General features: G+C 43.4%; 1 protein-coding gene across 2 annotated transcripts; it reads left to right on the top strand.

Moving 5' to 3' along the window:
* The first annotated feature begins 46316 nt into the window (after positions 1 to 46316).
* Positions 46317 to 58634, top strand: TRHR (thyrotropin releasing hormone receptor). 2 transcript variants are annotated; one of them, XM_009943964.2, is made up of 3 exons: positions 46317 to 47111; positions 56586 to 56972; positions 58569 to 58634. In XM_009943964.2, the coding sequence occupies exons 1-3, from the start codon at positions 46317 to 46319 to the stop codon at positions 58572 to 58574; spliced, it is 1188 nt and encodes a 395-aa protein (XP_009942266.1). In that variant the 3' UTR covers positions 58575 to 58634. The 2 variants fall into 2 exon arrangements, with proteins under 2 accessions (XP_009942266.1, XP_075271338.1); XM_075415223.1 differs by lacking the exon at positions 58569 to 58634 and having other exon boundaries at positions 56586 to 56993.
* Positions 58635 to 72089: the final 13455 nt, after the last annotated feature.

The following is a 72089-nucleotide window of genomic DNA, read 5'->3' as shown; positions in this document are numbered from 1 at the left end:
CTCTTTGACAAAGACTTCCATTTGTCCCCAGGCTGTAAGCAGGCCAGCCAGACTGCTTAGTCAGATCAAATGTCACGTCAAATGATCAAAAGTTGTATTTGTTCGTGTTCTCTGCTCTCGGCTGCCCTTTGCAATGCTCTCTAACTGTTGTTTGGACAAAGGCTTTGCTCAGGACTTGATTCAGCAGGCAAATGTGAAAGTGTACGTTATTTACAGGGCAGCTCAATGTCCAACATAGAAGTACAGTACAGCATGCTTAGGCAACATGTATGTCTCTCTCGTCCCTCACAGGAGCATGCTTCCAGCCCACACAAGCACCTGCTATTGCCACATTTTATCTGAAGTTATTTAATTCATTTTCTGAACCAAGACAGCAAGGTTACAGAATATTGTGTTTTCCTGAATCTCTAAGCTGTCGTTAAATGTCCAGAACAATGGATTTGTTTCTCTCCTCCTACCTGCCTCCCCTGTAGTCCCCAAAACGTGGTGAAATTGATGACCTGTACATTTAGAGAAATGGAAGGAAACACCTCCTTATGTTGCACATGATTAACCTTTAACTTCACCAGTGGATGGGAACACTACTTCAAACACTACAGGTGTACTTTGAAAAGGGCAAAACAATTTTAATGCCTAGAAGCTTTACCGACAAATTTAATAAATTAAGAGTAATCTGTCATTATACTTTTAGGTACTGCATGGCTATATTAGAAGCCAAGAAGCAATATAGTTTCCTCCAGACAGAAAACTGCCCAACATATTAGCAATTTTTCCATTGTACTCTATCCAAAGTATAATAGTCAGTGTTGATGGCCTGAAGGTGAGTTTATTGAAAGAATAATCTGAAATGTAAGGGCAAACAGTCCTGCTTTTTGTGGGAACTTGAAACCATAATGAGGTGCTTCTGACCTATGATGCACCTGTGTACACCTTTTCTGGCCTCTACGCTTGAGAGCATGATGAGTAAGAGCCTCATTAAATTGCTTGGTGGCGGTGGCTGTTGGAGTGAGTGGTTACTGCTGTGCTGTGGCTGTGATGGGAGCTGGAGCCTGGCAGCCCAGAATTCAGGCAGGCTGCACTGCTCATCATCCTCTTGATTCTGTGCCCTCTGCCTCCCTCCAAGGGCTCCACATGCCGTAGTCGGTGCACAGGGTGCGAGGACATTTTACAGTGTTTTGTATTCTTGGGGAAATATGAGTGCTAGGTCAAATGAAGCTTTCAGCTATCTCTGGCTAGATATAGCAATTTAAGTGTAGTATATTAATGTAATAATTATGAATTCATGACAGTGTTTTGCTCTCTTGTACAGAACAGTTACGGTTTTGTAATGGCTTTCTTTGTTTTCCAAGTACACTTGAAACCTTCTGCACTGTCCACTAGAGTGGATGACCTTCTTTGCCTCCAAGTTCAGGCAAATTACATAACCAAGTGTTTGCACTCCCATTCTCCAAAAAGATAAGAGCCAAGTCAAGCAAGCAATGACCACAGCAGTGCCAAATAAACTGAGGACCCAGGATAGCCTTACACAAAACTGAAGGTAATCAGTGTAATCCAGGAAAGCCAAAAGCCTTCTCGACTCTATTTTACTTGTATTTAAACATAAATGCATTCATGACAATTATTACAATTTCAATAAATTTTGATCTTCTTCTGTATTTTCCCTATTAAAAATGAATATATTAATGGAACTTATTATAATAATTTCACTGTGGGGAAACTGAGACACAAGGAGAATAATGCATGCCTATACTAGCAATTTGCAAAGGTACCTGCTTCATGTAGATTCCTGGCTCCCCACATCTTGCGCATTCATCTTTACCTCCTATTCTGATTTCCTCCTTGCACTGGAAGATGGGCATGCGTTACAGACATAAGCATTGCACAGCTCAGAGGACAGTTTCTCCCTCCAAACTCCTTAAGTAACGCACCAAGCCAAGGTAGAAAAGTCAGTCTCTTTCCCTTCTGTACATAGGTGAAATAACCTTTCAGATTCTTCACAGAGAAATCCAAAAAGATCCCAAGATGTTTTGCCTTTCACAAGAACTACTGAGCAAATGCTATAGAGACCTAGGACTTGGGTGCTATGAAGCAACATTGTCACCTCTGGGCATTTTCCATACTTTACAGTTCATTATCTCCCACTTCTGCATCTTACTATTCCTTTCCTTTTGGTGTTATCGATCATTTCTTTTTGCTCCTTACCCTGAGGAAAAAGGAGGTGTCCCATCTTCTCTGCCAGTCCTGGTTGCAGGGATACTGAGGGGCCATTTGAGAGCTGAAAGATACTACTGTTTTCACCATGCTATGGTGGCGAGGGCAGCAAGAGAATGACCAGACTCTGTAGGAAAAGAGGGCTGAATTGCCCACATCTACTGGCCAGGACAGCTGATGGGAACACGTCCAAGAAAATGGAAGCTGAAGAGAATGGAAGCTGCCTTTCTGAAGATTAAGACCGCTGGTCAGTGCAGCCTGTCAAATATGTCTGCAGGTTTGGAATAAACCTAAATATGGTATTCACCAAGAGAAGGCCACCCATGCTCCCAGGCTCCCTCATCTTTAGCAATCTGGTGCAGAGGAGGAGCTGGTGAACTTCTGCCTGTCCTGGCAACCTGGAGGGAGGAGCACCAGCAGGTGAAGGCCACCTTGCATTGCTGAGCCTCCTCTCCAGAGGGCAGATCCAGCACTGGGAGGCACTTGCAGAACAGGACAGCACCTGAGCGCCTTGTTTACCACTCTCTTGCCAGGCCAAGAGGGAGAGGTATGATGAAGGGTACAGGGTGGGAATCAGAGAAGCCCTTCACCATGCAGAAGAAAGACAGGGAAAGCAGCTTCCGAGAACACCCAGCCAGCTTCTCTGCAGACAGTGGGAAGAACAGGCTGCTTAACTGTAGCTCACCATGCCTGACATGTGCCCAGTATGGACCATACCTGTATGGTTTGCTACACCCTAAGGGGCCACTGGAATGAATGTGGGACTCAAAAGACACTAATCATTTTGCAGACAAATCAACAAGCAAGCATTTACTCCATCTGCAGTGCTCAAGTGGGTTTTTTCCCTTTTTTTGTTTCTTTTTTTTTTCCATTTGTTTGCTGAACAAACCAGTGGTATATAATTATTTTGGAAGAAGGTTTTGTTATCAGTTGCACACAGCTGTAGCTTCAAGGAGAGAAAATTCACTGAAGCATTCAAAACTGGCAGCGCAGCAACTACGGTGGAGGCACCCGTCTGCAGAAGGTAGGCATCCTGGTGTGGGTCTCTATCTTGACCTAATGAAAATCTTTCATTGCAAATGAAGCTGAGAGCTGACAACAGCTTTACTGAGCTGGATTAGAAAGCACTGGCTATGTCACAGTAGATGCTATGCAAATTACTTACATTAATGAATGTCAGGCCTTGGGGACTGAAAGAAGTGATTGCTCCTTCCGGAGAGGGGAGTAGAGTAGATTTAGTCAACATTTTTGCTTTTCTAAGCTGGAGAAAAAGTTGTGGTCCGTTTCTCTCCCCAAAAACCTATAAGTAGTTTAATTAGCAACTGTAAAATTCAGTAACTGGCTTGAATTTCTCACACTTTTATTATCCATTCATTAGGTAACTCTTAGAGCAGCTCCACTTAGTTCTTGGCATTATACAAACATACAATAAGGGTCAATCCCTGCCTGACAGTGGTCTAAATAGGCAACAGAGACCAAAAGTAAGAGATAAAATCTTCAGTTATAACTGAGAACTAAGGCACAGAACATCTAAATCATTTGCTCAGGTCATGGATGGTATGGATCAGCATTTCTTGATCCAGTTCAGCATTTAGTCCAGCAACTCATACATTAGCACTATGTACAAATTACCATAAATGCTCTTTTTAAAGTAGTAGTGTGATGAATGAGTGAAATTAAATTATAAGGTTTTGGACCAGGAGTTTCGTTATTATCAGATCAGCATTTTCTGTTGGCATGGCATAATGGTATATAGACCTGGGCAGTCATACTTTTTTCAGACATTATCATAAGTACTGTTTTTGTGATTAACAACACTCTCCTCTTAAAGTAAGAAAAAGTATTTCAGCCACAGGTATTCTTTTCTGGGAAAAAAAAAGTAGAAAATTATAATGCATGTGTCTATTTTATCCTCCTGACAAAAACCAGTAATATATAAACTCGGGATTTCTAGTATGTATAAAAAAGTAGTGCTTTATAGTAAAAATAAACTACTACTTTGCTGTATTTTCAGAAGTGTCTTACCAAGGTAAGAGAAAATTAAAGCGGCTAAAGCTATTTAAAGGTTCAAAGCCAGTGCTTACAGTCTCTTTTGAGTCATATGAGTGAGCACAGTAACAGAGGAAGGTAAGTGCAATTTATTTGAGAAACTATTTTTTCTCTTTACCATTTTTTTCTCCTACTTTTTCCTCCTCTCCAATGTCTTTTCCAATGCTTCCTGTGATACTGAGCTGAATGCTGATGAGCCAATACTTGGAACAAATACTTATGACCAAGCTGAGGGACTTGAAATTTGTCACCACGGGAGACCTCTGACTTTTTTGTCTGGAAGCTGAGAAGTTAAGCAAGACCTGTGCTTTTTTGATGAATTATAAAAATGAAGGGCCAGTGCAGGAGTTATGTTACTCATTCGGTGAAATTTCATTGGAAGAAATAATTTTTATTGAAATTAGAATAAAGAAAGGAAATAATGGATGTGAGAATGTGATATCTATCAGTAAAGGTGGGGGAGACTTCATAAACTCAACAGTGTTGATAGTCAAAGCAGATAGTCTGCAAGTGTCGAGACTTTGCATTCTAGTGCTGTATTTAAAAGGAGTAAGTGAGGAACCGGTGTCTCCCACGCCAAACCTCTGTGCATGCTGCCCTGGCTCAGATGCACAGAGGGAAGACCAGACAGGCTGACCCACCTGGGACTGAAGGGGCCCTGCTCCACGCAGAAATCGGTCCACTGCCCCGTCAGCCAAGCTCCAAGGTGAGAAGGGCCTCAGCTGTGTTAGATCTCTTCGGGTATCCAGACACATGGGTGGTCCTGATATACCCTTGTCTTCTGAAGTCTTTTTGTACCCCAGTTTCACTGGTGATTTCCCCCTCTCTGCATCTTTTCCTGTTCCTGTTGATTTTGTAGCACTCTAGCAGACAGGGCTGGGGAAGGTACCGCTTATAGCACGCCATTATAGATTGGGCAGGGTCCATTTGCAGAGTACCACCCGTTAAAGAAGTGAAAAGGAAAAATTATTTCCAGTCTCAGACAAAAGAAATCAGACTGAAAAAAATCAAATCTTGTTACTCATCTAAACAGACTCTGGCATTCCAAATACTCTTTAGATGTGTATTAAGACAGGAGCGATATTGCTTCGTTACCTGTTTTGTGAAGTCACAGGGGATCTTTTCTTTCTGGTTGCAAACAGATGAGGGGAAAGGCTCTTTCTGAACACAGAAGTGTGATCCATTAATGCCCCCTGGACAAATGACATGAAATTCAAACCATTTTTTACAGAACCTTGAATAGCAGTTTTTAAGTAGAGTAAGTGAATTCTAATTTAAATGAACATTTGCCACTAAAGTGCATGAAATGTGCTGGGTTTTGTTACAAATCGATCACTCAGCTCAGGGTCTCTGAGGTGAAAATAAACTATCCCAGAACACCGGGAATCACCTATTAATATTTTCTCACCAGAACATGCAGATATTCTCTAAGTCAGTAAATCTGCTAAACCAGAGCTTCTAGGATAAGTCACCACCTGTAACACTAAAATCCAGCATCATGTAACCATTTACAAAGAACGAGATTAATCTCAAGGCATCTAGACGGAAGTTAAACAAGAAACACCTGAAATATTGCTGAAAGAAAGGAAGCAAGACCCAAGATCTAATTTGTTATGGAGTTTTTTTCTGTTTGTTTTTTTTTGTTTTTTTTTTTTTTCTCTGCCTGCTGCATATTTGCTGGATCCAAGTGTCCACACTGCAGAACGGTGGTCCTTAAGATATTGATAATTCATCTTCTGAACCACTCTCTTCTATCTTGTATTCATGTTGCTATAAAGCCTGGAAACTCTGTCAAATTTGAGTGATTTAAGCTATGCTTTATGGAACAGAAGTAGAAGATATCTCCATTCCAGGAGGTTTTACAGTCTGACTAGAAGGTACTCCTGCAACTTTATTTAAGGAGAAAACCAGGAGATGGTAATTTTTAATTTCCTGTTATCCCAAGAGGCCAGCCAGCATTTGGGATCCTGCAGATTTATTCTGTCAGAGTAAGAAACCAGTTCTGGAGCCTAGTTCACCCTTGGTGTAATGCTGCCTGTGCACAAAAAGTGTGAAGAAAATCTTGTTTGCCTGAGCATGGAGGAATTAGGTAAAAGTAAGAATATTTCTCCTAGGTGTGGTGGTTGGTTTTTTTTTTGGCCTCTTTTCAGTCACCATTTTGCCAAAGTTTGAGCAAAGTTCAGAGGCAGTTAGCCAGTATAGCTGAGCCCACAGCATCATTCTGCCTCCCACCCTGCAGTTCAGCCTCCTCTCTTGTGATACACCTGCCCTTTTTTCACTGCATGAGCCAGTCTGACTCACTCAACCACCATTAAACTAACTCAGACAAAACAAAACAAAGTAAAATCTACTTGAAGCAGGGCAGTTTATTCAGAGACCAGGCAAATGCCCAAGCAGGCGGCTGGGCTGGGCCAAGATTTGCAGACGGAGAGAACTGGAGCAGGGGACGCTGCAGCGGGTTGCGAGGGTGGCCCTTTCCACCACCATGAGCCGTGGAGGTGATAGAGCTCTATCCTCTGACTGAACAGGAAGGAATTGCTTTTTTGGCCATCACCATCTCCTAAGGAGCTACAATAATACAGTGTTGTACTTCTTTTAGAGATGCAAAGTCTTCTCTAGCAGCACCCCAAAACATAGCAAAAGAAACATGTAAGCAAATACGTTTAAACTCAAAAAAACAGTGTTGATCATATTTTTACCTTAGGAAGAGCAGCAACAAAGGTAACAGATGGCAAAAAAAGTCCATTTCTTTATGATCATTTAGTCCTCAGGGAAAATTCAGCCCTGCGTCACAGCCTTGTAGCACGTGCTGTGCAATGCAGAATGAGTCACGAAGTGTCTGAAGTGTAAGCACCCTGACTGCCAAAGATCTGTTTTGTGTGTTTCACTGTGCTGTCTGTAATCACTTCAGAAGAGATGAGGATTGGGCATTAATCAAATGTGTTTTTGTTCTTTTTCTGACTCTCTTGCATATTCACAAGTTAAAAAAACCCCACAAAGCAGAGAAAGCATATTTGTAAAGCCATGATGTAGGCAGTGGAACCAGGAGCAGGTGAAATACAATAAAGGAGTTCCAACTTATTTAATGTCAAATATTCTCTTTACTTCCATGGTAGATGTTTGCTCTCACTAGACTTTCAAAATGTAATGTATAGAAGGCTTCAGCTCATTAGAAGACATCTAGTGCCCTAGTGCAAATGTATCCTCCTAGGCTTTTATAAAGCAGTTTTGTACTTTTGAAAAGAGCTGGAGCAAGCCTGAGCAATTGCAAATTAGCTGGTCTTCTTGCATCTGAACAGTAAGTCATGAGAGTAAAAAAATTCAGGTCTATCCTTACATTTGCCCTATAACAACTATAATAAATGATGCATCTGTGGGTGAAGACATGAACTTATTCTCATGCATGGGTCATTAAATATCTGACTTCTGTAGTTCCGTCATAAGAAAGCAAGACAAAAAGGATGTGTTCTTTCAGACTCTTCTCCAGTATGCACATTATCAAATTAGCAGGGAGCAAATCCAAGCTCAGTGGTATTCAATTCAGTGATACCATTCTAACATGTTGGATTCATGTCACTACCTTTATAGACTATATTTTTTTTTTTTTTTCACCGAATCACAGAATGGTAGGGGTTGGAAGGGACCTCTGGGGATCATCTAGTCCAACCCCCCTGCCAAACCATGGTCACTTAAAGCAGGCTGCACAGGACCTCATCCAGGCAGGTTCTGAGTATTCCCAGAGAAGGAGAATCCACAGCCCCTCTGGGCAGCCTGTTCCAGTGCTCCATCACCCTCAGCATGAAGAAGTTCTTCCTCGTGTTCAGATGGAATTTCTTATGCTTCAGTTTGTGCCCGTTGCCCCTTGTCCTGTCACTGGGCACCACTGAAAAGAGTCTGGCCCCATCTTCTTGACACCCACCCTGAAGATATTTATCAGCATTTCTAAGGTCCTCTCTCAGCCTTCTCTTCTTCAGGCTAAACAAGCCCAGCTCCCTCAGCCTTTCCTCATAGGAGAGAAATGTATTTTATATGTACATATATACTAGAGCTAACTTCCCTTATATTATAATGATTAAAAAGCTGAAACCCTACACTTCTGATTGGATCTGGACATGACAGATCAATATTGTTCACATATTGTCAAGGTCTGTCATAAGAGATCTGAAGTCAGAAGAGAGCCAGAATCCAAAGTATTTCTGCAAAGAGTTTAAAATACTGCTTAATGAGGTACTCTTACAATCAGAAGTAGTTTGCAAATTCCTACTGTTAAAATTTTTTTAGCATGTCAAAAAATATTTACTGGAATAATAAAATGATCAATTGAAAGAAATACATTATCTACTGTTTCTAAAAGTCAGTAGGGATACTATTTTCTTTTTAAGAACCATCAGGATTACCACTTGACTCTTGCCACTCTCCTCACAGTTTTAAAGTGACTTCAGTTTTAACTCGTTAGATTCCATCTTGACTGGAGAATTGGATTGCATTATTCTTGTCAGTTCAGTAATGCCAATTTCATCTGGCCAAAACCCGTGTGAGTGCTGAAAATGTGTTGTTTACAAGACCTGTATGTTAATAGTTACTTGAGTTAATCTTCTCTTCTAATTGGACAGCTTTGTTACTATGTCAACAATAATATAATGTTTTGCTGAGAATTCATGCAAATATTATCTTTAGTAAATTTGCAGCTCAGTCAAAGTCCTTCCAACTAATCGGTGCTTCCAAACAAAAGCATCCTTAATGTAGCTTTCCTTTCCTCACAAAATCCCCAAAGACAATGAACAGCCCTTTAGTCTTGGAGTTCAACTGAAAATCTCTCCTCTTAACTACTGAATAATTCCAAAGACTCAGAGATTCAGAAGGTACATACAAGAAAATACTCTTTCAGACCTTTTCTCCACCTCTGCTTTTCATTTTAATGAGCGGCTCAGGATTCAGTCTCAATCATCCTACTTCATGCCTGGAACTGCCCTCAATAGAACAGAAACTGTACATCTGCATGAAGTATTCATTAAAAGCTTTGTCTTGTATTTTCTTAAACATTCATGCATATGATTCCTTTGATTGACAACATATTAATGGATTGCAAAAGAAAATCTTATGTTTTCTCATGTAAATCTGCCTGTATAGAAGTTCTTACACAGAGAAGATGAGTGGCAATTTCCAACACCTTTTACTCCACTCCATTCACCCAATTTCTGTCACCTCATCAGGGAGCAGAAAGTTTACCATGAAACCTCGATGATTAATCACACACAGAAAAAAATGGGCAGCAATCAGATTCAGAGCAAAAAGAGCATAAGCAACTGAAGCTGAAATGTTTTTGTACCTACCGGGGACTTATTTTCCCAGGCTCTTACGTATTTTGTTTTTCTTTCATTTCTTGAGAACACTTCTCTTTGACTGCATAGGACAGACTAGGGGAATGAAGCTAAGCACACTCATAATGGTTTGTACGATCATTGGAAAGATTTCACTTTATGAATGGATATTTAGAAACAAAATCATGTGAAAGACTGCCCAAGATCACATGACAAATTACTGCCAGAGCTGGAAATAGTACCCAGAATCACCAACTCCAAATTACATGCTTTGTGCAGGGTGACCTTCAGGATGCAAGGGAGCTGCCCTGGGGTAGGAGCAAAAGTCTTCTCATGAATACGTAATAAATTAAGCCAGGAATAAATGGTCAGTTTAGGCAGGGAAGTCACTACCGGAGTTCCCCAGGTGTATGTGCTGATTAACATATTGATAATAAATTTACAAACAGGAGAAAATAAGGTGGTGTAGTTTGCTGACAATTCTAAGCTCTTTTGTGCGACAAAACAAAGGCTGACTGAGAAGAGTTGCATAAGGGACCCACAGTACCAAAAAAAAATCCCAGTCAGCTGAAAGACAATGTTGACTTTGTTGATGAATGTGAAGTGATGCAAGTGTGCAATGCCAACTCTGCACACATAGTTGAAGGTTCTGGAGTGGCTACTCATATTCATGAGAGAGATATGGGAATTATAACTGATCATTTTATGTTTAGTTTCGGTAGTTAGGAATAGTTAATTGTCATTATGTCACTACATAAATTGATAGTGTACATGTGCTTTGAAGATTATGCACAATCCTGACCCTTTGATCTGACAAAGGAGGAGGTAAAACCAAAACAAGGCTAGAGAACAAATGAAAGAAGGTTATAAGGTACAAGAAACAACTAAATAGACTAATATATTTCAAAAAGAAAAAAAGGAGTTGAAGTTGGATGCTCAAAGTCGATCAAATGGCAAACAGAAGGCAAGAGAAAAAGGAATAGTTGTTCATTGCCTTTCCTGCAAAGAGCAGTAGAGAGGATCAAATGAAGGTAACAGCTGGAAATTTCAAAATTAACAGGTGGGCACATTTCTTCTCATGATGGTCTGATCTAGTATGATTGATCTTGTATTATATTATAACCTAATTGAATATGAAGCATCCAAACCCATACTTCAAGTTTTAAAGTGTATTTGGAGGAAATATTTTCCAATAAGATAAAGCTGTTGTACATCAAAGTAGCTCAACTGCATAAAGACGAGGGAAGAAATGTGTAGAGGCATGGAGAAATGAAAGGCAAGAAACAGAAGGATAAAATGTCTAGTTGGGTGTATTGGGTTTGTGTGGCAAGGGTTTTGCAGTGGGAGGGCTGTAGAGGTGGCTTTTGTGAGAAGCTCCTAGAAGCTTCCCCTGTGTCCAATGGAGCCAATGTCAGCTGGCTCCAAGGCGGACCCACCACTGGCCAAGGTTGAGCCCATCAGCGATGGTGGCAGCACCTCTGTGAGAACATAGTTAAGAAGAGGGGGGAAAAAAAAACCCTGCTGAGCAACAGCAGCTGGATAGATGAGTGAGACTATGTGAGAGAAACAACTCTCCAGACACCAAGGAACTTCAAGGCCTTGCTGGGCTTGTTCAGCCTGAAGAAGAGAAGGCTGCGAGGGGACCTAATAAATGCTGATAAATATCTGAAGGGTGGGTGTCAGGAGGATGGGGCCAAACTCTTATCAGTGGTGCCCAGTGATAGGACAAGGGGCAATGGGCACAAACTGAAGCATAGGAAGTTCTGTCTGAACATGAGGAAGAACTTCTTCCCTCTGAGGGTGACGGAGCCCTGGAACAGGCTGCCCAGGGAGGTTGTGGAGTCTCCTTCTCTGGAGATATTCAAGACCCGCCTGGACGCGTTCCTGTGCAGCCTGCTGTAGGTGACCCTGCTTCGGCAGGGGAGTTGGACTAGATGACCCACACAGGTCCCTTCCAACCCCCACCATTCTGCGAAGGTCAGGGACGAAGGAGGGAGAGGAGGTGCTCCAGCCCATGGAGAAGGCCGTGGTGAGGCAGGCTGTCCCCCTGCAGTCCCTGGAAGTCCACGGTGGAGCAGATAACCACCTGCAGCCCGGGGAGTACCCCACACCGGAGCAGGGGGATGCCTGATGGAGGCTGTGACCCTATGGAGAGCCCATGCTGGAGCAGGCTTCTGGCAGGACCTGTGGAACTATGGAGAGAGGAGCCCATGCTGGAGCAGGTTTGCTTGCAGGACTTGTGACCCCGTGAGGTACCCACACTGGAGCAGTCCTTTCCTGATGGACTGCACCCATGGAAAGGACCCATGCTGGGGCAGTTTGTGAAGAACTGCAGCCTGTGGGAAGGACTCATGCTGGAGAATTTCATGGAGGACTGTCTCCTGTGTGTGGGACCTCACTCTGGAGCAGGGGAAGAAAGTGAGGAGGAAGGAGCTGCTGGGACAATGTATGATGAACTGACATCCCCCTGTGTCATTTGGGGGGAGAAGGTAGAGAAAATAGGGAATGAAGCTGAGCCCAGGAAGAAGGGAGGGGTGGGGAGAAAGTGTTTTAAGATTTGGTTGTATTTCTTGTTACACTACTCTGGTTTGATCAGCAATAAAATAAACTAATTTTGCCAAGTTGAGTCTGTTTTTCCTGTGTCGGTAATTGGCGAGTGATCTTGCTCTGTCGTTATCTCAACTCAAGAGCCTTTCAATATATTTTTATCTCCCCTGTCCAGTTGAGGAGGAGGAGTGCTAGAGAGGCTTGGTGGGCACCTAGTGTCCAGTCAGGGTCAACCCACCACAATGAGCTGTTGCTGTGGATGGAAGGCTGAACATGAGCCAGCAATGCATACTCACAGCCCAGAAAGCCAACTGTATCCTGGGCTGAATCAGAAGAAACATCAAGGGAGGTGATTCTGCTCTGCTCTGGTGAGACCCCACCTAGAGTACTGCGTCCAGCTCTGGAGCCCTCAGCACATGGAAAAGAAATGGACCTATTGGGGTGGATCCGGAGAGGCCACAAAGATGATCAGGGGGCTGGAGCACTTCTCCTACGAGGAAAGGGTGAGAGAGCTGGGGCTGTTCAGTCTCAAGAAGAGGAGGCTCCAGGGAGACCTTATTGTGGCCTTCCAGTACTTAAAGGGGGCTTATAAGAAAGATGTGGACAGACTTTTTAGTAGAGTCTGTAGCAATAAGACAAGGGATAATGGTTTTAAACTAAAAGTGGGTAGATTTAGACTGGTTATAAGGAAGATATTTTTTTATGATGAGGGTGGTGAAACACTGGCACAGGTTGCCCAGAGAGGTGGTAGATTCCCCATCCCTGGAAACATTCAAGGTCAGGTTGGATGGGGCTCTGAGCTACCTGATCTAGTGGTAGATGACACTGCTTATTGCAAGGGGGTTAGACTAGATGACCTTTAAAGGTCCTTTCCAACCCAACACATTCTATTTTGTGCTTGTTTGGTTTATAATTCTTGGAGAAAAGGATGTAGGTAGGAAAGGAGGAGGAATAAAATAAATGATTGCTTTAAAAAAAAATATATTAAAAAAAATCATTCTCATTTTCCTGAAATAAATTGATCTGTACTGTTATTTCCCGGAAAATATGAATTTACAAAGGTAACAATATCTTTACGGCCACAAAGGCTGGATGGATCCCTTTGCTAACTTCTGTTCACATACCGTAAGTAATTTCCCTTGTTACAGGAACTGTTGCAAAGGGAACTGTTCTTTCCATTTCTTTCAAACCTCTTTTATGTGTGGGGTTTTTTGTTTTTAATACAGGTCAATTTAGAAAGAAATACTTTAGTTCTGTTTTTTAAAAAACACAGCAAAAGAGATCTAGCTCATAATATTTGAGCAAATTTCAAATTTTCCACAAGATATCTCCTCCCTGGAGGAAATCAGAGTACAGAACCTACGTGTAAAACGGTTTTGTTTTCCACAAGGGGCTGACAAAGTTATTGCTTCAATTCTTGCATCAAGCTGACACGTGATGTGGAAAAATATCTATAGTAGCTTAAAATCACATATTATTCCTTACTGTCCTTTCAAGATTTTGTGTCATTCACACTTTTCTTTGAGGCATATTTTATTTATCCGAGGTTTATAGGTGCACAAACAAGAACTCTGATATTATTGTGCTTTTACCCAGAAAGACCTTTATTCTGTTTTAGGAAAACAACAAACCAAGAACTGTCAGGGTTGACTCTACTTAAAGATATCCTGATCCTTATGAGATCAGGATTGATGTGTTTCATCAATAGCTGGTGACAGCTGAATACCGTTAAATTCAGATATAGAAATTACAGCTTCTAGCAGAGCAAGAAGCAGCTGTTTCCCTTTTTAAAGCAGAAATATGTGTTAGAACTGCATGAAAAATATTGTTTATCTCCATTAAAAATTTAGAGATTCCTCTGGTTGCTTCAATTTCACCACATAATTAGACCACTGACAGCAAGACCCACTTGTCCTCAAAGTCAAACAGAGCAGGGATTAAAATCTTAGGATTTTAGGGAAATGGCAGGACCTGGTGTTAAAATGAGTGAGCTAAGAAGAGGCAGGAAACAGAAAGCTGTAGGGTCAGTCTCCCTGAGGCTATTTTTTTAGTATAAACTGCTGCAGACTACCTGAAGAGAGGGCAAATAGTGAAATTCAAGTCTCTGCGAGGAGGCCAAGTCCAGCTCTCCAACACAATCCCTGACCATTCTCTTCCAGTACATTTTCACATAATTTTTTGGTTTAGAAGAAATAATTATTTTTCAACTGATGGAAGTGTCACTGAAGTGTTTCCAAACACTTTTAATACATAGCAAAAAAGTCATAACAGCTACCAATTACATTTTCACAGGTTTCTTATTTTTCTGGCAGGTTGTACTTCCCTCATAAAAGCAGAGGTGTTTTAGAAGGGCATCTCTTCAGCTGTGACTCATTCTGCATAGTAATATCTCCATTGACTTGAGGCTGATAAAATGTTTCCGTTTTCCTTTCCTATAATTGCATAGCTCTCAAATTTGACTAAAGTGTTCTCTTCCTTTTCAGAACTTTCTCTCTATAATATCCTGAAACTCTGGTGTGTTGTTTGGGGTGTTTTGCCTTGACGTCAGAACTCTTGTCTGTTCAAAAACTCTGTCTCTTTCCTGTGTTTTTGGATGAAACTCTTGAGTGCAAAGCCATGGAGGGTGTTTGCTGTAGACCCTTTATTTTGGTTTGATCCTGATTTTTGTCTTTTCCTTATTTCCTTTGAGTGATTCACAAGTACCTGCATTCCCTGGGTAAGAAATGGTGATGCAGACGGACAAGAGTAAATCTGCAAATGATATTCTGGAGACTTCTCTGGAGTTACTTTCAATTTCTTCTAATACCTCATTTTTGTATCCAAACAAAGCATTATCCTAATCCACTTACTATTGCATGATAAGCAGCATGAAATAGACTTTGCTGAGGATTTTTTACTAGCAATTGAAATTCCTCTGAAACAATTTGATCACTTCTGTCTGAAATTACCCTCTTAGATCATTTATTCTGTACTGTAACTGGCTTGCTAAATAAGTTTTAAGTCCCCTATGATTAATGTGCTTATTCTAGTCAGTGAAATGAAGCTGCAGTCTATGCAAGGATCTCAGACATAGCATGGAGCAACTTCTAGAGCATTCTGGAAACCCCTTTGGTGCATCCATGATCTGCTGAGAGCTTCATCATTGTTCATCCCTTTTCCCATGCAGGCAATGGTATTTGCACTTCTGAGTTAGGATTCATGGCAGTACTCCTGTGCCAGGACTGATGGTCTGTTCAGGTCCCTTGTCTCTACTACCAAGATGGGTCTTGGGGAATTCTCCATGGGTTTAGGGCAAGGACTCTTGGAAGATTACAGTTGCTGAAAGGGACACACACACACACTTCTTGTTAGAACCTTCACACTGCTGGCCTGTGTATTCACCACAAACTCATCATATCTTGGAGCAACACAGACCAGCTGTAATGAAATGATGCAGGGAGATGTGGCAACAAAAAAAACCCGAGCCCTTTGCTGCTCTGTCACTGCAAAATTCCCAGCAAAGCTAAAGACTGACAGAAATTCAGATGTGTGAAGGTTGCCAGCACTGCTCCAGCTCTGAACAGCTTTTCAAAAAGACATGACACAGCAGCACTGTGCCCAGTTACACATCCTCACATAGTTGCATCTTTGTTTAAGAACATTAATCCTGGGCTTCTGAATCCTTTTTGTAGCTCCCATAGATTTTATCTGCTATTTAACTTGTGCTCAAACAGCAGATACCAGTTTTTGCTTTAACTTCAAACATAATAAAATCTTGATGTAAAGAAAAATGGCAATTTATTTTGTCTGGGGACTCAGAAGACTGACTGACACATCCTAAGAGAGACAGCACATTTTCCAAACTGAGTCAGTCATTGTGAGAGAGGAGATCTTCCCAACTCTGCAGGAGCGAGCGGGATGCCCTTGATCTGCTCCACTGTCAGCACGGAGAGGGGAAGTCTGACAAATAGCTACTGCACTTTTATTTTTGGAAGATGACTGGTGTGATGCCTAAAACTATTGTACCCGTTTACACATATTTCTGTCTCAGCCTTGAACATGTTGCCTCAGAGCCCCCTGGATTTGGTGGGTCTGCCTATATGAAGCTGCCTTGTGAAGCAAGATTAAAGCTTCTGGAACCAGCTGCCTTCATGCCCATACAAATTGCAAAGGATGTGTGTTTCAGTGGGTTACAGGTACTTAGAAAATCCACACAGCCTCCAAGAGCCTAAGCTTTATGTGTTTCACTATTTAACATAATTTCAGCTGTGGTAAAATGATCTGACCATTAATGCTGTGTTGTCAAGGAGATTATTTGGCCTTTCTTAGAGGCAGTTCACTGTGTGGAAAGCAAAAAGCTCAGGATAGCAATTAATTTTAAAAGAGCGCCCACGCATGATCATTGATACTGTACAAAAAGCAACATACATTAATTCCTTGTTTCTACCTTCATGAAAATCAGTTATCCTAGTCGGTGTGTTTTCCAAGCTCAAACTGGATGGGTTTTGAACTCCTAGAGAAGATCTTCGACAAAATGTTCTAGGTTATTTATGGCTGTCAGGGAGCAAATATGGGGAATCAGATTTTAACTGTGTATTACTGTGGTGGCAATAGCAGAGGCCAATTTATGAGAATGATGTGTTGCAACTGCAGTCCAGCTAGAAAGAAAATATTTCTGATGCTTATGAATAAGAGGATAGGACGTCTTTCTTGTGTCTCTGTGCACAGTCAGGTTGTGATCTGATGTCTGATGGAATCAATGGGGAAAAATCCCTTTTACTTTGCATTTTGGGTCCAGTCTGTGTAGAAACAAGTTCACGACCAAAAATAAAAATAAAAAAGAGCCAACCAAGAAAGAAAGTCTTTAAAACAACAGGCTGTGCAAGGTGTCAGCACAACTTGTCCACTTCGAGGTTTTACACAAAATTTTTAAAAGGACTGTCAGAAAAAGTTGGAACATTGTCCGGAGTCATTTTGGAGAGTTGGAATCATCTGGGAGAGAAGTTGAAAAAAAATGTGGTAATCCTGGCAGAAGTCAGTGTTCCCAGTTTCTAAGTGTGATGGTCCATTGGCTGGATCCCTGTACACTGAGAGGCTGGCCAACTACAACTGTGCTTTACAGCAGAGTTCTCTTCATATGAAACAAGATGCATCATCATGGCCCTGCTGTGAAAAATTGTCGTTAATCACCAGTTGTCAGGGACTTTGTCTTTTTTTTCTGTCATTTTAGTCTCATAGAGCCATTACAATGGCACTTCTCAACTTATTTGTGGTGATGACCCTTCATTCAGAGTAAAATCTCTCTCAGAGTAAAGTCCACTTACATTTACTGCAGAAGTAAAACCAAAAATGTAGCAGTGATAGAAATGGTAACCCATTTCATTTGTTTCAGTGTTTTTTCGTGACAGTAACAGACTATGGGGAGCAAGAACAGGTAGAGGAGAAGCAAGGTGGTCTGTGCCTTGCCACAAGCCACCCTGAAACCCAGTGCCCTCCCCTGGTTGTGGTAGGAATTTGCACCTTCCAGCAGAGATGCGGTGTGCAGGAGTGCCCATGCCTGCCCTGCCGTCCCTGTGGGACATGTGGGCCACCTCCAAGCTGCTGTGGCAAGAGGGCTGGGGGGTGTGAGCCTCAGGTAAAGCTAGGCTGGAAGTATCTCAGATCTGCCCTGTGGCAGTCATTGTTTTGGCATGGTTATTCACTGCTTGCTTCAGCAGATGCCTAAGGTAATGTGAAAATTATATCGAGATACAGCTTGCTCTTCTCACAGAAATCATGGACTGCCGTGTCCAGGATGTAAACAGCAATCGCAGGCAGGTGAAACAGGCAAACAAGGCTTAGAGACACAAGCCACAGGCTCTAAATCAGAGGTAGGCATTGATTTTGAAAGAAAGATGTTCCTCTGGCATGGTATGAAAATAATTTAAATGATTGACAACCATATTAGACCTCTCCAGCCAACAGATGTCATCCAAAACTTGCAGTTTTCAGAAAAGTCACTATGTTGTTACTTTAGCAAGACTAAACATCACAAAATCGAACTCAATGAGTGCCTGGCAACACAAAAGGGCTGTGGCTGTGTGTTGACTTCTTGACATCTCAACACACAATTCAGAAAGCGTTTCTCCAATTACTCAGTACATGTAAAAATGTGGTTTCAGAGCTGGGATGCTCAACAAGAAATGCACCCGTACATTTTGCTGCATTGGGAACACTCGCTGAGCTCAGCTGTCATCTTGAGGCAGTGGTTTCCATCCACAGACTGTACCCAGGGTTCACACTTCAGGATGAATCACAGAATTAGTTTGCCATCCTTCTTTTGGCAAGTAAGTCCTTGCTGTAATTGCCCCAGGAAAATGTGAGTAGTGGATGGATGTAAAATGTGATCCATTTGATCTGATTATGTATTATGTTTTGCTTTTATACACAGTTTGCACACCTTATTCCTGATAATAAGACATCAAAAAAATGATTTCTGAATGACACTCAGCATGTGCTCATACAGACATGCAGATGCAAAGAAGCACTCTATTCACTGCATATTGTGAATGCCCATCCTTCTTTTCCGAATTCATCATGTTTCCAGACATTTTCTGATACATCTATCACAGCCAAATAGCTTGTTTGTATTGAAACTGTGCATAAAGTGCCTGTTGCTAGGGTAACTGTACCTTTTTCAGATAAATTTGAAAGGACAGAGGCTTCTTGCCTCTTTGGTTCTTCATAAGCAGCTTAAAACTGAGGGCTTGCCTCCCTAATACGCAAAGGCATCTGCATGGCATTGAATTACAAAATCATAAGCCTTAGTATGTTGTTAAGTCTCACTTGGTATATCTTGATTGCATCAAAGTACTGATCCAGTTACATGTATTGGAAGCAGCCTTATTTTTAAATTTATTTTAAAATATATGGGGCTGCAGGACATTAATTATTTACTCAATATTGCTTTTACACTCATTCTGTTTACATTGTTGAGGTCCATGTGCTTTGGTGATGTTCTCTCCACACATTTGTGTGACCCTTCTCCTGGCCATCATTTTAGCAAAAGGAGTATATAATACATCTCCTCAAACTCGTGTGCAGTGCTAGGACTTAGAGCTTTTCTAAGGCTTCCTACCACCTGTAAGTATAGATTCTATCAATAAAGGTTATAGTGAATTAAAGGACTATGTATCTTTCCTTAATGGCCCTAGCAGTGGTGTGAAATGCAAAGGAAGACCATCTTGGACAAACAACTTCTATGGCTGCAAATGGCAATGGCAACTAACTGGCTGATTTTAAAACTAAACATGCAGCAACTGAAAAAAAAAGGTATTTTAGTCCATTATGGGCTTGTGTTTGTGCTGTCCAGCTTTGCAAGTGTGAAGTGACAATAAGGTTCACAACAGCTGGTAGAAATTGACTAAAATAGCTCTGTTTCTTGGAGTGTTAAATGAAGACAAATATGCCCAACTCATGCTCCACTTCTGCATTTTTGCTGCTGCTCTGTCTCAGGTGCTGCCTGAGCAAGCAATGGCTGTTGGGACCTGAAGCCACTAATTTTCACCTTCTTATAGCAGTGCTTATTCTGAGATCATATTTTGTGTTTGAAACCTGGGGTTCTCACCTGCTTGTTTGTGTGAACTATATTTCTCATTTTCTGCTTTGTGTTAGGTAAAGGTTGCTTTTCTTTGCTGAGTTAAATGTCTTTTTCCATGACATGGTTTAGTGGTGGACTTGACAGTGTTAGGTTAACAGTTGGACTCAATGATCTTAAGGTTTTTTTCTAACCTATATGCTTCTATGATTCTATCTTCTGCATGTGTGGGAACAAGGGTGTCACTTTACTGACTTGCAAAGGTAGCATGTGGTTTTTAAAAAAATGGCCAAGCCCTGTCACCTAGCTGTGACTCACTATTTCGCTGCAATTACATGAAAAATAATAAGGGCCTGACAAAACCACAGAATTTTATCCACTTGGCAAAGATATCTGAGAAAAACTGTGTACTCTTGCTTGTGCTGCTCTACTGTGTCCTGACTTCACACCATACATGCACTGGGGTGTGATCCTTCACTAGACTCTGCTCAGATCTGCTGTGCACCCAAACGTAGATGCTGGCACAGCCTCCCAGTCTATAGGTCCATACTCTGAGCAGGAATGCACCAGAGCCTTTTCCAACATCTCCCTTTATTGCCATGGAAGCAGGCAGGTGGGAAGGCACCTCTGGGTATCATCTAGTCCAACCTCCTGTGCAAAATATTCACAGGTGAATCAGGCTGCTCAGGGCTTTGCCCAGGCAAGTTCTGAAAATCTCCAGTTTCCCATGTTCTGATTTACTTCTGTTGACTCCTGTCCCATCACTGCGCACCTCCGAGAGGAGCCTGGCTCTGTTGCCTCTGCACCCTCCCATCAGGTACGTGGTTACAGTGCATTAACTTGTTTCTCTATTTCTTTTCCTCCAGTGGCTCCCAAATGCTGTTCCCCACTGTGATGTGTGCAAGTCCCAGCTTCTGCAGGAGAAGACCTGGTTCCTGAGATCTCAAGTGCTTACAGAGAAGGGCAGTCCATCAGTTGGATTTATTTGCAGTACAAGGAAGTCCCCAGAGACACATGACTTTTATGTCTAACCAGTAGGATTTGCAACTTTGATCAGTTTTGTTATATCATCCTGCCTCTTCTGCCAGCTTGGCTACTTGACCAGAGCAAATGAAATACAAATTTTAGAACATCGGATGTCATTATGGTCAGCTTTTGACTTTTTACTTATTTTTAAAAAAATATATTATCTGAAAGTGGGCTCCTGTGCTGATTTTGGCTGGGATAGGGTAAATTTTCTTCCTAGCAGCTAGTATGGGGCTGTGTTTTAGGTTTGTGCTGAAAACGGTGTTGATAATACAGGGATGTTTTAGTTATTGCTGAGCGGTGCTTACACAGAGTCAAGGCCTTTTCTGCTTCTCACACGACCCCACCAGCAGTAGGCTGGGACTGCACAAGAAGCTGGGAGGGGACACAGCTGGGACAGCTGACCAAAGGGATATTCCATAACATATGACGTCATGCTCAGTATATAAAGCTGGTGGAAGAAGGAAGAGGGAGACATTTGGAGTGATGATGTTTGTCTTCCCTAGTAACCATTACATGAGATGGAGCCCTGCTTTCCTGGAGATGGCTGAACATCTGCCTGCCAATGGGAAGTAGTGAATGAATTCTTTGTTTTGATTTGCTTGCGTGTGTGGCTTTTGCTTTACCAATTAAACTGTCTTTATCTCAACTCATGAGTTTTCTCACTTTTACCCTTCTGATTCTCTCCTCCTGTCCTACCAGGTGGGAATGAGTGAGCGGCTGTGTGGGGCTGAGCTGCGGGCTGGGGTTAAACCACGACAGCTCCTAATGCCTATCTACCTTGCTGAGCATATGTATGATCCATAACAATGGCTTTGTCACCATTGCTTGATCTTTTTCAGTCCAAACAGTGCACCAAAGTTACAGACACATTAGATGACTCTAAATGAAAATGTGAGGTGGCCTACAAATGCCCTATCTTTAAAGTGTATTTTTAAGAAGACAATAAGAGCACAACAAGTACAGTCAATAGAGGATTTAGTCTGCAAGAGAGATGGACTGGAGGAGTGGGCTCTACACACTTAGTTCAAAGACTAGTGAGAAATCTTTTGTCTTGACAAGCATAGAACTGTCCTCCCAGAGGAACAGCAGATATTCATGCTGGTGTGCTCTGAAAATAAGTGTTGTTTCCTGGATAACAACATAGAGTACAGTTTCCACCCCGCAAAAGCTATCAAAGGACAAGCAAGAAATCACTGAATGGTACATGCACTAGTACTAAAGGATTCTCCAAGTCACCTTCATAGACACCATGAAAGCTTAATAAGAATTTTAAAATTCAAAAGGCAACACCCTAGTCCCCTGTAGAGAAAGCTCTTATGGAAAACATATTTAAAGGTCGGAATTAACATAACATAATATTCATTTGCAAATATCTTCCACTGAAACCACTGTGTAGCTTATAGGAAAGTCCTAGCTTCATTTTCATGTAAGTTTTTGTTCTGGTTTGGGCTGCTGCCGGCCGCCCCTACCCCCGCCGGGGTGCGGAGGAGAATGGAAAGAAAGAGGCAGAAACTGGTGGGTCGGGATAAGGGCAGTTTAACGGAACAGGAACAACAACGGTACAGAAAAGGGGAATTATACAAAACAAACCCGCAGAACAGAACCACTCTCCCGGACTGCACCGCTGCTGAGCCCTCCCGAGCCACAAGTGAGTTCCCGCCACACCGCCCCTCACCCCCACCGGAACCCAGCATGACGGCACATGGTATGAATACCCTGCTCTGTTTGGCCAGGTTGGGGCTGAGTCAGCCCACCCGGCTGTGCGCCCTCCTGGATTCTGGTGAAAATTAACCCTGTCATGGCTGAACCCAGGACATTATCCACCCCTTATTCCATACCATCTACGTCATGCCCAGGTCCCCCATTGTCCACTTGATCACCACCACTTCTCCTGTCTCCAGATATCATTCCCTTAGTCTATGGATCATCACTCTAAAGTGTCCGTTGAGTTCATTTAATCCATGACTTCGGCCCCATCTGTCGTAATGGTCTTCCATGGCAGGAGAGGAGATGTGTGGTGATGGGCGGTCACTTGCTGCATCCGGAGCTCACGGCTGATGTATCTGGTGCAGCCCGTGCCCACAGTCTGCAGGTTGGAGACATCGATCTCGATGAATTTGCTGGGTGCCAGTTGTTGAAAACCAGGTCCAGTCCCATCATCGCTGTGCTCTGCTAGGTTTTCATCAAAAAGTCCATCCTTCTTTAATCTGGACGATTCTTACTACGATACTACTGGTACAACACATAACAATTATAACAGTGATAGCAGAGAGTGACGGGGTTATTTAACAATTAACTTTATACAATTTATTTATTTATGGACTATTCTCACCCAAAATCAAATCCCCATGAGGTACACATCAGACTTCCCCATCCTTCCACATTACCCACCAGGTACACCCAGGTCCTTGAGCAAAAGTAATCCCGCGGACGGGCTTGCCTTTGCCCAAGGCAGGACTAACCCAAACCGTCTTCCCTAACATGTTCCGCATGTGCACTACAGGGACTTTATCCCCTTCTATGGGGCGCTGAGGTTTTGACTGGGCAGGACCAGCCCGGTTGGTGGACCCTCTGGTGTTAACCAACCAGGTGACCTTTGCTAAACGGGTATCCCAATTTTTGAAAGTCCCACCCCCATTGCCCTCAAAGTGGTTTTTAGAAGCCCATTGTACCGCTTGATCTTTCCAGAGGCTGGTGCATGGTAGGGGATGTGATACACCCACTTGATACCGTGTTCTTTGGCCCAGGTGTCTATGAGGCTGTTGCGAAAGTGAGTCCCGTTGTCCGACTCAATTCTCTCGAGGGTGCCATGCCACCACAGGACTTGTTTTTCAAGGCCCAGGATGGTATTCCGGGCAGTGGCATGGGGCACAGGGTAGGTTTCCAGCCATCCGGTGGTGGCCTCCACCATTGTGAGCACATAGCGCTTGCCTTGGCGGGTTTGTGGCAGCGTGATGTAGTCAATCTGCCAAGCCTCCCCATATTTATATTTTAGCCATCATCCTCCATACCACTGAGGCGTTACCCGCTTGGCTTGCTTGATTGCAGCGCATTTCTCACATTCATGGATAACCTGCGCGATGGTGTCCATGGTCAAGTCCACCCCTCGGTCACGAGCCCATCGGTATGTCGCGTCTCTTCCTTGGTGGCCCGAGGTGTCATGGGCCCACCGAGCTATAAAGAGTTCACCCTTATGTTGCCAGTCCAGATCCACCTGAGCCACTTCAATCTTAGCAGCCTGATCTACCTGGTGGTTGTTTTGATGTTCTTCAGTGGCCCAAATCCTAGGGACGTGGGCGTCCACGTGATGGACTTTTACAGCCAGCTGCTCCAGACGGGCAGCAATATCTTGCCACAATGGGGCAGCCCAGATAGGTTTGCCTCTGCGCTGCCAGTTGTTCTTCTTCCATTGCTGCAGCCACCCCCACAAGGCATTGGCCACCATCCAAGAGTCGGTGTAAAGACAGAGCACTGGCCACTTCTCTCGGCTGGCAATGTCTAAAGCCAGCTGGATGGCTTTCACCTCTGCAAACTGGCTTGACTCACCTTCTCCCTCAGCAGTTTCCGCGACTTGTTGTGTAGGGCTCCATACAGCAGCCTTCCACCTCTGCTGCTTCCCCACAATGCGACAGGACCCATCCGTGAACAGGGCATACTGTTTCTTATCTTCTGGCAGCTGGTTATACAGTGGGGCCTCTTCAGCACGTGTCACCTCCTCCTCTGGCGATGCTCCAAAATCTTTGCCTTCTGGCCAGTCCATGATTACCTCCAGAATTCCTGGGCAACTGGGGTTTCCCATTCGGGCGCGCTGGGTGATCAGCGCGACCCACTTACTCCACGTAGCATCGGTGGCATGATATGTAGAGGGGACCTTCTCTTTGAACATCCAGCCCAGGACCAGCAATCGTGGTGCTAGGAGGAGCTGTGCTTCAGTGCCAACCACTTCTGAAGCAGCTCGAACGCCTTCATATGCTGCCAGAATCTCTTTTTCAGTGGGAGTATAGCGGGCCTCGGATTCTTTGTATCCCCAGCTCCAAAACCCCAGGGGTCAACCTCGAGTCTCCCCTGGTGCTTTCTGCCAGAGACTCCAGGTTGGGCCATTCTCCCCAGCTGCGGTGTACAGCACGTTTTTAACATCTTGCCCTGACCGGACTGGACCAAGGGCTACGGCATGAACTATCTCCCGTTTAATTTGTTCAAATGCCTGTTGTTGCTCAGGGCCCCATTCAAAATCATTCTTCTTCCGGGTCACGTGGTATAGAGGACTTACAATCTGGCAGTAATTTGGGATGTGCATCCTCCAAAAACCCACAACACCCAGGAAGGCCTGTGCTTCCTTTTTGCTGGTTGGTGGAGACATAGCTGCTATTTTGTTGATGACATCCATTGGGATTTGACGGCGCCCATCCTGCCATTTTATTCCTAAAAACTGGATCTCTTGAGCAGGTCCCTTGACTTTACTTCGCTTAATGGCGAAACCAGCTTTCAGGAGGATCTGAACTATTTTCTCCCCTTTCTCAATAACATCCTCCGCGGTGTCACCCCATACAATGATGTCATCGATGTACTGCAGATGTTCTAGAGCTTCACCCTTTTCCAGTGCAGTCTGGATTAGTCCATGGCAAATGGTGGGACTGTGTTTCCATCCCTGGGGCAGTCGATTCCAGGTGTAATGGATGCCTCTCCAGGTGAAAGCAAACTGTGGCCTGCACTCTGCTGCCAAAGGGATGGAGAAGAATGCATTAGCAATGTCAATTGTAGAGTACCACTTGGCTGCCTTTGACTCCAGCTGATATTGAAGTTCCAGCATGTCTGGCACAGCAGCACTCAGCGGTGGTGTGACTTCATTCAGGCCACGGTAGTCTATTGTCAGTCTCCACTGTCCAGTAGATTTTCTTACTGGCCATATGGGACTATTAAAGGGTGAGCGAGTTTTGCTGATCACTCCTTGACTCTCCAGTTGACGGATCAGCTGATGAATGGGGAGAAGGGAGTCTCGGTTGGTACGATACTGTCGCCGGTGCACCGTTGTGGTTGCCATTGGCACCTGTTGTTCTTCAACCCTCAGCAATCCCACAACCCTCAGCAATCCTCCGAGAGACCGGGCAAAATGGACAGCTGTTTAATTTCTTCCGTCTCCACAGCAGCTATGCCAAAAGCCCATCTATACCCCTTTGGGTCCTTGAAATACCCTCTCTTAAGGTAGCCTATACCAAGGATGCACGGAGCCTCGGGGCCAGTTACAATGGGGTGCTTCTGCCACTCCTGCCCAGTGAGACTCACTTCAGCCTCCAATACACTCAGCTCTTGGGACCCCCATGTCACTCCCGAAATGCAACTGGACTCTGACCCTTTGAAATCTGATGGTATTAAAGTACACTGTGTACCACTGTCCACTAGAGCTTTATACCCTTGTGGATCTGACGTGCCAGGCCACCGAATCCACACCATCCAATAAACACGGTTGTCCCTTTCCTCCACCTGGCTGGAGGCAGGGCCCCTCTAATCCTGGTCAGAGAATTTGCTGCTCGCCTGCTGTAAAAATGACTTGGAGGTCCCCTCCAGAGGATCGGAATCAAGATCAAACTGTCTACCTTGGTCTGGAGAGCTGGCTGCTGGAAACTGGAGCAGCATTTTCCTAAGAGAATCCCCTTTGGTGATTGTTTTACCTTGCAACTCACGCACTCGTGCCTCTAGACTTGAGGTAGGTTTTCCATCCCACTTCCTCATGTCCTCTCCGTGGTCGCAGGTAGAACCACAGGGTGCCCCGGGGTGTATAGCCTCTGTATTCCCTCTCCTGAGCAGAGAAACGCTTGCCCCTAATAGCTGAGTCACTGGCCCGTACAGGTGAGGAGTAGGATCTACTCTCTTTCGTTTGCCGGACCTCCCGAGCCAGTTTCTCCACAGCTGAGACAAGGGAGGAAGAGAGACTTTCCTCATATTGCCACAGTCTGACAGCCACCTCATCCACTGTTGGTGCCTCTTTAACTTTCCAGTTTACTACTGCCAGTGAGTTGGCATATGAGGATGGTGCGCTCCGCACAAACTTCCTCCACATGGATGCTGTGCACTGGACTTCCTCTGGGTCTGTGGGTACCTGCTCATCGTCTGTGTCACAGTAAACCAGCTCCCGCACAGCTAATTCCCTCAAGTACTGAATACCCCTCTCCATATTGGTCCACTTGCCAGGACAGCATACAAAATCATCACTGAAGGGGTACCTCTCCCTCACGCCTGACAGAAGTCTCCTCCAGAGGCTGAGGACTTGTTCCTTTTTCCCAATGGCCTTGTGAATGCCCCCGTCCCTGGCCAGGGATCCCAGGTGCTTGTCTTCCTTGCCCTCTAACTCCAAGCTGCTGGCCCCGTTATCCCAGCATCGCAGCAGCCAGGTGGCAATGTGCTCGCCTGGGTGGTGGCTGAAATCTTTCCGCATGTCTCGCAGCTCACCCAGGGACAGGGACTGGGTGATGATCTCTGTCTCTATCTCCCGCGATGACCCTGGCTCATTGTCATCCCTCCCGGAGCGATCTGCTCTCTTTGCGTCTTTCTTTAGTTTTACGGGGGCGACTGCTACCGGCACAGGTTGGTCATTGGGCTCAGCCACGATGCCTGCGGCTGGAGCTGGGGCTGGAGCTGCTGCTGTGCCTGCCGGGCAAACCGGGGCCGCCCCTGCGGCTGCAGCTGTGGCAGCGGTGGTGCCGGTCGGGGGGGCTGTGACTGCCTGCTGGGCTGGAGTGGCTGCAGGCCCGGCTGGGGGGGCAGCGTCAGTCGCAGTGCCTGCCACTTCGTTTCCCCCCATTTCCTCTTTAGGGCACTGAATCAGGTTGAACAGGGCTTGGTAGGCATGGGCCAGACCCCAGCACATTGTGGTGACTTGTGTCTCTCTGGAGTTCCCAGGGTGGCAGCACACTTTTTGCAGATATTTTACTAGATTGTCCGGACTCAGTACTTGTTCAGGGGTGAGTTTCAAAGACACCGGAGGTGCCCACTGCTCTAGACACCTGCCCATGCTGTCCCGCACACCGAGCCACTCACAGCTATCCTGCCCCGGGGCAGGTCTCTGCACGATGTTCTTAACGACTTGCTTAACCCTAAATAAAAGCTGAAACCCATTCAGGAGGCAGAACAAAAGGAGAGTGCTGGCCTGAGCATCCCACAGGTACTTGAAATTCTCAAAAGCCGTTAGGACTAGCCTGAGGGAGAGAGGGGGACGAAAAAGTTGGGGAAGGTATCCCCTTCGGTTTTCCCCACAGGCTGTGTTCGATTATTAACAAATTCTAAGACATAGGATCCGAGGTATGGAAATGACCGCAGTGCCGCATGCAAATACAAGCCTAATTTCATGCACAGTGATGTTATCATGTCATAAGTCGATATCATACAGTAAAGTAAAATCGTCATCCTGATCTTTTTCCCCGAGGTAATAAACAGCGCGGCAACAAACACATAGAGCAAATACAGGTTTAAATACCAGAGACATTTGATCAAAGCCAAAAAAATTTTTGCTGGCGACTATTTAACTAACACAATAAATGCATACAATAAAATTTAACAAAATGTAAGAAAGCTGTTTTAACACCCTCTGCTCAGCCCTGCCGTTATCCCTGCCCCACGCTTGGGCGCCAATTAAATGTTCTGGTTTGAGCTGCCGCCACCAGCAAAAGCGCCACGCGGCCGCCCCTACCCCCGCCGGGGTGTGGAGGAGAATGGAAAGAAAGAGGCAGAAACTGGTGGGTCGGGATAAGGGCAGTTTAACGGAACAGGAACAACAACGGTACAGAAAAGGGGAATTATACAAAACAAACCCGCAGAACAGAACCGCTTTCTTGGACTGCACCGCCGCTGAGCCCTCCCGAGCCGCGAGTGAGTTCCCGCCATGCCGCCCCCCCCCCCCCCCCCGGAACCCAGCATGACGGCAAATGGTATGGAATACCCTGCTCTGTTTGGCCAGGTTGGGGTTGGGTCAGCCCACCCGGCTGTGCCCCCTCCTGGATTCTGGTGAAAATTAATCCTGTCCTGGCCAAACCCAGGACATTTTTACTAAACTGAAATCAACTGTAGGTTTCCAAAGTAACAATGCATTAGGAAAAAAACATTATATACAACAAATTCTCGGAGAAGTGTGATTATGTAAGGGCAGTTGTAATCAATAAGACAAACCAAAAGCTTCCTTTTGAGCTTGTTGGCTTTTTTTATTGCCTCCTTTGATTCCTTGTACATGATTCCTTTTTAACTCTGTAGAGTTAATGTGTAGAGCCAGGATGAGAAAAATGGCATACAATTTTGTGTGCAGAAATACCACATTTAGGGGCAGGAAACATGGAATCCCTGTGGAGAATGGTCAGGATCTGAGCCCTGGTGCTTACAGCTATACAGAGCATTGGTGTGGGGAGTAGTAAATTGCAGCTGGAAAGGGTGTGAGCCAAGCAAGGTGACGTTCACTCATGCCAGCTTATAGTAGTGTACACAGAAATGCTACTCTGAATGCCTGTGTGACTGCAGATTGGATGAACGCTCTCTGTACCTTACTGTCTGTCATGATAAATTCCAGTAGAAATAGGGTTTTTTCGTCAACTACTAATATCTGCTCTCTCAAAAGACAGTAAATAGTGACTTGTGGTATTTGAAATGGTTTCTTATGTTATTTTATTGCAGAGGAAAAATGGATGGACTGAAACATAAATCAGCAGTTGTTCAGGGTTTTCTTCCTCCTTTTCTTCAGAGCAAAACTTACCAGCGAGCAACAATGTTTCTCTCCCTACATCTAAGTTTAATGATGCTTTGATTTGTCTGACTCGCTTGAAAGTGTAACATTTTCTTCCAGGAAGTTTGCTCAGGGCTGTGGGTTGAGCAGACCTCCTGGAAGACCTGCTGCATGTACTCCTCCTCCCTCTGCTATGTCGCTGTCAGCACAGTATAAACAAGCAATGTAAGTTATATCACAATCAAGCTTCAAGCAAACAACTCTTGTACCCATCGTTCTGGTGGCACAGAGGCCCAACCAGCTTTTGGGTCCTCGGGCAGTTTTGCATGCCTTTGATACACACCCACACATGCTTATATACCCACACCTCCCCACACACAGAAACACGTAGAGGACTGAGAATATCCGAAGCAGTGTTACAGTGATAGCAACATCTAATATGCATCTAATATGGCTCTCAAACACTACCTAGTTTCAATGGTGGATATGGCCACATTAAAGAGGATGCTGAAATGGGCAGATAGCATGAGATATGTTAGCAAGATTCTTTGAAGATATGGATCCATTAAGATCTGGCTTTCATTTTGTGTGGAAAAAACCTAGCCAAGACTTCAAGAAGAAACTTTTTCAGGAGGTTTCTCAAAAGCAAGGAGGGCAGGTTTGACTTTGGTGCCTTCTGCTTATAAGGGGTGCCAAATTTGCTACCAAAAGATCTAATTAAATTAATTATGGCTGGCAGAGAATTTGCTCCTGGAAGCCCAACCTTGACTTTGTGGTGTATCATACAGTTATGGACTTCAGAAGCATTGCGGAAGTCTATGGACTGACTATGAAAGCTGATACAGCATAGAAAATGTCAGCCATGACCAAGGCAAGAAGCAACTGGTAAAATGAAAGAGAATATACCTGAAGAACAAATGGAGCAGTGCAAATAATCATGCTCTTTCCCTAATGTCAAGGAAGGCAGATCTGGGGTTTAGCCAGTATCTGGTGACGGTCACAACCTGGCTTGGCTACCCCCATAAGCAGCACTGAAGAAAGGCAACATCACAAATGCCTTTAAGAAAACACAGGAAAGCGCTCTTTCTTGGTCCCTAGAATAAGGAAGGCACAGAAGCTTTTCATGCAGCTCCTACCCCATCCGGTACATCCCGTGTTTTGTTTCAGACAAGCACCGAACCTGTGTGGGTGACTGCTCCACTCCTTTTCTGTTTCACTGGCTGTTGAAGGAAAGAAAAAGTGCTGTATCCGTCTTGCTTTCTGCTCACCTCTGAGCCTGAAACCTGCGGCACAGTGTTACTGTGACTAAACAGCCCAACCTCATCCAGCACCACAGACTCCCTATTGATTTTTGTGGAGCAGGATCCAGGCCTTCCTTCTCTGCATCCCTCCGGTAGCACACTGAGGACTCACCACCACGTGGCAGCGGGCTGCATTTCTCGAGGGCGGGCAACCCTCCAGATCTTTCTCCATGACCACCCATGGTGGGGCACATGTGGATGGGGTGAGCAGGTAGGGACAGAAACAGACCCCAGCACTTGATCTGGGAGGTCTTGCAGGCTTTGTTCTGCACAGTGAACTGTTGAACAGATGTTCTCTTCTTTGGTTCACCCACAACCTGGTCCCCTCCCAGTACTGCTGTCAAGACACACTCCCAAGCCCAAGGTGGTCTTCCCCCCTGCTTTCAGACTGTAACAGCCATTGGTACCCATGTCCTTGTTCACTGTTTCTTGTTTCCTCCTTCCATGTTTTATTCCACTTCCATTTTTCTCTCTGTCCTAACAGTATTAACCCTCTTGGACTCCCTGTGTGAAGTAAGAAGCTGCAGTGTGAAGCACCCCTTCTGTGTTATGCCATATGTTCTGAACCTGTTCTGGATGGTTGCTTTTTCTCAGTAAAGCCATTTATTCTCCCATGTTATTGGCAAATAACAGAAACTGCTCTTTATATCCCCTCATGACCTCATTCATCGTATGTACACACTGTGCAAGTACAGATCAGAGAGACAGAGTCTGTGGTTCCCTGTTATGGCTCTGTTGGTATTTATGGAGAGTTGATTTTAGCCTGTGGTGTGAGCATAAGTTTTTTCTAGTAACAACTCATTGCTAACACATGACAATGGAGTCTGGCAGCTCACCTTGAAGATAAAGCCAAAATATAACAAGAGACAAATGAAGAGAAGCTCCACTGTACTCTTAAATCTACATAAACTATAAAATTACTGGAACGGCTACTAGGGACTGCAGTGCTGCTCATTTGTTTCAGTGACAGTTCTGGATCACACAGCCCTCCTTCACTTTCTGTCCAATTTAAAATGTGTTACTACCTTGTACTTCTCTTCTCTGTTGATATGTTAAGAGGAAGCTACAGCCGAGCCACTACCACCCCACTGTGCCTCTGATCACTTTGAAAAAAAAAAAAGGAGATACAGCACTATAATCAGCTAAACCTCCGCAGGGGGGGATACTATGCTGAAGTCAACTCGGCAGGTATTTTTTGCCACATCAGGGGGGAACACGACAGACCTCTTCCTTCCCCACTCGGTCCTGCCGTGCCGAGAGCAGCAGGAGCAGAGGAAGCAGGTCTCCGGCTTGAGTCGTGCTGCTGTGAACCTCTCTTTGACAATGAAGCCTACAATCCTCCCTGCTAAGATGGTTATCAAAAACGTCCACGAAATGTCGCAGGCCATTCGAGCTAAGGGCAAGGGGGAAAACTACAGGGAAGGGTGTGTGTTGTACCATAGACAGTCACAGATGGGTTTATGGAGCAAGAAGACGTCTAATACATCTGAAAAATGTGATCTTGCATGTCTCCTAATGGAGATATTTCCTTTGGTTAAAGGATACGAATATAGCTGTGTTATTACACAGTGAATTAAAGATATTGTCAGATGTTAGCTATATACTCACTGCTCATTCATGATACAATTATAACAGAAATTCATGAACCTCAAAAGGACCATACTGAACATTTTTTGCACTTCTGCATTCTAAATAATAAATGAATAAAAGAAAACCAAATCAAATCTCCATGAAGGAAAAAACATTTGTTCAGCGTTATCTCACAGGATTACCGCTTGAGCACATTTTATTTGATTCAGACCTATTTGCTTATCTCTAATTAATAACGTAAGTGATTTGTTCCCCTGTCTATTGTCACTGTGGGTTTTTTTAATTAGCTGTTTCACATGGATAAGTCACTGCATTGTCCTTTATCAAATCTACACTTACAAACCCAAGTGACCTGTTCTCTGAACAGCAAAAATAAAGTAGCTGGTTCTTTACAGAAATGTCTCTTGTGGTTAAATTCTTTAGTGTCTAACAAAGCACAAATTCTGATCCAAGTTTCTCCCCTACATTACGGTGTCTACAATGGCTCCCTCCTGCATGGGCTTTCTGCCATTCTTGTTAAAAACTTACTCAGTTCCAGACGCATTTGTTACCTCAGGGTTCTGTCCTTTATGTGCCCATTTGTTTTAATATTTGTCAGTCTTAATGTATTTGAGACTGCTAACCTTTCTGTCAAATATATTCAAAGTTCACTAAAGCTTCTAAGAGTTACTTGGGTTGAACAAGCGAACAGATGAAGACGCTTCACTCCTTCCTCATATCAGAACAAAAGTCAGTTGGCCAGATACTGAACTGATCAAATTTTGTACAGGCCAAATGTAAGAAAGCGTCACAATGTCATTGCTTTCTTCTTTTGGCATGGACTCACCTTAATTCTAACAATAACCACTCTCTGGCTTTGCTCTACTACATTTCCAAATCTACTGTTTGTTGTACTTATTAAATACAGAAGAGTAAGTTATTTTGTAATTTACTCTTTGTGTTAAAGAGCAGACATGCTCAGAGAGATTAACTGAAATCAAAACAGTTGCTTTCAGAAAATTTTATGAAGCTCAGAAGTTATGAAGAAATAGAGTTGCATTTTCAACTATGGAACATGACTTTTGAATCATTAGAAATTCTCTAACATTTTGAAATGACAAAATGCAACTGCTATTTTTTTTTTCCCCAGCAAAGTACTTTACTAGGATTGAAACAAATTTGAAAGTTGTTTCAGTCATCTTGCCTGTATTTGTTTCTACAAAAAACTTTTTTAGAAATCCCTTCACTCAGCTATAGCAGTAGCTCTGTGCCTTTCTAGCAATGTCCGTGTTGTTATCGTGTGCAAGAAGTCATGGTATAAACCAGTTTTTCAATTTCTCTTCATAATAGACCATACAACATGCAGCCAAGGACATAGAATATTGTTTTCATAGGCTTATACTAACAGCTTTCGGTCTGCTCCATGTTGTAGCTGAACAACCAGCCACCCACAACCGACCATCTCAGGTGACTGCCAGAAGTTTTTTCAGCAGGTTTTTTACTGTGCTCTAGTGAAGACACCACTGGGATCACAAACTCCCATTTTCCATGTGGGTCTCTCCTACAGTGCTTACAGTAATCGATAGCAAATAGCTGAGCACACCTGATTAGTCAAACGCCAGACGGTTATGTATTTTTTAGTATAACTCAGTTTTTCACTAGCTAGTTAGGAAGAAGTTACCAAGCTTCACATCAATTAGAGATTTGTCCCTGTAAGCCTCAAATGAATGTGCTGATCTCCCTCTATACTTCAGCAGCTGATGACTGTGCTTCATCTGGACCCAGCCTGATGCCACACCACCTGAGAGCTTCTCTCTCAGGTGTTTTTTTTCTAGTGCCATTTTGCTGAGCTATTTATTCAGCAAGGAATAATGTGCTTAAATGTCAATTGCTTTGCAAGACCATTGGAGTCAACCTCCTTTCCAACTAGTAGATTAGCATGTTGCACTCGCTGAGCATCGCATTACAGATATGCCAAACTGCCTGTTGGTAATCAAGGTACTCAGGTGGGATGAGTAATTTTCACAGCAAGGAAGAATTTGCAACAAGCATTATCAAAATAGAGTGTCTTAATGAGTAATTTAATATCCTTGTGTTGCATGTCTTCTCAGCGTAAGGACCTGGCAGCATGCTGAAGTACATCAAGTTATTTTACTACAAACAAAGTTAAATTAATGTCCTGAAATTCTGTCTGATCATTCATTACTTTATCTTCTAGAATAACAGACTAGCAACTATAATTTCTTTATGACAAAAGTCTGTGCAGAGTCATGGCAGAATTAGCATTTATTCTCCTCACTTGTGGATCTCTGGAGATGACAAAAAATTGGTTTTACATAGAAGCCAGGAAGTTCTGTCCTTGAAGTAAAACTATGAGATCTGTGAGATCTAAACCTCAGAACAACCAAAGACAAGGCTTCTGCTTTCATATTTCAGGCATATATGTTTTTTTGTTTTAAATATTGGATTTCTTTTATAGGTAATTAATTTTAATGCCTGTAATGTACAGGTGTGCTCATAGAAGCTAAACCTTACAGAATGAGATTCCAGCATAATTTAAAATTAATTTTATTTTTACTAAGAATTTGGGCATATGGTCTACTTTTTGCCCCAAATCACAAAAGGCTTTCCTATGTGTTTTTCAAATATGGGAAACAATTTTCATCCAAAGTAGATATGTGCAATAAAGCAGACTTTGACAGTACACGTTTTCTTCTTTGAAATTATGTATTTTAAAATAGCATTGGTAAATGTTTTTTAAAGGATAAGAAGACATAATATAAGCCAGCAGAATGCCAAGCTTCTGCAGTGTAACTTTGGGATGAAAGCTCAAGAAAGCCTATGTGGGAGAAGCTTCTGTTGTTTTCTGTGATGACGACAACTCCCTTAGCAGAGGAGAACATCTAGCAGTGGGCTCCAATCCTAGATGTTCCCATTCTTTCCCCCCACCACTCCAGCATTTTCCCAAGGTAGCATTTATTTCAGACATGGGACATACTTTGAAATACACTTTTACAAACCTTTTTACCTTTAAAATGAGGTGTCCTATAATCAGGGAGAATTTAATTAATGTTATAATAAAATCTCAGCACTTCACAGAAGGAAGAACAGTGATTTTTTTAAAGAGTGAAACAAAAGCCAAAGTTTTCTCTACTACATACATACTACTTCTAAAACAGTTAGCTTTCTTGCTGCCTGCAAGAACTGATAAGTGGTGTTGCAGAGAAATCTACACATAATGAGATGCTGTGTACAAGGCATCTGCTTCCGGGGGTGCAATAGGGAAAGACTTTCAAGAAAAAAAATCTGCATCATTAGTAATCAATGTGATTGACCTTGGAGTGATCCATCATAACTAAACTTTTAAAATTCATAGGTCAGGTCATTCAGCTGGGGTGGAAAAACAACGGTGCATGACTCCATTCAGTTAGTCACAAGCCACACAAACTGTGCGTGGCTTGGCACGGCTGCATATCATCTACAGCCTTTTCAATTCATGTGATATTTTTGGGTCTTACATGATGAAATCGTATTTGATGGAAGCTCAGTGTTGGGAGGTCCTCACCCAAAGCTCACTGAAGAGAAATGGGAGTTTTCTTGTAATCCATCTTCTTCCTAAGGACATGTTGTCTGGGACAGGACACAGTAGTTAGTGCTCCTTCAACAGCAGCTTTTGTCTGGAAAGCAGTTTCAGAAACTCCCCATGTTACCATGCCAAATTGAAGTTGGAAGGAAACTTTAGAGGTCAGGTAATACAACCTCCTTCTGAAAAGCAGTCTACTTTGGGCAGAGAGGAACCTGATGAGGTTCAACAAAGGCAAATGCAGGGTCCTGCACCTGGGGAGGAACAACCCCATGCACCAATACAGGCCCAAGCCTGCTGGACCTGCTGCAGAGCAGCTCTGTGGAAAAGGACCTGGGTGTCCTGGTGGATGACAGGTTAACCATGAGCCAGCAGTGTGCCCTGGCTGCCAAGAAGGCCAATGGCATTCTGGGGTGCATTAGGAGGAGTGTGGCCAGCAGGTTGAGGGAGGTTCTCCTTCCCCTCTACACTGCCCTAGTGAGGCCTCATCTGGAGTACTCTGTCCAGTTCTGGGCTCCCCAGTTCAAGAAAGATGAAGAGCTACTGGAGAGAGTCCAGCGGAGGGCTATGAGGATGGTGAGGGGACTGGAACATCCCTCCTACGAGGAGAGGCTGAGGGAGCTGGGCTTGTTCAGCCTGAAGAAGAGAAGGCTGCGAGGGGACCTAATAAATACTTACAAATATCTGAAGGGTGAGTGTCAGGAGGATGGGGCCAAGCTGTTTTCAGTAGTGCCCAGCGAGAGGACAAGAGGCTATGGGCACAAACTGAGGCACAGGAAGTTCCGTCTGAACATGAGGAAGAATTTCTTCCCTCTGAGGGTGACGGAGCACTGGAACAGGCTGCCCAGGGAGTCTGTGGAGTCTCCTTCTCTGAAGATATTCAAGACCCACCTGGACGCGGTCCTGTGCAGCCTGCTGTAGGTGACCCTGCTTCGGCAGGAGGGTTGGACTAGATGACCCACAGAGGTCCCTTCCAACCCCTACCATTCTGTGATTCTGTGATTCTGTGATTCTGTGACTTTCAAAATTAGATCTAGTTGTCCAGGGGCCCAGCTGAGTTTTGCAGCTCTCCAAAGATGGAGGTGCCGGGCTTTCCCCAGACTCCAAACCCATCCTCAGGCTCTACCAGGGTGAGCAACTGTTTTCTGGGTTCACCTGGACTTTCCCTTGCTGCAAGCTGTGGCTTCCGCTTTCTGTCCTTCCCCTGAGCGCCCATGAGAGCTGCCTGACTCTGCCTTCTCCATTACATCTTCCCTGTGGGGTAATAGAAAGCTTCAGATGGTCCACCCCATCAGCCCTCTCCTCCAGGCTAAGCAAACTTTGTTCCTTCAGCCTCTCCCCGTACCCCATGTGCACTCGTCTGCAAACCATCTTAGTGATTTTCTGTTGGATGCCCTTCAGCTTATCAGTATTGGAAGCTCAAAATAGGACACGATATTTCTCATATGGGCCACGTGGTTACTGAGAGTGGGAAATAACTTCCACTTCACTTAGCACCTATGAGCTTGCTAGTACCCAGCTCAGTACTCAATATGCCCATGCAGGAGATCTTAGAGATAAAACACTGCACCTGTTTGTTCTCGTTCCTCCTTCCCTCATCATTTCCATGCACACGATTAATAAAGAAAACAGAAAAATCATAAAATAGACCAGATTTTTTACACGTGGTTTGCAAACTGTGCATAAATGTGCTGGACTGTTCCTCTCTATTCATCTGCCAAAGGTATTGGGCCTCTGTCTTTAGGTGATTGTGTTAAGAAAAAGAGGGATGGGAACATGCCCAGAAATTCTGGACTCGTTCGCTGTTCATGAGGAACCTCTAATGCTTGACTAACTTTGGATAATACTAACCCAACTGCCTAGTCACTCTCTGTGCTAAAGTATAATTCTAGCGAAGTGACTCATCCTTTTCCCTTCAGCACTTGCCATATTGACCTGAAATATTTATCTAATCAGGTATGGCAATGATTAGCTCACAGCCAAGCCACGATTTCTGATGCAGTGCTTCCACCTGTACCACACCACTCACGTCCCCAAGCCGGTAATGTATCTGCTATATGCCCATAAAGCAGCTAGGACTGACCCAAGAAATTGCTGCTGTGATGTCCATTTGGAATAAATCATCTTAAGAAGAATTGGTGCTCTTCTGGTTAAGGCAGTTGTTTGGGGATCAGTAAATCCTTGGTACTAAGCCTAGATGTTCCTGCTGACTTCTACTGTTTGCTGAGCTTGGACACCTAATCTCCTTCTTTGTGTCTCCAGGGAGGTGTAAGGACGAGCTATCACTGGCATAACTTTCCAGACATAAAATGCTTCATGAGGTGTTTGCTACACCGTTACACCTTATTGTTGCTAGGGGAAGTGCCACTGGATCTTGAGCTCAGGTAGAACATGGAGACAAGAATGGCGTACTGGGGCAAAGTCCTTTGAGCTTCCCTCCAAATAGGGAGCTTTGGTGTGATGCCTGGAAATGCCTGAAAATGCTCTGCTGTCAAACACAGAGAAAGAGAGGAGAGACAGATAAACACATAGATACTTAATTCTTGATTGTTTCTTTCAGTCCCCTTTCTGATGTGCCTAACACAGGTCTTCCAGGTTCTCTCCCAGTTGCTCTCTGTTTCTCTTTTAAAATTCATGTTTGTAGCCCCTTGTTTTTCTTCAGTGATGTTCTCTCTGTCACTATTTTATCACTGGTTTTCTCCCTCAACTCCTTTGGTGTTTTTCTTCTACCATAAGTCTTTGTGGTGCAATGCTGAAAGCACAAAATAAAAAAGGACTTCTCAAAATATTTTTCTCTGTTTGCTTCAAAACTGACAAGTGTTTTCTTCTTTATGTTTCCTTCTGGGAATTTTTATTGCCAAATAAAATAATTTTCTCCCCCTTTTCTTGAATTGTGTGAGGTTAAATTTAAAATCACCCTGTAGTTATTCGCTGCTGTATTGTATTAGTGGGGACAGGTACTTTCGGTTTTTCTGCTCTGTCCTGATTATGAGTTGGGTGTGAGTACATAGGAAGGAAAATGGATCTTAATTTTACAAGCAGATCAGGTATTAGTTAAAATATAACCATTATGATGTGTCTGCTTGGGTCTTGAAAACATAATCCAATTACACCATGCACATACAGAGTTAACTGATTTCTGAAGCAACTATTAGAAAAAGAAGAGCATCTGCTTATCTGTGTAACAATGAGCTCTGAATACATGTTCTGTTGAGTTTAAATTTCACTGATGGCTGCTAACCTCGTCTCAGTTGTAATAAAAGAAATGAGACCCCAAAAAGCACAAAATTGCATAGAGTACTTTGTTTACAATATTTGACATGTGCACATTTTAGACATCCTAAGTCATGCCTTGTTCTTAGTGTGGCTCATTGTAGTCCAATTAATCCCTTCAACATATTGCTTCAGATGGAAAATATTATTCTTGCATAAAGATGCTTGTCCTGACAGCTGTGCAAAGCATTTGTTGAAATGTAGTATCAGACAATACTTCAAATGTAAAAACAGTAATATCCAAGCTAATAAACAACTTCATGCTCTCTTTATGCATCATTAAAATATTAAGGAGAATAATCATCTGTACATAAAATATTGCAGAAATATCCCTTCATTTTAGTGGTCAGTGCTAGTTTGTAGTGGTCAGGTCAACTGAATGCTAAAGCTAAAGCTGAAGGTACAGGCATCATTTAGTAGTGCCAGAACCCTTTTTATCAGCATTCAGTATGCTGAGCCTACATAGCTAGTAGCTCTTCTAAGCGCACCTGGCAAATGTGAGTATATTAGTGAAACTCTAGGCATCCTCTTTAGTCTAAAATAGTGTTAAACCACCATTGGAGCTTGCAGCATTTATTTCCATGCAAAGCACAGCTGAATACACTCATACAAATGTTATCAATCAGCTTTTTTTTTTTCTGGTGAAAATTTATGATCTATACAGTATGCAGTATATTAAACATATTAAAAGGAAATATCTTCTCTTACATTTTAAGGTATAGTCCTTCATACAATTGAGATCCCAGGGCAGGTATTCTTTTTTTCCAGTTTACTGTTATAAAATGACAGTTTCTTTATGTTTCTAGGGCTTGTCATTTGGAATGACAATATAATTTTGATACCTGTTGTCTCTTTTTCTTTGCAGATAAGAAACACTTTCTAAAATAGGAGAACAGGCATGTTCATGTCCGCAGGCTGTTCAAATGAATATGACCTACTAAAATCAACTGGCAGATGATCTCTCTGTTTTAAATTTTCTCCAGAGCTGAGTGGCCAGTATTCAAGCAAGTGTCGTAAGTGCCTTTGATTGTTTTGGTGACTGCTTTCTCAGACAGCAAGTCTTCTCATGACCATAATCAGATAAAAGGTTTGGGCTGGAAAAGGCAAGATAACAAATGTGAGCTACAAAAAATCTGTTATCCTTGATTATTAACTTTATTTGTTACTTATATTCAATGGCACTGGACACAGAGCTTTGCAGAAAAGTCTGGAAAACACTAATCCCTTAAGAGGATGGTGAATTTACCATAGCACGACTCTTTCTTCTGCTACTCTTCACCAGCTCTGGTTTATATCTGTGCCACTGAAAGGTAGATGCCCACCCCACGGTGCTGTGGCAGAGCAGAGAGCTCAGCTGAGGCCCTGTGGTCCTTGTCAGAGAGCGGTCCAACCTTGCCTTTTTGGATGCTTTCCAGCTCACTGGGAAAGGGATTGGATTTCTCAAGACTGAAATTTGCAGCACAGGGAACCTCTGTTTTTAAAGTACATGCCCATAATTTGCCAAGGTTGTCAAAGTTTAGACATTTCTCCTTGCTTTGAAGAGTGAGGCACAAATTTTAGAACTGGTCTTTTCACCAGATACCAGGGACCTTTGTCCAGTTACTGGAGTTCTGACGGCAGTTCCGTCTTTCCCAACCTTCACCTAAGGATTGTGCAAATCCCATTGAAAAATGGAGTGTCTGTGTCCCACTTTCCTTCTTTAGGAAGGCACAAGGAAATGAACACAGGCACGCCCAGGGACTGCAGTCATTGAATCAGAGGGCACCCAGCCCATCCTACTGCTCCCAGGCAAAATCAAACATGTCTATGACAGGTAGTTTTTTACTTATCCCTAATGCTGAAGCCTTTATCTTCCCTGTGCAGTCTAGTCCAAAGCCTCTTCGCTGGTAAATTATGCAGTCTTTACTGGTAAAAGGTTTTTCCAACCTGCATCTTCCCTATTGCTGTTTCAGATAATTATTTCCATCGTGGATGTGGAAAATATATTATTCATTTTTATTTTGCAGCCTCAGTCTTCTCTTCTGAAGGGCAGATGGCCTAGATTTGTTCGTTGTTTTCTCATGAGTCTTGCTGTCATAGATCTTTCCTCTAGATCTTCTCTGAGGTTTTATCTGCACCTCAGAAGGTGCCTCCCAAAACTGGACACAGCCTAGTGAGGGAGGAGTTCACCTATCATCCTGGATATGCTCCTGTTGATATGCTCCAGATGAAAGTTTGATTTCACAACAACTTCTCATTAGCCCTTCACACTGATGGATGTATGGCTTGGGATCAGATGAGCTGCTTCTACAGAATTGTTCTCCTGCCAGTTATCCCACACTAAACTTGTGTACCTACTTGATCCTGCCAATGTGTACCACTCTGTGTTTGCCCTTTTTTGAACTACATCCCCTCTTTCTTCACATTACTTTTCTGTGATGGTTTTGACTTAGCTGATAGTATCTTAAGAGGCAAAGTCCACGTGAATGCAGATAATTCAGTAAATCTAAAAAACTTCATGAAAGTAGTCTTCCTTGCCCATTCTTTTGTGTGATCTCTACATTTATACTGGAAAAGTTCCTTCTGCTTCATCAGGTTCTTGTAACAGTTTCTCTTTGCCTGAATTGATAGAAATTAGTGAAGAAAAGAGTAGACTTATTTAAAATCCTTCCAGTTCCATTTGCCACACGATCTCAGATCTAGCTCAACAGACCACCGTATCCAGTGACCTTGTTGACAGGCAATAGATAAACCAAATTTCCCATGTGAGCCAACTGATTGCTTAAATCCATTTTTCTCACTTTTTGTGACAATTGTTTTTTCCAGAATAATTAAGTTAAAAAATCATTATTACTTGCCTTGAGCTTACAGCCAACACCAGTCCAACTTGAAGATTAAAAGAAAACAAAGATGATACAAAATACCTCACATTTGAAACAAGGTTTGCACTCTCCTGCAGATTAAAAGCCCCTAAATCAAATAGAATTTGTCAGATACAGGTAGGAATCCCCCAGTTATCAGAAGTCCTAGATGACTCAGGCACTTTTGGAAAACCCACCCAGGATTTTAGCAGTGCTTCAGAGGAGGTATTATTTGGTAACAGGCAGCAAGAAATTTGTTAGAAAGAAGGATTACTGCCTTAAGTAATGAGATTCATCTCACAAGAAAGGTGTTTGGTCCCCTCATAATCTTTACTCGTAAAAGGCTTTTCCAGGTGCAGATTTGTCCAATAAACCAAACGCTTTGCCATAGGGCACTACGTTAGCACAAAAACACAGCTATGTGGTTCTGCATATGTAGGAGAATAAATTCTAGGTGACCACAGTTACTACGATATTTAACCATGTCAAGTGTAAATCCAAAAGACATTTGGAGCTCATCATGCCAGTAGCCACTTTAAAAGCCAGCCTTTGGATTGTACTGAAGTTACATTGCTTTTGTTCTCTACAAACTGCGGCCTTGGACCCATTTGTACCAGAGTAAGTGCTCAGTGTTCCCTCAGGTGCACACATTGTAAAGAATCCAGGTTGCTTATGATTTTTCGTGATCCCTGAGTACAGACAGCTAATAGAGTATGAAATTTCATGTTTGGGGAGCCATTTTTCAGAACAGAAAAGGCCAGCTGAGAAGTGATCTGAGTTAGAGAAACAGAATTAAGAATCATTTACAGCTAGTGGAGTAAAGTGTTTATAGTGCGTCATTGTTCCATCTCAGCATGTGCTTAATGTTATGAGACAGTTTGTTATGGGTTTGTTATGCCACAAGTGAGCAGAGAGGCATTTTAATTGAGACAAATGAGAAAAAAAATTGGATAAGAATATTGTTGGCTAAGCAATATGCAGAACGGGATGTATCCACAGAATGCCTCCCCCTTTCCCTCCTACCCAAAGGGCTGTACCGACAGCAAGAGTCAGCACATTTCAGGGGCTTGTTTTTGTACCTGTTATTTTGTTGACTTGCTAACTGCGTCTGTACTCATTTGTACATGTAATATCAATTGATGCCTGGACCAACAGGTATGCGTATAAAATGGAGTAACAGAGAGGCATGAAAAGTTTCACAGTGATTTCTGGTCCATCTGCTCTCAAAATTTCTCTGGCACAGCTGCTGGACTTGCATGCATTAATGCTGGACTACTTTTGAATCTAGCCAGTGTATTTTGACGGTTGCATTAACACAGCATTAACTGGGAGAAAAAGCTGATCTTTTACTGATTCCCAGATTCAGTATGTGATCTCTGACTGATGGTCATGTTAAAAGGATAATTTGAATGTATCAGACAATATGCATCACATGGTATTTGTACCAAATCTATTACACCAGATGCTGTAATTACATAGAACATATATTTACATTGTTGAAATTCCTTCTCCAATTACTGAAGATTTTACAGAAATTTTGTAGGTTGGGGAATTGTTGTATGGAAGGAAAAGGGAAATGCTCTGTAGAGGTTATTAATCAATACTATCAAAATCCTCTGAATGCCTCCTGTAGATATACTTCCCTATGGCCATGCAGTGACAACTCTATAGCTTTTTTTTGCAACACTTGGCAAAAAACCATAAAAAGTGAACTACCAACTGAAAGAAGATGGTCTATCCCATTTCTGATACAGACCAGCAGTAGATGCAAAAAACTAACCAGACAAGCATCAGATAATAAACTTCTTGCACATCTTCCAGACTTCCTGTATTCACTTCAAAGTCATGTGGACTTTTAAATGTACTCCAGCTTCTCCACATCCCTTGTCCTTAGCCGTAACTTCTGGTACAGCAAACACTTATGTATTCTCAGATGCACTAGTTCCTCAGCCCCCACTCAGATCACCCACATTGCCTATGTAAACTAGCAGAACACATGGAAACATGTAGAAGAAGACTTCATGGTAGGACACTGTGGCAGAAGGGCATCAGTCACCCCTGAAAGAGATATCAGTCTATGGAGGTGACAACAACTTCTGGTTCAGCTGAAGTCACTGCAGGTTAAGGGGTTTATCCAAGCCGATAGCTAACTCAGTTTCCTTGTTTGAACTCTGTTTCAATGCCCTGCTGGGTTTGATCTCTGCTGGGTCCCTAATTACTGCAACTAAATCTGTGCTGCTTCACCCCTGGGCTCCCTCCTGGTGTTTTATGCCATGTGGCTGGGCATCTGGGGCTACACGCGCTATAGCCACATAGCTTTAAGAACATAGATTGGTAATGGGCAATCTGTCTGGTTTGAAGGATAAAACACTGTGGAGTGCAAAGGAGGCTGGGAGGAATCCTTTTTCTGACACCCAGGTGTCAGCGCCGGCCTTCTTTCAGCTGTGTCCAGAATAATGAGATCAACGGATCATATGGCGCAGAGTCTTGAAGAGACCCATGATACGATTCTCTTGATATAACACTGGTCAAGTGACAAGAAACTTGCATTTTCCCACAGGCCACTGACAACAAATCTGATTATTTTCACCCCTGTTTCTTCAGCTGTTAAATAGGAATAACAATATTTGCTTTACTTCGTTAAGTATTTTGGGGTTTACAGATGAAAAACATCTGATCGCAGCTGAAGTGCGAACAGGCAAATGAAAAACATGACTGGAAAACTTAACTGAATGGCTTCAAACCTCAGAAATTTTTTTACTCTAATTTCCAGCTCTGATTCAGGTGATATTTTCTTTTTGTCACCACCTGTTGGTTCAGTCTATTTAAAGTCCTAGTTATGCAAACATTACACCATGTGCCTATGCTAATCCCTCTCTCTTAACATTAAAATCCGTTTTGAAATCCAAGTTGCCTTTCCACAGTTGTGCAACATTTTATTTTTCTGAACCCCTCCTGAGAAAATAGCAAAAACAATTGTGCTTAAAGAGAAAAAAAACACGGGATATAAAGGTAGATTTAATCTTCAAACTTTTAACACAATAGTATAAGGACAAACTGTGGGTTGAAGGACTGCGGTGGGGAGTTGACACAGACTCTTTCACAGAGCCCTGCAGAAGGGCTTGCTATTGTTTCTCTCACTAAGGCATTAAGGTTGCCAGCAAGCGAGACAGGAAAGCTCTGCATCCATCTCCAGGTACAGCTGGGCTCGTGAATGCTACTACTACATCTGTAGGGCTTTCATCAGTGCATATCAAAGCAGTTATTTCCACCAGTATTTGATTTGTCTGTGCCTTTACACAACCTGACTGAACAAGGAGGAGTTTATTCAACCAGAGGAGACTCTTCATGGAGGAAATGGTGGTGGATTAGTAACACTCTTGTGTGTTGCGTGCACATGTGTGTGACTGATCTCATTAAGAAGAAATTTGTGCTCTGATGATTTTATTGTTGCTGTGCTACAATGCAGAAGAGAGCTGAAAGGGCTCAGGAGTGATGACAGCAAGAGTAATAGAGATTTTGAAGAGAATTATCTATAAAGTAAAGAAACACAATTTTTCCTGCTGTTTTCAAAAGCTGGGATATACTTCTTTTTGTAAGCTCTGAAGGGACTCTTACAGCTCCATGCAAAGCAGGAGGCAAGAATAAATTACCATCACTTTCACAAAGACAGGGACACTGTGGAAATCAGAATTTTCAAAATCAGTGTATTTTTGCTGCCAGTCAGTCTCCCCTTTGTTTGACAGAGTGGATCGATATCATCGATACGCGAGATAGCTGTCAGAGCAGAGAAGGAGAGTAGCGTGAAGGAGAAAACCTGTGGGGCTCTACAAATTGCTCTTCTTTCACCTCCTGCTGCTGTCTCCACCCTCAGCACGTAGTGACTCCTCCTGGAACGAGGTGATGCTGGAGTCTGCCTGGGCTGGACCAACTCAGTCCCGAGCAGTGCTTTAGCCAGCTGGCAGTGCAGAGGGGCTCTGCTTTCCCTGCTGCCACCTCCTCCGCAGCAGCAGCAGGGGGAAGCTCTCATCTCCACACGCTGTGTTTGCATGAATGCCTCAAACTGGCTGTGAGAAAACAGCTTGTTAACCTGTGCGAATGACCTGGAATCCTAGAAGGATTAACCTGTTTGGTGACTGAATCTACAAAGACTGAAAGTCCAGGTGCTTTCGGGGGAGTGGAGGACAGTCCAGGACGGGACTGTGACTACGTGGAGAATGTGCTCTGGGGCTACACCTCACCCACGCTCTGCTCCACTCACTCTTTTGCAGGGGACCATGGAGAACATGTGCTGAGACGGAGTGCTGGGCAGAAGCAGCAGTGGGCTGGTGAAGATGGAGAATGGCACAGGGGATGAGCAGAACCAAACTGGGCTGCCACTATCAAGCCAGGAGATCATTACAGCCGAATACCAAGTGATTACCATCCTCTTGGTCCTCCTCATCTGTGGACTGGGCATCGTGGGCAACATCATGGTGGTTTTGGTTGTCCTCAGGACCAAACACATGAGAACTCCCACTAACTGCTATCTGGTGAGTCTGGCTGTGGCAGATCTCATGGTGCTTGTGGCTGCAGGACTACCCAATATCACAGAAAGCCTGTATAGAACCTGGGTCTATGGCTACGTGGGGTGTCTCTGCATCACTTATCTCCAGTACCTAGGGATCAATGCGTCTTCTTTTTCCATCACTGCCTTCACTGTTGAGAGATACATAGCCATTTGCCACCCAATCAAAGCTCAATTCCTATGCACTTTTTCAAGAGCCAAAAAGATCATTATTTTTGTCTGGGCTTTCACCTCCATGTACTGTATGCTCTGGTTTTTCTTGCTAGACCTTAATACAGCAGTCTACAAAGACACTACTGTTGTGTCCTGTGGCTACAAGGTGTCCAGGAGCTATTACTCTCCTATCTACATGATGGACTTTGGTATATTTTATGTTGTGCCAATGGTATTGGCAACTGTCCTCTATGGTCTGATTGCTAGAATACTGTTCCTGAACCCCATCCCTTCGGACCCAAAAGAAAACTCTAAGACGTGGAGGAATGACGTGGCTCACCAAAGCAAGCCTGTGAATTCCAAGATGACTAACAGAAGTTTCAATAGCACTATTGCTTCTCGAAGGCAGGTAGGAACAGCAGTTTGAAATGGCTTTCTGAGACCTAAAACTGACTTGTTTTAGGATCGCTAACTCTAAACCGGTGGAAGGGGCTAAAATATATTCTCCCTTTTTGCTAGGTGGTCAAGCTGAAACTCTGTGCTACATACACACATACATATAAATATATATATTTTCTTTGCTATTCATTATTACCCACTGCAAGGACTGAAAAACAAATAGTATTTTATTTCCTGTATCAAAAAGCAATTAGGAAGTATCAATAAAGAGACAAACGTTTTAAACTATAGTTTCTTTATATTATAGCCTGTTAGTAATCCTGTTAAATATACAAAGTGACTCTTGAGTTATATTTGAGATCTGAAGAGAAGGAACTAGCCTGGGAGTTTAGGAGACTTGAGGTTTTGTCCCAGCTAAGGCACTGTGTCACTCTGCAAGCATAGTTAAGTTGTTACTTTTCCTGTCTCTCACTCTCCAGTGAAAAGTCTACTTCACCAAGTCTGCATATAAAAGAGCTTTGTAAATACTGAGGATCTTTGTGATTCTGTCTCGCATAAAATATTTTTATGTATTCATGGCTCAAAACTGAGGCATAGGTTTGACTAGCTTCTTTTTATATTGTTAAATATGTATGCTGTGATGTGCAGTTATACAAGAAGAATATAGTTAGTGGATCAATTTATGGCTATTTGCAGTAAGCCATACTGCCTCACATTCACACAGCATGCAGCAGGCAGCACAGCCGGGTGCAGTGCTGAGGACTGCAGGCTGCATCGCTTTGCAGCCGGCTCTCGGGAGCTGGCTCTGGTTGGGTCAGGCACCTCAATGCGAGTGTTGGGAAGCAGCGCTCCGTGCTGAGGGGCTTGGCTCACACCCCCGGCAGCCGCTGCATGGCACCCCGGAGGGTCACTTTGCCAGCGGGATGCTTCTACCTCCCTGCACCGTACAGTTCCCTCGGGGATCAAAGCTGAGCTGTGCACCTTTTCAAACAAGATGAATGCACTTCTTGGGTGATGGGTTGAACTTTATTTACTGCTTATTATATGTAGATTGCTACTGTTTAATGAAAGGGACCATTTTCCCATGTTACAGAGAAGGCACTGACCTCAAAAGTTGACTAGGCTGGCTGCCTGCTAGAGCAACAAGCGCTCGCAGAGCACTAGAACCAGACTTTGAAACACACAACTGAAACTTGTGGGCTAGGTTATATTTAATTATGTGTCTCCAAGTATAGTTAATAGTCAGATTAGAAGTGTGTAATTTATTTTTCTTTGTCCATTAATTAGTAGAAGAAGAAGATAATCTAATTTTCAAGTTCTCCATATCACTTTAGTATACATGCTTGATTACATGTGCTTAGCATCACTTGAAAAACAGACAAATCTTTTACATCGAGCATTGCTAAATGTGGATACGTTATATTATGATACCAAACAGTGAGGAATATAATGTGATGTCTTTTTTGTCTTGTAAAGACAGCAAGACTTTTTCTAAAAGCCGAAGAAACCTGATTGTTTAAAGTGGCATCATCACGAGCAAAGCTAGCATTTGTGTATAGTAGAACACAGGAAGAAAAGCAAGGGTAGTTTGGCATTATTAGTAATATTTTTTATACAATAGCAGCATGCAAAATACAACCAGTGGTGTAAAATGGGAAAATACAAGTCCATATAAAAAAAAAATGTAAAATCTCGACAGTTAGTAAGACACAGCAGTGAAAATTTCCTGCTGTGCTGGCAAAGAAATGTATACCTGACAGTATAGTTTGGCCTCATAGTGAGTTCTGCTTTCATGTAGAGCTCTCTATATGCCTCCTCACACACAGAACTGTCTATATGCCTCCTCGGAACTGTGCTTGCACTGCAGTGATGGAATTGCACACGATGTCCAGCATGTGATCTGTAGATAAAGTGACTGAAAATGTGGTGTACACTTCCTACTTCTGTGGCAGTTCTTATATTTATCCAACAACATTACTGCAAAAGGAATTTTTTGCATGTTCCTGTGGTGGGTTGGCTCCAGCTGGCAGCCAGACACCCATCCAGCCGCTTGCTCGCTCCCCACCTCAGCAGGACAGGGGAGAAAACAGGAAGAACAGGAACAAGAAAGTTCATGGGTCAAGACAGGGACAGGAAGATAACTTATCAGTTATTGTCATGGGCAATGCAGACTCCGCTTAGGGAAAATTAACTTCCTTTATTGTTGATTTATTGCCCCTTCTTATAGTCACAAGTTACACTCGGTCCCTTCCGTGAGGCAACCGGCAGCATGGGACCAGGGAGAGTTTCAGTCAGGTTGCAGAGGTTTGTCTGTCACTCCTTCCTTCTCACTCCTTTCCTCTGTTTCAGTGTGGGTTCTGCATGGGTTGCAGTCCCTTGAGGTGGTGCCTGCTTTGCCAAGGAGCGCCTCCTTCTCTGACTTTGGCATTCCCTCTGCTGTTTCTCGCTCTTTTGTTCTCTTCTCCCCTTTCTTTCCCGTGGTTTTGCCATTTCTTAAATATGTTTTCACAGAGGCATCACCAGCTTGGCTGAAGGGCTCAGCTGTGTCCTGTGGTCAGTCTATTGGAGCTGGATGGAAGTGTTTCTCTCTAGCACAGGGCAGCCCCAGGCCTCTTCTCAGAGAGGCCCACTACTGCAACCTCCCCACTGTCAAAACTTGGACATGGAAATTCAGTACAGTTCCACTGAGTGATTATGACTAATTATTATCACAATTAACCTATTATGAGCTCACATATATAGAATATACCAGAATGAAACAGTAAGTTAGAAAGGTTTCCTAAACCTTCATGAAGGTTTAACTTCGGATTTTCATAACCATTTTTGATGATGATTGATCGAACACGGCAGTATGTGAATTGACTTCCCCACTTAGTCTGACCTGGATTGCTTGACTTATCTGGATGTAGCTTGACCCAGACTGCCAGGTCATACCATTTTCTTTCATTTTCCTGGAACTTCCTATTATCTCATCTATGTTTGGAAAGTCTCCCATTGTTAAAAAAGAACAAAACTTTCTTTTCACCTGGGTAAGAAAGCATTTTCTCCCCTACCCTGTCATACAGTGGCTCTCTGAAGCTGTTTCCAACACATGGCAGAGATAGATGATATAGTCCTGTTGTTTTTTAGACTTTTTTTTTAACTGATATTATTGTGTAAGCGTATAGCTATATATATACTGTCAGCTTTGTGTTCCTATGTCTGCTTCCAAGAATTAGTCTTCTGTATACAGTCAATACATTCTGTTGTGAGTCATATAGTTAATCAATTTCAACTGTCTTCTTCAAAAATGACAATACATCACATAGGTTTCTGGTGCGAGATTTAGCCCAGGATTAGAAGCTGACAGACTAAAAATGCAAAGACCAACTAGGGTTCAACACGTAGGATGCTTCCTCACACCTGGCACCGATGGAAAGAGCAGGACAAAGAAGGAACAGCCCTGACACGGTACCTAGAATAGCTGTGTGCTTAGGGAGGAAGCAAATATAGAGTAAAATAACCATTTTCTTAAAACTCTGGAGGATAGCTACCTAAGCTGGGACAACAGGGGAGTAGGAAGCTCAGCAGTAAGATAAACAGGAGGGAGGCAGGTGGCTGCTGCTGAAGGAGAATAGATGGACCATGTTCAGTTTCATTCAAACATATGTTTTCCATCTCTGATGTAAACAGATGTAATGCCAGCACTGAAGGGGAAAAAAGTTGTCAGGTGGTCAGAGGACTTTTGGTTTCAAAACAGAATGGCAATTTAGAGCATTCTATGATTTAGAAAGAAGGCCTGGAATATAGTTTTAGAATGGCAAGTCAAGCCTACTCTAACATATTTTTCATGTGAGGTGCCTAGGGATGAACTGAGAATGAAGCTTATGTAGTACATCTCCAGTAAACGAAAATCATCTCTTCCAGGTAGAAAGTGGTCCTCTGCTTACTCATTCCACTCCCTGCCTTCAGCCTCCCACCCACATCATTTAAAAGTCACTGAACTGTTAGTTCTAGGAAATATTTATTTCATCCCAATGTTTAGAAAGCTAACAAACAGGAACAAAATCTTTTTACTAAAGGATCAATACTCCGTATCAACAGCCACCAATGGACAAACCCTTTAAAGTACCCTGCAGGGCCCCCTGAAGTTTTAATTCAAAGCACTGCAAGACAAAACTGAACAGCGAAGACAAGAAAAAAAAAAAAACAGGTATAAAAGTCAGTCCTTTTTTTTAAATATTGAAAGAGGAGGAAAAGCACAAAATAAGCTTTCTTTTCTAATAAAGTATCTCTACTTTCTAACATGTTTTTGTTTCACTGACCAACATCTGTTACTGCTGATATTGGACAACTACTAAAATTAGGAGTTATTTGTTTACACTGCAAAAAAAAAGTTCTACCAAGGAAAGAAGCACCAATACATACCCATAGGATGTGTCAGACTCCATTCTTACATCCACTTCTGAGAGCTAAATCAATCCATGCAATATTTGTTCTGTTTTACAGAACTGTGATAGTTCCATTTTAAAAGTTTTTAAAAAAGGAAACTCATTTTATTTGACAGTCAAGCACTCCTTCGTACATGGGAGTACATTTCCAATTCACTTTGTACTTTCTATCAGGCTTCTGGTGTCCCAGAATGAACAGAAGCCAGTTCATTCTGCCTCTTCTTTGTCAGAAGCTAAATCCAGCTGACCCACTCTTTATTGAAAGCAGTAAGAGTCATTTTTTGCCTTTGCAGATCTTTTGATCAGCCAGTACAAGTCAGCAGGCAACACCTGACTTGCTCCTGAGGGAAGATCTCTGCCAAAAGTAGGCGAGATAATGGTATGATGCATTTTCAGAGGAATCAGTTTGTGCTTGAGGCTGCAGGGCGCTGGGCCCTGAGGAATCAACTGATGCTGCATTTGGGTTTAGTACTGAAACATGTGGGTAAACCTTCAAGCATGTGTTTAGTTTGTGACTAAAGAAAAATCTTTTAGGTCTGATGGAGCTGGTGATGACTGTGTTGAATGGGCTTTCAGTTATGCTTTGCAAAGAAAACAACCTTGCTAGACTGAAGATTTTATACAGCTGAACAGTACTGTGGGAAAGGATTTGACGGTTGGACTTGATGATCTTAGAGGTTTTTTCCAACCTATGATTCTATGACTGCCAATAGGGGGTCTCAGTCATAAACAGTGACATAATGTTTTTTTGCAGCAGAAGATTAGGAGAAAATGAAAAGGTGACTAAAAGTAAGGTGAGACCTCTCTGACCACAGGGAAACTACAGAGTATTTCTGCTGAGTGATTTGCACAATTTGAACATGAGAAAACAGAACGAAATAATTCTGGTGTACACATTTCCTCAAGTTAAACAGGAGGGAAGTTGAGAATGCAAAATTTCCTGGCACCATTCAGTTGAACCCAGGTCACACTGGCTGAAACTTCAAAGCTTAACAGAGGAAAGATCAATGTGATTAGAATATGATACTGAGATAAAGAGTATCTCATAAGTCAAGACAATTCAAAGTCCCATTTACTTGATTCAGAGCCAAAAAAGGAACTTCAATGCAAAATTGATGCTAAGATTTATTTAACAACTGTATGATCATTTGGACAGATGATCACAGGTCCTAAGGAAGTGAATTTAAGTTGATTTCTACTCACTCACCAGAAAATACAGGCTATGAATTTGGAGCTTGTCACTGTTTAGAGCAGGGTGGCAATAAACGGAGTGACAGATGGTCTCTGTTAACTCCCGCCCTCCCACCTCATCTGTCCAGTCCTCCAGATCAGATCCTGGTTCTGGCTGTGTTGATCTCTTCCACACTTCCATTTTATCCCACCTAGCTCAGTCCACAGATCCCAAACTTCTTTCTTGTCCATCCATAATATGAACACTGCATTACGTATTTTCAGGTAGATTTCATACTTTCCCCAAAGGAAATCCTAGTTTCATCAGGTATCAAGGGGACTGTGAAAAATACAGCCTTAGATAGCAAACGTATTTTTTTATACTTGAGATGGGATCCAACTCACTTAACATTATGCATATCTCAGAAAGTTCATTGCTTAGTCCAATCAAATCATCTGATGTCCCTCCATGGTTGATTAAAAAGGTAGGTCACCTTCCTCAGAAAGTCCTCTCAGACATCGACGCAGTACGTGATGACCTGCCCCCCAAGAGAAACCCCTCTGTTCTCTCACAGCATAGGAAGCACAGATTCCATCTTGCAATGCAAGATAAATTTTTTACGGCTTACATGAAATCCTCAAATCATATCACTTGGTTTCACTTGTGATCTTACTATATAAGTCCTTAATCCTTTTATTTATCTAATCCTCCTCCTCATTGTACAATTGCTTGTGGATTACAGTATCACAGACTGGCATATACAATCTCTATGCATTGCAATGAATACCACCAAGCACACGAAAGAAAGATGCTATTACATGCCTTTAACACATCAGAGTGACTTTATGGCAGACTAACATAGCAAATATGACTATTATTTTTACCTGTCAATGTAAGAAAGATTAGTATTCAAAGGAGAAGGAAACAACCACCCAAATGTGAGTACCATAGTCATGAAAATGTCTCGTAAAAGCACTTCCTTAGAATGACAAGGTTTTGGAGCAGGAAAGAAAAGGAGAATACTAGTCCAGAGTTAAAATATTGGGAATCTGCTTAGTAAAGAACATTTGAAATATTTTTCAGAACATTCTCCGAAACAAAAAAGATAGGACTTGAAACGTGTTTCTGTGCAGCCAGGAACACATTCAATGTCAAGCTCTTCACTATCATTCAAAGTACACTTGAAATTTGGACTAAAATGGATTTGCTCAAAGCCTTTTAATCACGTTTTCAGTCTCCTCAACTAAGAATAATTTGTACTCTGAATACAGGATACACGGTGTACATCCACAAGAAAAGAGCAGTCAGTGCATGCTTGCCTTCCCCTGAGTAATGAAGCAGGATGCTAGTGCCTCTGCTTCCAGGAAGCTTTGGTGTACGGTTATAGGTAATAAAAAGCAGGTCCTTAAAAGAGCAAAGTGGACCAAACTTTCCTCTAGGCTATTTCTGTGCAGCCCTATCCATCCCAGTGAAGATTTTTGGTGTGTACAAGAAAGCAGCTTTGGCCTAAATTGTGTGTTTAGTAGCTGGGTTCATCTATAAAGGCAAATTCAGGTGCGAAAATGGTCCAGGGCATGCTTGCAGCATCTTTGGGTCAGGAGCCCTGAGGGGTGCCTCAGCCTGCAGTGGGGTGACAAGCCCTCTGACCATGCTGGGGACAAAGCGAGCGGTGCAAGAGCACCTTCTAGGAGCTGCTGTTATCTTCACATAGGTCATGCTCTGAGGTAGCTGAGAACGAGAAGCCAACTGCCTCCGGACCCAACTTAGGGAGGATTTACCAATGAGCACATAACTATCTGAACTCAGGGCCTTGCCGTGGGTCTCAGAGACACAACCTTTACTGGTCAGACAGATCAGGCAACTGAATTTCTGCCTGGCAGTAGAGAGCACGTGCCAGATTTGTCATTTTTGGCAGCTTTGGAGGGACACGTGCTGCAGGCAGTTTAAAATTATGGTGAATATTCTTCATTGTCCTGTACTGACTGAACCACTATGAGGTGCCACCAAAGAGGTGCCATCCATGGTTCTGCCTCTTCTCGTGCACTGACTGTAGACTGTGTGGCAGCCTATGGGTACATGAGTTGGATCATTGACCTAAGCAAACCGAAAACCAGCTCTACAGAGAAGCACTTAGTTTTTGGTTGGACCAGCAGTCTGACCTGACCCACACCCTCATCTTTGGGGCCAGCACAAGGAGGGAGGTGAGAACAGGATTGCTTTTTTTACCTGCAGCACAGGTTACTTTGGCTTCAGTTTATATCAAACCCAGGAAATGCGGAGTCTGAGTGCTGCAAGACAATGTCTCACCTGGCATAAAGTCTGACAGTGTGAAGCTAACTTCTTGGCATTTTAAAACACATTCAAATCTGCAGACTAAATTGATCCCATCTCAGAGCACTTTGTGCTGGGACCATGATATTTTTTGTCTGATGCTGAGACAGTTCTAATATCTTGTCAAATCACAGCCTCAGTAAGCTGAACATGGCAGCAGTACAAGCTAGTGGTGTTAGATAGAAGGAAAATGCACATCAAGCTGTCAGTATATATAAATCCAGCTAATAGTTTACATGCTACATACATGTATGTCTTTGAGGACTATAGGATGCAGTCACTCGAAGAGTAACAGCCTTTTTTTCATTGCTGTAAAGTATTAATTGTGTGACTCTAAATTGTCACCTTCCTGATGGTAAGATCAATTTACATCTAGTTCAACCCAGGATTCAAGCTGCACCATTGTAAGTGATTCTCTGAGCAACTGTTCGTTAACAACATGCTCAGAAGAAACGTAAATTGCCAATGATCAGCAGCTATGACAACAGCTCCCTGCTGAGCTTCTGGAAGTGAAGTACTTTGATGCCTGTGTAGGCTATTGTCCACTCGCCCTCTGAATGCCTGAGCTGAACAACACATCTGTTAGTTGGGCTCAGTCCCATTGATAATCCAGGCTCCACAAGTGGTTACTTTCTTCCTTTATTCATTTTCCATGATGAATGATTATTCTCAGTTGAATGGATTTGCTCATTTTGGAGGCGGAGGCTGGAGCGGAGCTGGAAGGAGGAGAGGGAGCAGATGAGGAATCCTGAGTCTTCCTCAGCCAGAGCAGTTCGGTACTGGGTCAGCGTGATCTTTGCAGCCATGGTCAGAGGACTGGTCTTTGCAGTGGTTCAAAGAGAAGGAAAAATTGTCCTTTTAGTTACTCAAGACATCCATATCTGCATTTTGCTCTATTGCGATGATTGTGCACAGCAAACAAGAAAAGCAGTCTAGAAGTCATGAGGAAATATGTCAGTCAAGTGACAAAAACTGAAATAATATTTCTCAGTCTCATTTTTTAATTCTACTAAACACAGCTGTAGGGAAATCAAAAGTGAGGGTGAAGGTAGGAGAATTATAGGATAAAATTGTAGCCTTTGAATGTGTAGATTTAGATAGATAGATAGATAGATAGATAGATAGATAGATAGATAGATAGACAGATAGACAGATAGGTAAAGATACATCAAATTGTAAAGTAACTTTGCTCTTCACACTAGTCTAGAGGAGGAGGTCTAATGTGGTTGGAAAAAATGGCTTTAGATACCTTTTTTTTCCACCTGAATCGACACCTCCATCCAGCTTGAGAACTTGCAAAGCCTGAGGTCTATAACAATTACCTTACTGGGACGTCACCTGGAAAGACTAATTTAGCAGAAATTAGGAGGCATTTTTTTTTGTCCTTCTTACTGTAGAAAACCTTTCTGAATCAGACATTGAACAGAAATTCCCAGCTGAAGAGTCTGTCCTTAGCTTTGCTTTGGTCCTACAGATATGGGAATGCACATGTTCCTTCCATGATGAGTACTAACCTTCTGCCCATCTTCTGTCTACTTCTGTATTCCCCCAGGTTACCAAGATGTTGGCCGTGGTTGTGATCCTATTTGCATTTCTATGGATGCCCTACCGCACGCTGGTCGTGGTCAATTCCTTTCTCTCCAGCCCCTTCCAAGAAAACTGGTTCCTGCTATTTTGCAGAATCTGTATTTATTTAAATAGTGCCATCAATCCTGTAATTTACAATCTCATGTCTCAGAAATTCAGAGCAGCCTTCAGGAAACTCTGCAACTGCCAGCAGAAAAGGGAGAAGAAACCAGCCAATTACAGTGTGGCCCTAAATTATAACGTCGTCAAAGAGTCTGATCACTTCAGCACTGAGCTAGAAGACATTACTGTCACCAATACCTATCTGTCTTCTGCAAAATTGTCCCTTGGTGACACATGTTTGTCGTCTGAGGTAACAGTTAATATATTTTAATGCTTGGTGTAGAGTCCTCATGAACCAGAGTGTGTTCATGTGCACGAGACTGTGATGGGATAGCTTTCAGGTGGGGCAGCAGAGCAAAGGACTAGGGAAGGCTGGTGGTGACAGAGGATGTGCCACCAAACAGGGTGTAGTGGGGAGGAAGAACTGCGCAGCTCTGTAAAGTGGTGCTCTCAGAGTGCCTTGTGCTAAGCATGACAGGACTGGGAGGATCTGGGGTATGGGGAAAGATAAAGAGAAACATGTAGGTTAAGCCTTACTTCCTGAGGAGCAGAGGGCAATGGTGGAGCATCACAGTGGTGCTCAGGCATGGTGCCTCACTGTCCTGGTTTCAGCTAGGACAAAGTTAATTTTCTTCCCAGTAGCTGCTGTGGTTTGGATTTAGTATGAGATGAATGTTGATAATACACTGATGTTTTTAGTTGTTGCTAAGAAATCAAGGACTTTTTTCAGTTTCCTATATTCAGCTAATAAGAAAGTGTGCAAGAGCTGGGAGGCAGCATGGCCAGACAGCTAGCCCAAGCTGGCCAATGGAGATATTCACAGAATCACGGAATCATAGAATAGTTTGGGTTGGAAGGGAGCTTTAAACATCATCTAGTCCAACCGCCCTGCAATGAGCAGGGACATCTTCAACTAGATCAGGTTGTTCTAGAGCCCCGTATTATTCCATGCCATAGATGTCAGGCTCAGTTTACAAATGGGTGTTAGCCAGGGGGTGGGAACTCTCTGTTTCTGTGAGTTCAAACTTTTCCAGGAGTTCAGTCTTTTTCGGTGAGTTTGGCAAGTTCTGTAAAATTCACGAGTTTGGTGAAATCCGTGAAATCCACAAGCTCCCAGATATCTGCGGGTTCCGTAATTGCTGCCTGGGGACTGGCTGCGCAATTGGTCGTTGGGTGGTGAGAAAAATTGTATTGTGTATAGCTTGTTTTGCATATTCTTTATTATTATTATTATTTCCTTTGTTGTCTCATTAAACTGTGAGTTTTACTTTTCCCCATCCTCCTCCCCACCCCACTGAGGGGGGTAGGAGTGAATGAGTGGCTGTGTGAGCCTAGTTGCTGGCTGCCAGATTAAACCATGTCACTCACATACGTGTCTGGCAGGAGGGTGGGCATTGGTGCCTGAGCTCTGCGACTCCTTTGGATCGTGCTCTGGCTGCCTGCAGGAGGTCAATGGGGCATTTTCTTGAGCCTCAGGCACCGGCTCCACCTTGGGGTTAACTAACCCCATGTCACCATGCAGCTGGTGTTTAGATGTGGATCTCCCCCGCACCAGCACTCTGGTCCTGAGAGTGGTGGAAGCCACATCCACTGCCATGCTACCTGCACTGTCCTGGTGTGTAGCGCATCCCTCTAACCCAGTTTGTTTCTATGTTATGATGCATGTTACCGTTTTCATGATGCTTTTTTACACAATGCTACTTAAATGCTGTTTGTAAACCTGTATACCTTAGATCTTACAATATAGATGATCCACAGAGAGGCTTAGTTTTTCATTCCTTTTGTAGATGATATGAGAATGAAAAATGTTTCTTTCTCAGTTTGTTTCTTCTTTCCTCTTTTTCAGGCCTGAGCCTCACCTCGCTCTGAGTACACAGTTGTATAAAACCTTTGGATGTTGTTTCCACCAACCTGTATGGAATGCAGAGGCATTTCTGTTCACAGAATTGCAGGAGTTACCATATCTCTCTATGCACTTGTCTGCATCCTACAAGAAAAAGCAGCTGCTTGGGGAGTGTAAGAATACACTACTGAATCTAACTGAATCAAGAACTTAACTTTAAGCAGGTGAGCTGGCTTCAGTGGAATACCCAAATCCTTCACCTCATGTATTGGCCAAAGAGTGGCCTGTGTTCTCACAAAGAGCAAGGCTGTCCAGGATGTCTCCACTGACACAGAGCAGGGCAGTGGATGATGCTCCCAGTGAAGACGAGAGGCAAGAAGAGGAGCTGCCCTCCCACGTGGCTGCACTGGGCAGTGCCAGCAGGGCCCATCTGACAGCTGCCAGTTACAGTAAACACCCATCATTGACTCCCTCATCCCACAGCAGTGCAAATCTAATTGCAGGCATCATAACATGCTTCAATAAGCAGATATCTGATGGCAAAGAGCATGAAATGTTTTTTTTTTTTTTTCACCTCGAACAGCATCAAAGAGGAAGAACTTTCAATGAATTCACAGCAGGGAATAAACAAATCAAAAAGTCAGTAGGAAGCTTTAAAAAAAATCTGTTTTTTTCAGCAAGATAGTTTATAGATGTACCACTTTGAATGTAAGTCTCGGCTAATACTGAATCCTGTCGGAACATGACAGGTATTGAAAAGTTTTGGACAGGCTTTTACTAGTTAATTTTACTTTAGTTCAATAGTAATTGGTTCTCAGACTGCTACAGGAGTTTTGCAGCTTCAGTATAGACAATGTCTAGGGAAAAGAGGAAAATTCAGTGAAAAATGAAATTTTTTTCATTTTTCATCTCAAAGGTTATCCATTAGAATACTTCAGGACATAAGAAAGTGTTTTGAAAGACTGATTGGCTGTATGTTTGGCTAGAAAGAGAAAATACTGGGAAGGCATCGCTACCTTTTCTTAATTTTTCTAATTCATTGTAAATGTTCCCTTTACATGATGACTTTTAGCACTGATTTTGATAAGCTGGAGCCAGAGACAAAAAGTTATATTCTAAAAGATCAGTTTGTAGGCCGTACTCAACCCGCCTGCTCTGGCTGCAGCTGAGGTTACTGCTCTCCGTGGCTCATCCCCGTTCCCTTGGAGAAGTCACCAGCACACCCGCTTGCACACTCTTCCCACAGAGCGGATGACAAGCCGCCTGGGGCCACAGTTTCCCCGATCCCCAGCTGTGGTCTGAACTCCGCGTGTCACTTTGGCTTTGCTGTAGACCAGCTCGCGCTCCTGCTAGAACTATATTTTCCCATTCCTGTGCAGCAGTAACAGAAACTGGGGAAGATGCCTGCGTATTCTTGTTCGCTACGAACATTTTGCACAGCTTTTGCACATGACATTTAAAAAACTGCAAAAATCCTGCTTGTTGTGGTAAAAATCCTTGTCCAGTGTGGGATAAAAGTGGCAGCCTCACTAGCTGAGAGCTAAGGCTCTCCTATCCAGCTTTTCTTTGTGTATACAGCCACTTCCCCAATTCAAACCACTTCCACTTACATTCAGCCATAACTGTGAACTTAAAAAGAACTAAAAATACCCCGATAGCTCTCAAATTTAAATTTCAAGGTGAACTCATGTCTGCTGCATCCAAAAGCCCCCACCTGACATTCTTTGGATGGCAAGGAGTAAGGGAGCCATCCGCATCCTGCTCTGTCTGCTCCCTTGCCTTAACACCTGTTTTAACCTTGCAGAGCTCCCCAGGTACTTTCTAGCTCAGCAGAACGATGGCAGGGCGTGGAAGGTACCAGCAGCAGGATTTTTTTAATCAGCATTACTGACATGACAAACTTACTCCAGAAAGCCCTTTTTATCTTTTATTTCCATCAGCACTTGCCTTTTCATTTTGGCAGAGGCAGCGAGACAAGGGGAGTATCCTGCTTCTTGAGACTTTTACCTCTAATTATGGGGACTCAGAGTTAAACCCAGGCAGAAAATGGTGCCAGAGGCAGGCTGTGCCCTGGAGCCTGTTCTCTGAGGCACAGGAGCTGGCAGAGCTTTGGCTGCAGCAGAACCAGCAGCTAAATCTGTGAGGGCTGTGTTCCATTGTTTTCTAAATCCTCTGTACTGGGGCCCACACACCTGGAAAGGGGATGTCCAGACTCTTTTCTGCTTTTAAAGTGGTAAGTAAAAAAATAACGACAGAGTAAGTCACACAGCAGCCAAGCTAGCAAAGCTGACCAAGGTTCAACTGCCAAAAGAGAGTACCAATGTTATACTAGAGGGAGTACCTAGCAATCATATCTCATAAAGACAATACTATATCAGTGACATACACTTTGAACAAACATTTCCTTTGTAGAATTGGATGTGAAATTTCAGTTCTATGGCATTTTACTGCTCAAGCTTGCTTAAAGCTACAGTTTGCCACCATAAGAAGTCAAGGAGAGGTACCACAACCAGTACAGGCTTGAGGCGGACGTGCTGGAGAGCAGCTCTGTGGAGAGGGACCTGGGTGTCTTGGTGGACAACAGATTAACCACGAGACAGCAGTGTGCCCTGGTTGCCAAGAAGGCAAATGGGATCCTGGGTTGCATCAAGAGGAGTGTGGCCAGTAGGTTGAGGGAGGTTCTCCTTCTCCTCTACTCTGCCCTAGTGAGGCCCCATCTGGAGTACTGTGTCCAGTTCTGGGCTCCCCAGTTCAAGAAAGACAAGGAACTACTGGAGAGAGTCCAGCGGAGGGCTACGAACACAATGAGGGGACTGGAGCATCTGTCCTATGAGGAAAGGCTGAGGGAGCTGGGCTTCTTCAGCCTGAAGAAGAGAAGGCTGAGAGGGGACCTAATATATGCTTATGAATATCTTAAAGGTGGGTGTCAGGAGGTTGGGGCCAGACTCTTTTCAGTGGTGCCCAGTGACAGGACAAGGGGCAACAGGCACAAACTGAAGCATAGGAAGTTCCATCTGAACTTGAGGAAGAACTTCTTCCCTCTGAGGGTGACGGAGCCCTGGGACAGGCTGCCCAGAGAGGCTGTGGAGTCTCCTTCTCTGGAGATATTCAAGATCTGCCTGGACAAGGTCCTGTGCAGCCTGCTGTAGGTGACCCTGCTTTGGCAGGGGGGTTGGACTAGATGACCCACAGAGGTCCCTTCCAACCCCTACCATTCTGTGATTCTGTGATTCTGTGAACGTGTATAACCTTTCCTCCATAGCAACTGTCACAGTAAAATGAAATTTTCTGAGAAATCTTACACAGGCATTTATATTTACTTAGCCAAGAGACATATTCAAAGTAAAAGCAAGTTTCTGTACCTGAAGGAGTAAAGCCTTCATGTGCAGCCTGCCAGCACCAGCTGATCAGACTGGATCCCTGGGTCGATATCAGAAGGAGAGAGTGGGGAGGCGGCTGCCAGTGGAGCCGGCACATAGAAATCCTCCTGCTCTTCAAATGCTGTTAGCAGTTGGGCATCTATCCTCTTCAGCACTTTCAGACCAGGCCTTACCTCCCAGGCTTTCTAAAGAGGTGCCAGAACTAGGTCCTCTGCTTATTTAAATAGCGAGCAGACCCCCAGGACAAGCAGCAGGCCAAGAGAACGCACGTCACAGAAACCTGGTCATACTGTCTGCTGGGAGCCCAATGGGCTGGGCTCAGAACTGAGCAAAGTATTCATGTGATAACAGTAACACAAACTTATACTTTTATCTTGACCTTTTTCAGAGTACAGACTGACAATATCAGAAGTAAATTTTTTTATTTGCCTCTTTGCTTATAAAGTAACTTTCTGCTTTCTCAGCCTCTGTCTCCATAGTTCTTTCTTTTCAGATGCTCAGGTGAGGTATGTAAGTGCATATTCTTAGTGAGGTTTCATCAAGTGCTAAAATCTATGTAGGTGATTTTGTATGCACCATCACTTAGAATAACAACCGAAAAGGAATTATTTCATGCTGGTATTTATTTGTGCAAACAGAAACAATTATGCATGCAAAATTGTGTGCACAAATGCAATATCTAAAATTCCAGATCGAAGTTAAGGTGTGATTTTAACTCACAATGTGCTGTGACTATGTCTTTATAGGTGTTATTAATGAAATCCATGCTAATTTTATACTAATTCCTACATACAACACTATGAAACTTTGCTAGATACCTTGCTAATGTGATTTTAGATTTATTTCTGTGCTTGCCCTTCTGTTTTCAACAGCAACCAACATTTTTGTTGTACCTAGATGTTGCAGATCAGATTTGATATGTGAGCATGTATTTATTTAAAAGTCTGTGTGATTTTAGGTTTATTATTTAATATAACAAACTTTTTTACTAGAAGTGAAAATGACTGGATGCCAACTACTGACTGCAGTAGTATAATTATTTACCTTTATATACTTACTTTGTGGATAACAGACTCCTTTGCAACACTTGGTTTCAAAGAATTGTCTGATTGGTAGCAGTATTGAAATCCATGTCTGTATCTTCATTTAATGGCTTTGATGTAAAAGACTGCATTTTTATTGCATGTTTATTCAGAACTTTACACAGCGTGTAACAGAAGAGATGCTGCTGTGGCATCAGGCTTTTGAAGTTACATCACTTCCCATGTGAAATACTGAGATGTTGGAAGCTTCAGTGCTGGTAAATTGTGCAGCTGAGAAAGGTTACGTGTATTTAAAACATGCTTTGGTTCAAATTAGTGCATGACTTCTTTGAGATCAGAGTTAAGGATATACTAAAGCAGCTCCAATGTATTGTGAAGGCGTATATGATGCTCCTGTGGAAATGAATGGCACAAGCCAAACGATAAAGCTCTCACTAGCTTCCTTTCAAAAACAATGATCCAATCCAACTGACTGAAGGACTGATCCTACTTTAGGAGCTGCTGTCGTAGCTCCCCTACTACACAGCGAATGCTTGGATCAATCACTTGGCCTTTGGAAGCAGACAAATATTTCTTGGTGGTTTTTTGAAAAGCTATTCTAAAAAAACACCCCAGATCTGAGCATTGTCAGCATGGAAAAAAACGTATTATTTCAAGAATGTGCAAAGCTAAACTGCTCTTTCAACAATGCTACATATGCTGATTTATTTCTCCACTATTGTATGAATTCTACTGTGTACAGTTGGTTTATTTGTTACAAACTGCAGTGAAATTTCAAAATTATCTTTCAGTATTTTGTTATCTCTTCTTCGACAGAATTGTTTCTTTGCTGTTTTGTTCTTTTCAATAAGAGATTCTTTTCTCATGATTTTTCATTACTACTGGGATACAGTGATACAGCAAACGCCAATGAGTTGGTGTAGCTGAAGTGATTGGGACTTCAGATTTCCTTAATTTGGGAGCTGAATCCTGAGAATTTTAATTCACACAAACTATCCAAGAGCAGCTGGTTTAGAAGGAATTTCTTTTTTGCCAACCCAGTGTAATTCTGTTCCCATTCTGTCACTGCATGTGGTTTATAAATTTGTTTATTAATATGATTGTGAAATTGTTCAGAGAAATGTACTGCTGATAAATGTAGTCCTTCTAAAAATGAAAAACAATTTTTGTTCAAGAGAAGCATTTTGTAATGCATGCCACTGTGGAGATTAATTTGTGATGGATTTTTGTTGCTCCTCTAATAAAATGTTGAGCAAGACAATTATATTGCAACTTAAATTTTTTAACAACAACTTGAATCCTGGGCAATGGACAGATAATGTAACAACAACCCTTGTCATCTGTAAGGGAATGAGCATCCTAAAACAGCAAGTTTTGTTTTCTGAAGGAAGAACTGTTTGCTAGTAGTCTAGTAGTTATAGTGCTTAAACAGGAGGGGATTAATGTGAATCCTTGTCTCTGCTACAAGGATTATTTATGCATTTTTCATTGGACAGCATTAAACAAAAGAAAAAAATGTAGGGAAAAAAATCATCTTGGCAGTAAGTGCAGAGACCAGAAGCCATTTTGTTCTTTGGTCCCCACAATCAACTTAGTTGATTCCCCTACTTGATGGGTACTGACTTGCTTTTCTGGGGATGTCAGCCCCTTGTGCTTGGACCCATCCTCAAAAGGACATGTGGAAGTACTTGATCTGCTCTGATTTTCCTTCAGGTAATGCATAGGAAACTAAATCTCCTGGGGAGCAGGATATACACGAAGGCTGAATTCCCTAGGGGCTAGACTAAAGCCAGAGGCATGTCTCATTTCTCGGGTGAATGCTCTATCACTAGTACTAAAGACAGATGGCTCATTCTCCTCTCAGATCTTTCTGACTGTTGTGAATCCCAGGTTGCAGGTTTCTTAATCTTTTTGCTTGGTACTCAACTCAAGTTGTCCACGTGCGGATGAATAACCCCACACATTAGTACATAGTGAGGGTTGACCTGCTGGAAAGCAGCTCTGCAGATATGAGGCACTGTGGATCCTGGTGAACAAGCTGAGGCAGCAATGAGCCCTTGCAGCAAAGCCCACAAACCTCCTGGGCTGCAGTAAACAGAACATTGCCAGCAGGTCAAGGGTGATGATCGTTCCCCTCTGCTTGGTACTAGTGAGACACATCTGGGCTACTGTGTCCCATGCTAGGCTTCTCACTATGAGAAAGACATGTGGGTGAGTCCAGTGAAAGTCCACAGAGATGATGAAGTGACTGGAGCATCTGATGTGAAGAGAGGTTGAGAGAGCTGTGATTGTTCAACCTGGAGAAGAGCAGGTTCAGGGGGATCTTACCATTGTGTATAAATACCTGATGGGAGAGAAGCTGGACCCAAGCTCTTCTCAGAGGTGCTCAGTGACAGGGCAAGAGGCAATGGGCACAAATTGAAATACAGCAAATTCCAATTAAATATTAAAAAAAATTTGTCCCTGCTCATTATGGGGATGTTGGACTAGATGACTTCTAAAGGTCCCTTCCAACCCAAACTATTCTGTGATTCTATGAATAAAACCTTTTACTGTGAGGTACACTGTAGCAGACTACCCAGAGAGGTTGTCAAGTCAAGCTTAAGTTCCTCTCTAGAAACATCTCTATGAGCTTTGCCTAACAGCTCTAGATCATATCAATCAACTGTTAATTTGTTCCCATTCAGATGAACTTTGTTACTTAGTGAAGAGGCATAATTGTCTTATTATTGCAAGTACAAGAGATAATTTTTCTAACTGTTTTGAGACTTTTTGTGAAGTTTACCATACATGAACTTTTATTGATGATTTGATGTATAGAGCTAAACAGGGAGGAAAAAGACTTTTGGTACATTTTGTTAGTATTGAAGGCATGATGATTTGTGTGACTTTAGAAGATTCAAGTTTCCATTTATTGCCACTTTTGCACATAAATCTATGAAATATTCTTTTGAGAGCTGCTTCAGTTTTATTTCAGTATTAGATGTTGCCACATTTTTGAGTAAGAGGGAAAATATCACAATTTTTTATATCATAGCTTGCTTTTGTATGCTTTTGTGTCAAAAGAACATGTCTACATGGCTTTGGGATCTCCAAGAAGTAATTGAAATGGACTCCACTGGACAGGGAATAACACCTGAGAGGGGATCTTCTCTCATGCTAAAAACAAGTGCTTGAAAAGATAAAGAATTAGTGTAGCATTGTCTGACTGTAGCGCACTGCTTGCCAACATGCCGTGGTGAAGTGCTGTAAGGAAACAGGACTGACAACACACACTCTTTTGTCAGACTGTGGCTGCAGAGGTTCGTGATCATAGAATCACAGAATGCTTTGGGTTGAAAGGGACCTAAAGGACTCTAAAGAGGCCATCTAGCCCAACCCCCCTGCAATGAGCAGGGACATCTTCAATTAAACCAGGCTGATGCTGAAGCTATTACTGCTTGCACAGGTATGAGGAGGCTAAAAGTACCAGGACTGAAGACTGAGACCAGTGGTGTCGCTCTCAAATCTTCCAAAGTAGAAAGCACTGCCACCAAGAATTATTTGGACTTGTCAAATTATCTCTTTTCAAATCTGCAGTTATTGCACATAGTTGCTTGAATATGGTGGGTTTTTTTAGCTCTCAGTTTAAAGCTCGAGGATGTGAAGATCAGAGGTAGACTCGGCTGCAGTGACCATGAAATAGTCGAGTTCAGGATCCTGCGTGGAGGAAGCAGGGCGATAAGCAGGATCAAAACCTTGGACCTCAGGAGGGCTGACTTTGGCCTCTTCAAGGAGCTACTCGGAGGAATCCCGTGGGCCAGGGCTCTCGAAGGCAGGGGGGTTCAAGAGTGCTGGTCGCTCTTTAAACGACACTTCTTCCATGCTCAGGAGCAATGCATCCTCCTGAGAAAGAAACTGAGCAAAGGAGGCAGGAGACCTGCATGGTTAAACAAGGAGCTTCTAGGAGAGATCAGGTGGAAGAGAAAGGTCCATGGAATGTGGAAAGAGGGGCAGGCCACTTGGGAAGAGTACAGGAATGTGGTCAGAGCGTGCAGGGATGCAACGAGAAAGGCCAAGGCCCACCTGGAATTGAAGCTGGCAAGGGATGTCAAAAACAACAAGAAGGGCTTCTTCAACTACATCAGCAGCAAAAGGAAGGCTAGGGACAATGTGGGGCCGCTGCTGAATGAGGCGGGTGTCCTGGTGACGGAGGATGCGGAGAAGGCAGAGCTACTGAATGCCTTCTTTGCTTCAGTCTTCAGTGCTAAGACTGGCCCTCAGGAATCCCAGGCCCCAGAGGTAAGAGAAGAGGCCTACAGAGAGGACGACTTTCCCTTGGTCGAGGAAGACTCTGTGTGGGATTGCTTAAGCGATCTGGACGTCCACAAATCCATGGGCCCCGATGGAATGCACCCACGAGTGCTGAGAGAGCTGGCGGATGTTGTTGCTGAGCCACTCTCCATCATCTTTGAAAGGTCCTGGAGGACAGGAGAGGTGCTCGAGGACTGGAGAAAGGCCAATGTCACTCCAGTCTTCAAAAAGGGCAAGAAGGAGGATCCAGGGAACTACAGGCTGGTCAGCCTCACCTCCATCCCAGGAAAGGTGATGGAGCAGCTTATCCTGGAGGCCATCATCAAGCAAGTGGAAGAAAAGAAGGTTATCAGGAGTAGTCAGCATGGATTAACCAAGGGGAAATCATGCCTGACCAATCTAATAGCTTTCTACAATGAAATGACTGGCTGGGTAGACGAAGGGAGAGCCGTGGATGTTGTCTACCTTGACTTCAGCAAGGCTTTCGACACAGTCCTGTGCAGTCTACTGTAGGTGACCCTGCTTAGGCAGGAGGGTTGGACTAGATGACCCACAGAGGTCCCTTCCAACCCCGACCATTCTGTGATTCTGTGATTCTGTGATACTGTAGGCAAGTCCCTTCTGCCACCTCAGGGTCATTGATTTGACTTTCTCAAATAACCTCCTGAGAATGCAGATGTATTTTTTTGAGACTGGAGGAGTCAATGAGCATGGGTGGATTTGTAAAGGATAGAGATGTACAAACTGTAAATCTGCTCTGACCAAACTCAGCTGGTGAATAAGACCTCAGTGAGAAAAATAGTTTCAGTGAAGGTCTGAATGAGGAGCCATATGTAGCTTGACATATTAATCTGTGGTGGCATTATTCAGAGCAAATGGAGAGACCCAGAGGTAAACTTCATGGTATCATAACCAATTTCTCTGGACTGACCATAAAGATAAATTGAATCCCTAGTGCATTACATATACCCTGTATAGCTGATGGTGCACCGCAGTGGGTTGACCCTAGGCAGCAACTAGGCCCTCACAGAGATGCTCGCTTACCCCCCCAACTACCCCAGCAGGAAGGGGGAGACAATATGAAGAGCAAAAGCAAGAAAACTTGCAGGTAGAGATAAAGACAATTTAATAGGTGAAGGAAAAAGGGGGGAAAACTAGGAGATGAAAAGGCAGTCACTCCCCACCTCCCACAGCAGACTGATGCCCAGCCAGTCTCTGAGCAACAGTCACTTTGGAAGCCAAAAGCTTCAACCTCTTCTCTACCACTTTTTTGCTGGGCATGATGTTATATGGTATGGAATATCCCTTTGGCCAGTTCGGGTAAGTTGTCCTGGCTGTGTGCCCTCCCAAACTCTTCTCCACCCCTGGCCTACCTGCTACAGGGACAAAGCTGGAAAAAGAGAAATCCTCGATGCTGTGGGGGCACTGCCCAGCAACAGCCAAAACACTGGTGTGTTAGTAACACTGCTTTAGCCACAAATGCAAAACACAGCACCCTGTGGGCTGCTATGGAGAAGGTTAACTCCATCCCAGCCAGATCCAGTTCACACGTTTAAATAGTTATTATTTCTTAATTATGTCTAAGATATTAGTAATTTCTTTTGGTAAGTAGATATGTTTAGTATTATGGTACAAAACCAGATTTGGCACCAGATAACAAAGTGTCATTCAGAGAGTAGCCAGCCCTGCTAAGCTCCTGGACAAGTTTGCTGTGGATCAACAGCGCCTGCACAGTGACACATCTCCAGGGAAATTTGCTGCTTCTGGTAGAATCAGCAGCAGAAACTTCTGACATTGATTCGCTGGAGGTAAACAACACCTGGGGGAATATTTCCCAAAGGAGCAACTAGCAGATGCAAGCTAGGTCCTGTGCAGTTTTATTCAGAGTAGCTGATGGAGGGAAGAAAGTCCACCACGAAAATGCTCAGAGATATCCCCCATGATCACAATTGTTTGGGTCCTGGCTGGTCCACCAGCCATGCCAGAGGGATGTTGGACTCCCTGAGTCAGTTGGTGTCCTTGACTGTGGCCAAGCCACCTGGTTACATGTCTGTGCAAAGCCTCAGGGCTCCCAGACGGTCCTGTTCGGCAGCGGCCACCCTTGTATCCCTCTGGGCTCAGATGACCCACTGGGGCTGGTCATGTGTCCTCATGGTGCATTGAACCCCCTCCCACTACTACATCCAACCTTGGCCATGTGAATCCTTATTTCTAGCTCTCTCCAGCTGTCACTCATATTTAAAGTCCTTTAGACTTGTAATTAGGTATGTGCCAATGTGCACACAGGTAAGCTCCTCAATCACAACCTCTTGTTCACTGTTCATACCCAAAAGAGTAAGCAGCTAAATATCATTAAATACTAATTAATTATTAATAGCAATAGCTAATAGTAATTAGGGGTCTTTGCTGCTTCATTGGTAAGTTAAAAATATATTACAAATTGTACATAGAAAAACAAATGAGCTGAAATAAAATGAAATAAATAAAACCCAAATGAAGTTGTAAATTAGATATTGTTATCACATTGTAAGAGTTTTGTTGGTTGATGCTGAGAAATGATTTATTTGGGGGTGATTGTTTTAGCTACTCTAAAATCTAGCCAGCCCACCTGGTGTGCCTTGGGCATTTGTATGGTTCATGGCAGTGCAGAACAGCGTTGAAGTGTTGTTTTTCAAAACACTCAAGGTGGTCCATCCTGAAAGAAGGAAAAACTCTCTGGGGAGGAAAGGGTTGTTTCCTTGAAGGTCTGACAAGTTCTGCCAGTGTTTCTGTTCACTTTGCATGCTGTCTGCTGTCCCTGTGGAGAAGGAGAACTTGGAACGGGCTGTAAAAATCTTGGTAGGATTCTAATCCTCTCAGACCAAAATGAGTTGCAATGCACACCAGCAGACTGAGAAGGTGGAGGAGTTTTTGGTCCACTTGCTTTCAGAACAGCTGAGTTGCTCAGGGGGACAAGAAGTAACTAGCAAAACTAAACTACTTGTAACAAGAATCCATTTGGGAATGATCTTTGATGGCAGATGGTGGAAAGAAGAATTATGACGACATTCTGTTTTGTCACACATTAGTGTTTGTTTTGCAAAGCTGTCTTATCAGAACCATAAAATCCAGCAGGTACTCATGATTTTTTAGAAAGAACATATGCAGAAGATTTGTCAGGCTGGTATGCAGGAGGTGGAGGAGTGGGAAGAAAGGACCACCAGGACGGAGCAGCCCATGCCTGCCAGTATGCACCATGCCGTGCACGCTTCCTTTCGCTGTCACTGCGTTCACCTTCCCCGAACTCCTGCCGCTCTGCTGGGCACACAGCCCATTTTCAGCCAACCTTTCTGAGCGTGGAGGGCACTTCAACTTCGCTCTCCTACAGAACATTTCCAGGGACATGTAAAGTGGAGCAGTCAACAGTGTGCCATGCCAGAATTTCACTGCAAACTCTGTGGAAAATTTCCAGGGAACAGAAGAGTACCCAAAACATTTTGAGAGAAATGCTCACTTTTGCATCAGTGCAAATTCCTTCAGGAGATTTTTTTTACCAAGAGTGTATCATGCTAAATCATTGTTTTCTGAGTAAAAGTAAATAGTTGCTAGCTGCATACCACAGATGCAGCATCTCTTCCTTGCCCAAAGGGACACTGGGTGTTTTCCCATCCAAGTCCCTGTGTCAGCGCTGGTGGGAGGTGCTGGACATTGGTGAGAAGGACTGCCTGGAATGGGGAACAGGAGAAATGGGCCACTTGCATGCTCTCTCCTCAAGCAATTCCCCCCTTGAGACGCAGAGGTGGAGCAGTCAGAGGGAAGCTGTGGGGTACGTGTGGGGCAGAAGGGTGAGTGGTGGCGTGGGCCCCAGAAAGACAGGGGATCTGTAGAGCAGCCCTGTAACAGGGGAGCTATAAGAGCAGGCTGAGGAGAATGTTAAAGATTTTACTGTCACACGAGTGGGTTACACTAGGCATTGCTTTATTCACAACTCAGAGTTGGGGCATCACCTCAGTGAGTGGCAAAGCTCAACTCGCTAGACCAGTTTATATACATTTCTTACACCGATTACATCAAGTCTAGAATCTTCATAAGTTTCTAAGCAACTGTTCTGTTTCTTTAAGTACATTGTTTATTAAGTTCTCTCTATTCTTCTGTCTTAGCAGTATTCTCCCTCGCTGGTTTCAGGTCCCGCTTGGTTTCAGGGTCGTCTCGGTGTTGTCATCTGTCCTTCATCTTCTGTGAATTCTGTTTGGTACAATCCTAAGACTTCAAGAGACTTCCAAGAAAGCTAATAGGATCCTGGGATGCGTTAGGAGGAGTGTGGCCAGCAGGTTGAGGGAGGTTCTCCTTCCCCTCTACACTGCCTTAGGGAGGCCCCTTCTGGAGTACTCTGTCCAGTTCTGGGCTCCCCAGTTCAAGAAAGATGAGGAGCTACTGGAGAGAGTCCAGCGGAGGGCTACGAACACGATGAGGGGACTGGAGCATCTCTCCTATGAGGAGAGGCTGAGGGAGCTGGGCTTGTTCAGCCTGAAGAAGAGAAGGCTGAGAGGGGACCTAATAAATGTTTACAAACATCTTAAGGGTGGGTGTCAAGAGGTTGGGGCCAGACTCTTTTCAGTGGTGCCCAGCGACAGGACAAGGGGCAACAGGCACAAACTGAAGCATAGGAAGTTGCGTCTGAACATGAGGAAGAACTTCTTCCCTCTGAGGGTGACGGAGCCCTGGAACAGGCTGCCCAGGGTGGTTGTGGAGTCTCCTTCTCTGGAGATATTCAAGACCCTCCTCGACGCGGTCCTGTGCAGTCTGTTGTAGGTGACCCTGCTTCGGCA

The sequence above is a fragment of the Opisthocomus hoazin genome, chromosome 3 (genome assembly GCF_030867145.1).
Source record: "Opisthocomus hoazin isolate bOpiHoa1 chromosome 3, bOpiHoa1.hap1, whole genome shotgun sequence".
NCBI lineage: Eukaryota > Metazoa > Chordata > Aves > Opisthocomiformes > Opisthocomidae > Opisthocomus > Opisthocomus hoazin.
The sequence above is the reverse complement of the archived record's forward strand: the minus strand, read 5'-3'. Positions and strand labels throughout refer to the sequence as shown.

Bases quoted from the DNA above. Each gene is read 5' to 3' on its own strand.
- TRHR (XM_075415223.1), top strand. From the start codon at position 46,317: ATGGAGAATGGCACAGGGGATGAGCAGAACCAAACTGGGCTGCCACTA. The intron at 47,112-56,585 runs GTAGGAACAGCA...GTATTCCCCCAG, and splicing joins CTATTGCTTCTCGAAGGCAG to GTTACCAAGATGTTGGCCGT.